At 51.0% G+C, this 60,948-nt stretch overlaps 2 protein-coding genes across 4 annotated transcripts in view; one reads left to right on the top strand and one right to left on the bottom strand.

The window, feature by feature from the left end:
- FBXL19 (F-box and leucine rich repeat protein 19) overlaps positions 1-1,207 on the bottom strand; it is a 17,446-nt gene extending 16,239 nt beyond the window's left edge. The window contains exons 1-3 of the mRNA XM_077273875.1: positions 1,071-1,207; positions 790-987; positions 460-603 (exon numbers count right to left, since the gene is read on the bottom strand). Of these exons, the coding sequence (XP_077129990.1) occupies positions 460-603; positions 790-957 (312 nt within the window). The 5' untranslated portion in view covers positions 958-987; positions 1,071-1,207. The remainder of the gene's footprint in view (positions 1-459; positions 604-789; positions 988-1,070) is intronic.
- A 30,298-nt stretch (positions 1,208-31,505) lies between these two features.
- On the top strand, positions 31,506-60,736 carry SETD1A (SET domain containing 1A, histone lysine methyltransferase). 3 transcript variants are annotated; one of them, XM_077273877.1, is made up of 19 exons: positions 31,506-31,702; positions 36,124-36,270; positions 36,520-36,618; positions 36,723-36,993; positions 37,459-37,562; positions 37,638-37,819; positions 38,148-38,943; positions 47,006-47,809; positions 47,888-48,055; positions 48,148-48,229; positions 48,313-48,458; positions 49,978-50,026; positions 50,241-50,507; positions 53,889-55,163; positions 56,183-56,352; positions 56,430-56,540; positions 56,618-56,737; positions 59,429-59,566; positions 59,663-60,736. In XM_077273877.1, exons 1-19 carry the CDS (start codon positions 31,634-31,636, stop codon positions 59,834-59,836), a joined length of 5,172 nt encoding a protein of 1,723 aa, XP_077129992.1. In that variant the 5' UTR covers positions 31,506-31,633; the 3' UTR covers positions 59,837-60,736. The 3 variants fall into 3 exon arrangements, with proteins under 3 accessions (XP_077129992.1, XP_077129994.1, XP_077129993.1); XM_077273879.1 differs by lacking the exon at positions 31,506-31,702 and adding an exon at positions 31,797-31,874; XM_077273878.1 differs by lacking the exon at positions 31,506-31,702 and adding an exon at positions 35,317-35,469.
- Positions 60,737-60,948: the final 212 nt, after the last annotated feature.

The raw sequence follows: 60,948 nt of genomic DNA on the forward strand, positions 1-60,948 counted from the left end.
GCAATCACACCCATGCTCCCCTCCCCCACCCGTAAACTATCAGCAAAGTGGAGAAACTTCTCTGGTGTATAAATAAAAAAGGACAAAGTGCCGAGACCATCAGCAAAGTGTGCAGACTCCCCACCACCGCCCAGAGCAGTGAGCGCCCAGCACCCGGTCTAATCACCCCGGCCTCGTTAGTGGCGTCAGGTGAGCAGAAAACTCAGCAGATCCCCAGAGACACAGGAAGTGATCACCAGATCCCTGAGAGCAACCCCACCAGTGACCACAGGAGATCAGGTTTAGGGGAGTCAGTAAGGGGCAGAGTATCAGCTGGAGGTCTCCAAGATGTCATCTCCACTGGCCTGAAGGGAAACTGTGATGGTGCCTGAAACGGGTGGCACCCGCGGATGCCCAGGAGCGGCGGCGCTCTGTACAGACCGGGGTGGATTGTTTTGGGGGTCCCTGCTCGGACCGTACCTTGATGCAGCCGGGGTGGACGATCTCGTTGCAGATGGTACATTCCATGAGCGACAGGTTGAACTTCTGCTCCTCGTCCTGCACGGTGTCCTCCTTCCCGGCGTCTCCGCAGAGCAGACAGACGGCCGTGTGCGGCAGGACGGGCTGCGGAGGAAAATGGGGTCATTACCGCGCTCTCCGTGAAGCCGCAGCCGCCGTGCACCCCCGCCCCTTACCGCCATGCACCCCCGCCCCTTACCGCCGTGCACCCCCACCCCTTACCGCCGTGCACCCCCGCCCCTTACCGCCGTGCACCCCCGCCCCTTACCGCCGTGCACCCCCGCCCCTTACCGCCGTGCACTGCCTCTTCAGGCAGGACTGCTTCATCCGTCCGGGACCCCCGAACTTCTTCATGTCTTTGCAGAAGTTGCACTCTCCGCACTCGCTGCGCACACAGGCCTCGCACTTCCGGCAGCGCGTCCTCCTGCGCCGCGCAGCCCCCAGACCCTTCCCCGACATGTCCTGACGAGGCCTCAGCTGCGGCCGCACCTGCGGGATGGAGAGGTTAGCGCCCGGAGCAGCGGCTCACACACCATGCTCACACCACGGCCGCCATGACGGCTGCCACTCACCGGCTCCTCGCTGCTGACCGAGCCTGCCCGCGGCTCATGATCACAATCCGGGGGTCTTCTCGGGGGCGATCAGTAACGGCTGCCCACCATGCTACACGGGGGAGGGGGCCATACCCCAGAGCTATCACCGGTCCCCCGCCCGCTACTCTCCCAGCATCCTCCAGGAGGGCGGTGTGCACCCCAATAACAGACTGTGAGCCCCCAGGACCCTCCAGGAGCTGCTGCCCCCCAGGCCGGCGTCTGCCCCTCTCCCTCCCTGCAGTCACCGGCGCCGCCTCCTCCCCCTCTATGGCTGCCTCATCCTCTGCTCGCTGTCCCCGGCGCTCCTCTTATACAAGCAGCGCGGACTGACTCCGTCAGGGGCCCCTGATTCTCGAAACAGGGCCCTAAACCAGCTGCCCCCAGTCCCCTGCCTGCCTTCCCCTCACATTCACACTCACACACACAACAATACCACATCCAACATGGCCGCCCAGTGGGAAAGGCTACAGCTCCCGCCCACTGAGCCGCGGGGCACGCCGGGAAGTGTAGTCTTCACAGGACTCTGGTCTCATTCTCCGCTATAAGAAGGCGGAAGCGCGCGGGACCACAAGCAAGATGGCGGCGGCGGTGTGGCCGCGGAGGACGCGTGGAAATGTAGTCTTGGGAGGGGGGATGCGAGGAGGAAACGGAAGTGTCTGACTTCCGAGCAGTGTGGCCTGCCGGGAAATGTAGTTTTTTTTTCTTTTTCTGATTTTTCTTTCTAGTCCTATTAGTAAATGGCTCATGATGTCCGCAGAGAGAAGTCAGTGCGTGTATGAAGAGAAGTCGGTGCGTGTATGAGGAGAAGTCGGTGCGTGTATGAGGAGAAGTCGGTGCGTGTATGAAGAGAAGTCGGTGCGTGTATGAAGAGAAGTCGGTGCGTGTATGAAGAGAGGTCGGTGCGTGTATGAAGAAAGGTCGGTGCGTGTATGAAGAGAGGTCGGTGCGTGTATGAAGAGAAGTCGGTGCGTGTATGAAGAAAGGTCGGTGCGTGTATGAGGAGAAAGGTCGGTGCGTGTATGAGGAGAAGTCGGTGCGTGTATGAAGAGAAGTCGGTGCGTGTATGAAGAAAGGTCGGTGCGTGTATGAAGAAAGGTCGGTGCGTGTATGAAGAGAGGTCGGTGCGTGTATGAAGAGAGGTCGGTGCGTGTATGAAGAGAGGTCGGTGCGTGTATGAAGAGAAGTCGGTGCGTGTATGAAGAGAGGTCGGTGCGTGTATGAAGAGAGGTCGGTGCGTGTATGAAGAGAGGTCGGTGCGTGTATGAAGAGAGGTCGGTGCGTGTATGAGGAGAAGTCGGTGCGTGTATGAAGAGAGGTCGGTGCGTGTATGAGGAGAAGTCGGTGCGTGTATGAAGAGAAGTCGGTGCGTGTATGAAGAAAGGTCGGTGCGTGTATGAAGAAAGGTCGGTGCGTGTATGAAGAGAAGTCGGTGCGTGTATGAGGAGAAGTCGGTGCGTGTATGAAGAGAAGTCGGTGCGTGTATGAAGAAAGGTCGGTGCGTGTATGAAGAAAGGTCGGTGCGTGTATGAAGAGAGGTCGGTGCGTGTATGAAGAGAGGTCGGTGCGTGTATGAAGAGAGGTCGGTGCGTGTATGAAGAGAAGTCGGTGCGTGTATGAAGAGAGGTCGGTGCGTGTATGAAGAGAGGTCGGTGCGTGTATGAAGAGAGGTCGGTGCGTGTATGAGGAGAAGTCGGTGCGTGTATGAAGAGAGGTCGGTGCGTGTATGAGGAGAAGTCGGTGCGTGTATGAAGAGAGGTCGGTGCGTGTATGAGGAGAAGTCGGTGCGTGTATGAAGAGAAGTCGGTGCGTGTATGAAGAGAAGTCGGTGCGTGTATGAGGAGAAGTCGGTGCGTGTATGAGGAGAAGTCGGTGCGTGTATGAAGAGAGGTCGGTGCGTGTATGAGGAGAAGTCGGTGCGTGTATGAAGAGAAGTCGGTGCGTGTATGAAGAGAGGTCGGTGCGTGTATGAGGAGAAGTCGGTGCGTGTATGAGGAGAGGTCGGTGCGTGTATGAAGAGAAGTCGGTGCGTGTATGAAGAGAGGTCGGTGCGTGTGTGAAGAAAGGTCGGTGCGTGTATGAGGAGAAGTCGGTGCGTGTATGAAGAAAGGTCGGTGCGTGTATGAAGAAAGGTCGGTGCGTGTATGAGGAGAAGTCGGTGCGTGTATGAGGAGAAGTCGGTGCGTGTATGAGGAGAGGTCGGTGCGTGTATGAGGAGAAGTCGGTGCGTGTATGAGGAGAGGTCGGTGCGTGTATGAGGAGAAGTCGGTGCGTGTATGAAGAGAGGTCGGTGCGTGTATGAAGAGAGGTCGGTGCGTGTATGAGGAGAAAGGTCGGTGCGTGTATGAGGAGAAGTCGGTGCGTGTATGAGGAGAAGTCGGTGCGTGTATGAAGAGAAGTCGGTGCGTGTGTGAAGAGAGGTCGGTGCGTGTATGAAGAGAGGTCGGTGCGTGTATGAAGAAAGGTCGGTGCGTGTATGAAGAAAGGTCGGTGCGTGTATGAAGAGAGGTCGGTGCGTGTATGAGGAGAAGTCGGTGCGTGTCTGAAGAGAGGTCGGTGCGTGTATGAAGAGAGGTCGGTGCGTGTATGAAGAAAGGTCGGTGCGTGTATGAAGAAAGGTCGGTGCGTGTGTGAAGAGAGGTCGGTGCGTGTATGAAGAGAGGTCGGTGCGTGTATGAAGAAAGGTCGGTGCGTGTATGAGGAGAAAGGTCGGTGCGTGTATGAAGAGAGGTCGGTGCGTGTATGAGGAGAAAGGTCGGTGCGTGTATGAAGAGAGGTCGGTGCGTGTATGAGGAGAAAGGTCGGTGCGTGTATGAAGAGAGGTCGGTGCGTGTATGAAGAGAGGTCGGTGCGTGTATGAGGAGAAAGGTCGGTGCGTGTGTGAAGAGAGGTCGGTGCGTGTATGAGGAGAAGTCGGTGCTTGTATGAAGAAAGGTCGGTGCGTGTATGAGGAGAGGTCGGTGCGTGTATGAAGAAAGGTCGGTGCTTGTGTGAAGAAAGGTCGGTGCGTGTATGAAGAGAGGTCGGTGCGTGTGTGAAGAGAGGTCGGTGCGTGTGTGAGGAGAAGTCGGTGCGTGTATGAAGAGAGGTCGGTGCGTGTATGAAGAGAAGTCGGTGCGTGTATGAGGAGAGGTCGGTGCGTGTATGAGGAGAGGTCGGTGCGTGTATGAAGAGAGGTCGGTGCGTGTATGAAGAGAAGTCGGTGCGTGTATGAGGAGAGGTCGGTGCGTGTATGAAGAGAAGTCGGTGCGTGTGTGAAGAGAGGTCGGTGCGTGTATGAAGAGAGGTCGGTGTGTGTGTGAGGAGAGGTCGGTGCGTGTATGAGGAGAAAGGTCGGTGCGTGTGTGAAGAGAAGTCGGTGCGTGTGTGAAGAGAGGTCGGTGCGTGTATGAAGAGAGGTCGGTGCGTGTGTGAAGAGAGGTCGGTGCGTGTATGAAGAGAAGTCGGTGCGTGTATGAGGAGAGGTCGGTGTGTGTGTGAAGAGAGGTCGGTGCGTGTATGAAGAGAGGTCGGTGTGTGTGTGAGGAGAGGTCGGTGCGTGTATGAGGAGAAAGGTCGGTGCGTGTGTGAAGAGAAGTCGGTGCGTGTGTGAAGAGAGGTCGGTGCGTGTATGAGGAGAGGTCGGTGCGTGTATGAAGAGAGGTCGGTGCGTGTATGAGGAGAAGTCGGTGCGTGTATGAAGAGAAGTCGGTGCGTGTATGAGGAGAAGTCGGTGCGTGTATGATAAGTCGGTGCGTGTACGAAGAGAGGTCGGTGCGTGTACGAAGAGAGGTCGGTGCGTGTATGAAGAGAGGTCGGTGCGTGTATGAAGAGAGGTCGGTGCGTGTATGAAGAGTAGTCAGTGCATGTGTGAAGAGAAGTCGGTGCGTGTATGAGGAGAAAGGTCGGTGCGTGTATGAGGAGAAGTCGGTGCGTGTATGAAGAAAGGTCGGTGCGTGTATGAAGAAAGGTCGGTGCGTGTGTGAAGAGAGGTCGGTGCGTGTATGAAGAGAGGTCGGTGCGTGTGTGAAGAGAGGTCGGTGCGTGTATGAGGAGAAAGGTCGGTGCGTGTGTGAAGAGAAGTCGGTGCGTGTGTGAAGAGAGGTCGGTGCGTGTATGAAGAGAGGTCGGTGCGTGTATGAGGAGAAAGGTCGGTGCGTGTGTGAAGAGAAGTCGGTGCGTGTGTGAAGAGAGGTCGGTGCGTGTATGAAGAGAGGTCGGTGCGTGTATGAGGAGAAAGGTCGGTGCGTGTGTGAAGAGAAGTCGGTGCGTGTGTGAAGAGAGGTCGGTGCGTGTATGAGGAGAGGTCGGTGCGTGTATGAAGAGAGGTCGGTGCGTGTATGAGGAGAAGTCGGTGCGTGTATGAAGAGAAGTCGGTGCGTGTATGAGGAGAGGTCGGTGCGTGTACGAAGAGAGGTCGGTGCGTGTACGAAGAGAGGTCGGTGCGTGTACGAAGAGAGGTCGGTGCGTGTACGAAGAGAGGTCGGTGCGTGTATGAAGAGAGGTCGGTGCGTGTATGAAGAGTAGTCGGTGCATGTGTGAAGAGAAGTCGGTGCGTGTATGAGGAGAAAGGTCGGTGCGTGTATGAGGAGAAGTCGGTGCGTGTATGAAGAAAGGTCGGTGCGTGTATGAAGAAAGGTCGGTGTGTGTGTGAAGAGAGGTCGGTGCGTGTATGAAGAGAGGTCGGTGCGTGTGTGAAGAGAGGTCGGTGCGTGTATGAGGAGAAAGGTCGGTGCGTGTGTGAAGAGAAGTCGGTGCGTGTGTGAAGAGAGGTCGGTGCGTGTATGAAGAGAGGTCGGTGCGTGTATGAGGAGAAAGGTCGGTGCGTGTGTGAAGAGAAGTCGGTGCGTGTGTGAAGAGAGGTCGGTGCGTGTATGAGGAGAGGTCGGTGCGTGTATGAAGAGAGGTCGGTGCGTGTATGAGGAGAAGTCGGTGCGTGTATGAGGAGAAGTCGGTGCGTGTACGAAGAGAGGTCGGTGCGTGTACGAAGAGAGGTCGGTGCGTGTACGAAGAGAGGTCGGTGCGTGTATGAAGAGAGGTCGGTGCGTGTATGAAGAGTAGTCGGTGCATGTGTGAAGAGAAGTCGGTGCGTGTATGAGGAGAAAGGTCGGTGCGTGTATGAGGAGAAGTCGGTGCGTGTATGAAGAGAGGTCGGTGCGTGTGTGAAGAGAAGTCGGTGCGTGTATGATGAGAGGTCGGTGCGTGTATGAAGAGAAGTCGGTGCGTGTGTGAAGAGAAGTCGGTGCGTGTATGATGAGAGGTCGGTGCGTGTATGAAGAGAAGTCGGTGCGTGTATGAAGAGAAGTCGGTGCGTGTATGAAGAGACGTCGGTGCGTGTATGAAGAGACGTCGGTGCGTGTATGGAGAGAGGTCGGTGCGTGTATGGAGAGAGGTCAGCGCGAGTATGAAGAGAAGTCGGTGCGTGTATGAAGTGCAGTATAGGCAAAAATAAAATGAAAGCCGTTGCCCATAACAACTGTTCCATTAACTTTTACAAGTGGACTAATTAAAGATGTAATTTAGTTGCTAGGGGATGAAATGTGGAGTCGTCGCTCATAGCAACCAATTGCATGGGAGAATAAAAACTACAATCAGATTTGTTAGTCTTGTTGCCCATGGCAACGAGATTTGTGCCGTCACCATCATGTAGAGGGAAGGAGCCATAGTTTGGTTGTCCCAGGTGACGTCACCGCTGGGGGGGTACACGCTACTTGTGGCTGCCTTTTAAGAGTTAATGTCATGGTGAGAGTGCGTCTGACAGCGCCTCCTGCAATTAGCACAGCTGTACTACAAGTACTACAATCAACTACAAGGTCTGCTGGAGTCTAAAGGCCCTGATTAGGGCTGTGTCCCTCCGCCATGCTTTATACTGCAGCACTGCTTCATGATCTAGTCCTTATTGAGCTTTTCAGAAAAACATTTAAAAAAAAAAAGGCCAGGTGTACATGACGTCTTACCTTCACGTCAGTGGATTCGTCAGGGCTTACATCTGAGGCCTAGATAACTGGACTTGGGGCGTACGCACTGACAGCTGCAGTGCAGACGGGTCACTGTTTCCTAGACATCATTTTTCACCGTATCCCCCCATTTGAGGCAGGGTCCAATGCGCAGTTAACCCCATCTTGGAGCACACTGCATCATTGCAGTCGATGGCCCTGTGACGATAATGTGAATATGCCATGTTTGAGTATCTACCTAACGATACAAGACACGCTGTGGGCCATTCCGACCCCCCCTCTTCTCACTCTGCCTGTTGCTTGTGTGTGTGTGTGCAATCCAAAACCCCTCATTTTCCCTCCCACCAAAAGAATTTTTATAGCTCCATGCTGGGCAGACAATTCTCCCTTGACTCCTCATTTCCCCCTCCCATTGAATACTGGCCAAAACTGGTACTTTGTTGAGATTCTTTGTTCTATTAAAGTGATATATTGTGGCACCGATCCAGGCTAGGGATATAAGAATTATATATTCCGGATGTCCATCGATAGATCTATCACTCACCGAAAAGGCTAGCAGCTAAACACAACGAGTGCAAAGCGTGGATCTCTCCGTAAGCGGTTCATGTAATTGCTCCATGTTTACACTTAAAAGAATCGCCCCGACGTGGCGCACCTCGTGATCTGGGTGTATTCCAGATACAAGATTCGTACAGCGAGATATGAGTAAAAATAGTTTTAATATTCTATGTAAAGGGGAGGTGTCAGCCTCTAAGTGATGTCACCACAGGGGGAGTGCCTGGGTTTTGGGCTAGGAATAGCTTAGTGAGACAGCATTTTTGCCGAGACTTTGTGTCCGGGGTCTAGCTGCGTAGAGATGTGATATGCATCTTGATGTGTGCATCCTACAAAGCCCACGGTGTCATGGTTCCCAATGGCAAGGGAACGTAAGAAACATATAAATAACGAACGAGCTCTCGGGTGATGGAAACTCGAGTTGACCGTGAGCTAAATCTACCACACAACTAACAGTAGCCAGGGAGCATACCTACGGCTTCCTATATGCCACGCGCCAGCCGGAGGACTAACTACGCCTGGTAGAGGAAGAAACAGACCTGGCTTACCTCTAGGGAAATACCCCAAAAGATGATAGCAGCCCCCCACATGTAATAACGGTGAATTAAGAGGAAAAGACATACACAGTATGAAAGTAGATTTAGCAAAGAGAGGTCCACTTACTAGATAGCAGAAGGATACAAAAGAGGACTTCACGGTCAACTGAAAACCCTTTCAAAAACCATCCTGAAATTACTTTAAGACTCCTGTGTCAACTCATGACACAGGAGTGGCAATTTCAGCCCGCAAGAGCTTCCAGCTACAGAGAATTACAAAAACTGCAAACTGGACAAAAGGTACAAAACAAAAGGACAAAGTCCACTTAGCTGATCAGCAGACTAGTAGCAGGAACATGCAACCGAAGGCTCTGGTTACAATGATGACCGGCAAGGAAATGACTGGAGAGCAAGGCTAAATAGGAAACTCCCAAACGCTGATGGAAGCAGGTGAACAGAAGCAGCAAAGTGCAAACAAGTCACCAGTACCACCAGCAACCACCAGGGGAGCCCAAAAAGCGGATACACAACAGTACCCTCCCCTTAAGGAGGGGGCACCGAACCCTCACAAGAACCGCCAGGGCGATCTGGATGAGCCCTATGAAAGGCACGAACCAAATCCGAGGCATGAACATCAGAGGCAGTTACCCAAGAATTATCTTCCTGACCATAGCCCTTCCATTTAACCAGATATTGAAGTCTTCGTCTGGAAATACGGGAGTCCAAGATCTTTTCTACCACGTACTCCAATTCACCCTCCACCAGCACAGGAGCAGGAGGTTCAGTAGAAGGAACCACCGGTACCTCATATCTCCGCAACAACGACCGATGGAACACATTATGGATAGCGAAAGATGCCGGGAGGTCCAAACGAAAGGAAACAGGGTTAAGAATCTCCAAAATCCTATAAGGACCGATGAACCGAGGCTTAAATTTAGGAGAAGAAACCCTCATAGGGACAAAACGGGAAGACAACCACACCAAGTCCCCAACACGAAGGTGGGGGCCAACACGACGACGGCGGTTAGCAAACTGCTGAGTCCTCTCCTGGGACAATTCCAAATTATCCACCACTTGTCCCCAAATCTGATGCAACCGATCCACTACCGCATCCACTCCAGGACAATCCGAAGATTCAACCTGACCAGATGAAAAACGCGGATGAAACCCTGAATTGCAAAAGAAAGGAGAAACCAAAGTGGCAGAACTAGCCCGATTATTAAGAGCAAACTCCGCCAACGGCAGAAAGGCAACCCAATCATCCTGATCCGCAGACACAAAACACCTCAAATAAGTCTCCAAAGTTTGATTAGTTCGTTCCGTCTGGCCATTGGTCTGAGGATGGAATGCAGACGAAAAAGACAAATCAATGCCCAACCTGGCACAGACTGCCCGCCAAAATCTAGACACGAACTGGGTACCCCTGTCAGAAACGATGTTTTCCGGAATACCATGCAAGCGAACCACATTTTGAAAAAACAGAGGGACCAACTCAGATGAGGAAGGCAACTTAGGCAATGGCACCAAATGAACCATTTTAGAAAAACGGTCACACACCACCCAGATGACAGACATCTTCTGAGAAACAGGGAGGTCCGAGATAAAGTCCATAGAGATGTGCGTCCAAGGCCTCTTCGGAATAGGCAAGGGCAACAACAACCCACTAGCCCTAGAACAACAAGGTTTGGCCCGAGCACACACATCGCAAGACTGCACAAAAACACGCACATCTCGAGACAGAGAAGGCCACCAGAAGGATCTAGCCACCAAATCTCTGGTGCCAAAAATTCCCGGATGACCTGCCAGAGTAGAAGAATGAACTTCCGAGATGACTCTAGTGGTCCAATCGTCAGGAACAAACAGTCTACCAGACGGACAACGATCAGGTCTATCCGCCTGAAATTCTTGCAAAGCACGTCGCAGATCTGGAGAGACAGCAGACAAAACCACCCCATCCTTAAGGACACCAGCAGGTTCAGAATTCCCAGGAGAGTCAGGCTCAAAACTCCTAGAAAGAGCATTTGCCTTCACATTCCTAGAACCCGGTAAGTACGAGACCACAAAATTAAACCGGGAAAAGAACAACGACCAACGTGCCTGTCTAGGATTCAGGCGCCTGGCAGACTCCAAATAAATTAAATTCTTGTGATCAGTCAAAACTACCACCTGATGTCTGGCACCCTCAAGCCAATGACGCCACTCCTCAAATGCCCACTTCATGGCCCAAAGCTCCCGATTACCAACATCATAGTTTCGCTCGGCGGCCGAAAATTTTCGCGAAAAGAACGCACAAGGTCTCATCACTGAGCAGTTGGAACTTTTCTGCGACAAAACCGCCCCCGCTCCGATCTCGGAAGCATCGACCTCAACCTGAAAGGGAAGAGAAACATCAGGCTGGCGCAACACAGGGGCAGACAAAAAGCGGCGCTTAAGCTCCCGAAAGGCCTCCACAGCAGCAGGGGGCCAATTGGCAACATCAGCACCCTTTTTGGTCAAATCCGTCAGAGGTTTAGCAACGCCAGAAAAACCAGTTATAAATCGACGATAAAAATTAGCAAAGCCCAAGAATTTCTGAAGACTCTTCAGAGAAGTAGGCTGCGTCCAGTCGTAAATAGCCCGAACCTTGACAGGGTCCATCTCAATAGAAGAAGGGGAAAAAATATACCCCAAAAAGGAAATTTTTTGAACCCCAAAAACACACTTTGAACCCTTTACACACAAAGAATTCTCCCGCAAAACCTGAAAAACCCTCCTGACCTGCTGAACATGAGACTCCCAGTCATCAGAAAAAATCAAAATATCATCCAAGTACACAATCATAAATTTATCCAAATATTCACGGAAAATATCATGCATTAAGGACTGAAAGACCGAAGGTGCATTAGAAAGGCCGAAAGGCATTACCAAATACTCAAAATGGCCCTCAGGTGTATTAAATGCGGTTTTCCACTCATCCCCCTGCTTAATTCGCACCAAATTATACGCCCCACGAAGATCAATCTTAGAGAACCACTTAGCCCCCCTTATGCGAGCAAACAAATCAGTCAGCAAAGGCAATGGATACTGATATTTGACTGTAATTTTATTCAGGAGTCGATAATCAATACACGGCCTCAAAGAGCCATCTTTTTTAGAGACAAAGAAAAAACCGGCTCCTAAAGGTGATGAAGAAGGACGAATATGTCCCTTTTCCAGGGACTCCTTAATATACTCGCGCATAGCAGCATGTTCAGGTACAGATAGGTTAAACAAACGACCCTTTGGAAATTTACTGCCAGGAATCAGATCTATGGCGCAATCACAATCCCTGTGAGGAGGGAGTGAACCAATCTTAGGCTCTTCAAAAATATCACGATAATCAGACAAAAATGCCGGAATCTCAGATGGAATAGATGACGAAATGGACACCAAAGGAGTGTCCCCATGAGCCCCCCGACATCCCCAGCTTAACACAGACATAGCTTTCCAGTCAAGGACTGGGTTATGAGACTGTAACCATGGTAATCCAAGCACCAAAACATCATGTAAATTGTACAACACAAGGAAGCGAATCACCTCCTGATGGTCTGGAGTCATACGCATAGTCACTTGCGTCCAGAACTGTGGTTTATTACAAGCCAAAGGTGTAGAATCAATACCCTTCAGAGGTATAGGGACTTCCAGAGGCTCTAAATCAAACCCACAGCGCCTGGCAAAGGACCAGTCCATAAGACTCAGAGCAGCGCCAGAGTCCACATAGGCATCCACGGTAATAACTGATAATGAACAAATCAAGGTTACAGACAAAATAAATTTGGACTGTAAAGTGCCAATTGAAATAGACTTGTCAACCTTCCTAGTACGTTTAGAGCATGCCGATATAACATGAGCAGAATCACCACAATAGAAGCATAACCCATTTTTACGCCTATAATTCTGCCGCTCGCTTCTGGACATAATTCTGTCACATTGCATTTTCTCTGGCGTCTCTTCAGAAGATACCGCCAAATGGTGCACGGGTTTGCGCTCCCGCAAACGCCGATCAATCTGAATTGCCATTGTCATGGACTCATTCAGACCTGTAGGCGCAGGGAACCCGACCATAACATCTTTAACGGCATCAGAAAGGCCCTCTCTGAAATTTGCCGCTAAGGCGCACTCATTCCACTGAGTAAGCACAGACCATTTACGAAATTTTTGGCAGTATATCTCCGCTTCATCTTGCCCTTGAGATAGGGCTATCAAAGCTTTTTCAGCTTGAATCTCCAAATTAGGTTCCTCATAAAGCAACCCTAAAGCCAGGAAAAACGCATCCACATTGAGCAACGCAGGATCCCCTGGTGCCAATGAAAATGCCCAATTTTGAGGGTCACCTCGCAGCAAAGAGATTACAATCTTAACCTGCTGGACAGGATCTCCTGAGGAGTGAGGTCTGAGAGAAAGGAATAATTTACAATTATATTTGAAATTCAAAAACCGAGATCTATCTCCGGAAAACACCTCTGGTGTAGGGATTTTAGGTTCAGAAATAGGAGCATGTATAACAAAATCTTGTAAATTTTGAACCTTCGTAGCAAGATTATTTAAACCTGCAGCCAAACTCTGAGGATCCATCTTTAAACAGGTGAGCTCAGAGCCATTCAAGGATTATAAGGAGAGAAAGGCAAAGGCTGTAATTAGAGGTGAAATACAACTGATCAAACTATGGAGCAAGCATAGGGGAAAAAGAGAAAAAAAAAAAAAAAATTTACAGACTTCTTTTTTCTCTCCTTTCTTCTGCCAATAAGTTTAACACAGGCCGGTCATACTGTCATGGTTCCCAATGGCAAGGGAACGTAAGAAACATATAAATAACGAACGAGCTCTCGGGTGATGGAAACTCGAGTTGACCGTGAGCTAAATCTACCACACAACTAACAGTAGCCAGGGAGCATACCTACGGCTTCCTAGATGCCACGCGCCAGCCGGAGGACTAACTACGCCTGGTAGAGGAAGAAACAGACCTGGCTTACCTCTAGGGAAATACCCCAAAAGATGATAGCAGCCCCCCACATGTAATAACGGTGAATTAAGAGGAAAAGACATACACAGTATGAAAGTAGATTTAGCAAAGAGAGGTCCACTTACTAGATAGCAGAAGGATACAAAAGAGGACTTCACGGTCAACTGAAAACCCTTTCAAAAACCATCCTGAAATTACTTTAAGACTCCTGTGTCAACTCATGACACAGGAGTGGCAATTTCAGCCCGCAAGAGCTTCCAGCTACAGAGAATTACAAAAACTGCAAACTGGACAAAAGGTACAAAACAAAAGGACAAAGTCCACTTAGCTGATCAGCAGACTAGTAGCAGGAACATGCAACCGAAGGCTCTGGTTACAATGATGACCGGCAAGGAAATGACTGGAGAGCAAGGCTAAATAGGAAACTCCCAAACGCTGATGGAAGCAGGTGAACAGAAGCAGCAAAGTGCAAACAAGTCACCAGTACCACCAGCAACCACCAGGGGAGCCCAAAAAGCGGATACACAACACCACGGCCAGCCATGATGATATGAAATGATCTGAACGACTTGTAAGTGTTCTTTTCAATTTTAATCCCATTTTATTTGTAATTTGTATTGTACATATGATATTGTCTCCTTTATAATATCTTTTTATACTTTGTAAACACTGCCTACCTTTTTTTTGGAGTAAAATATAAAATTACTAGCTTGTCTCTCCATGCTCTAAACGAACTGTCACGTCCTCTGAAGTGAATAACGCTACTGATTAGGGTTGGCTCCGGACCCGTTAATCCTTGGAAAATTGGAGCTGGTGGCAGCATACTTTGTCCTGTGCAATCGTGCGTCTTTGCAGCGACCGGCGGCGTTGATAATTATTGTTACAGCCTGTGTAGGAGTAGTTATATCACCCTCGCTGCAGCATGGCCAATAGCCAGTACATAGCAGGCACCCTTTCTGGCGACTAATTACCATAGGTGCAGTACACTGACTGACCTGAGGGTAAGGGGGCGCCAGAGAGCTGCAAGTTCCAAACTGGAACTGGGAAGTGTGATATAGATAAATCCCCTTCAGAAGGAACCAGGGGCAACCAAACTACCCCGGTTCGTGACAAATTGGTGTGAGTGGTGGGGATGATAAAGTTATCTTCCCCGTGAACCTGAACTGTGACAGATTGGTGGGATCACGGCGGGATTCCGTGACATAGTGGTGGCAGCACGGTGGGATTCTTGACAAGCCTCCTAAGCGCATGCGCCCCAAATATCCCCCTAAAACAATGATGGAGCCACTAACACGAGGGCAAGGGGCAACATGAGTGCAGCTTTACAAACTGTCAGAATGAACTCACTGACAGATCTCCGTTAACTCATTCTGCAGCCAGCATTAGACCGTGTCATACAGAAGCTATAGAAGGAAGAACTGAAATGTTTTTAACGTCAGTGTCAAAAATTATTTTACAGCCTAAAATACTTGTATTTTAGCCTCTATGATGGACAACCCCTTTAATAAGACTAAAATGAAATCAGGATGATGAGACCCGATGACTGTCCAGATGTGGCAGCAACCATCAGGGCTCACGGATACGATGCTTCCCATTAGTGTCCACTAGTGTTAACAATAATTGTTACATTTTTAACATAAAAACTCAGAAGCTGATGGTGACACATCGCTTTCCACTAGTCTGGTAATCCAGGGGCAAGTGTGACCTTGTGGGTCCATTCACGCAAGCAGATATAGGTATAAGCTATCTCCGGCATTAGCACATCAGTCTTTAGACAAAAGAAGTCTGATATTTGTGGATCAAATTTGTCATTTAATTAAATAAATTTACAAAAAAAATAATAAATGGACGGCATGCGAATGCCACCTGGGTTGTATTGGTTTGCCTTGATTTTATTACTGACTGAGGGTTTTGACCACTTATCACAAGAGAAATGGATGACACACAGACCTAACACAAGAGAAATGGATGACACACAAACCTAACACAAGAGAAATGGATGACACACAGACCTAACACAAGAGAAATGGATGACACACAGACCTAACACAAGAGAAATGGATGAAACACGGACCTAACACAAGAGAAAAGGATGACACGTGGGCCTAACACAAGAGAAAAGGATGACACACAGACCTAACACAAGAGAAATGGATGACACACAGACCTAACACAAGAGAAAAGGATGACACACGGACCTATCACAAGAGAAATGGATGACACACAGACCTAACACAAGAGAAATGGATGACACACAGACCTAACACAAGAGAAATGGATGACACACAGACCTAACACAAGAGAAATGGATGACACACAGACCTAACACAAGAGAAATGGATGACACACAGACCTAACACAAGAGAAATGGATGACACACAGACCTAACACAAGAGAAATGGATGACACACAGACCTAACACAAGAGAAATGGATGACACACAGACCTAACACAAGAGAAATGGATGACACACAGACCTAACACAAGAGAAATGGATGACACACAGACCTATCACAAGAGAAATGGATGACACACAGACCTATCACAGGAGAAATGGATGACACACGGACCTAACACAAGAGAAATGGATGACACACAGACCTAACACAAGAGAAATGGATGACACACAGACCTAACACAAGAGAAATGGATGACACACAGACCTAACACAAGAGAAATGGATGACACACAGACCTAACACAAGAGAAATGGATGACACACAGACCTATCACAAGAGAAATGGATGACACACAGACCTAACACAAGAGAAATGGATGACACACGGACCTAACACAAGAGAAATGGATGACACACGGACCTAACACAAGAGAAAAGGATGACACGTGGGCCTAACACAAGAGAAAAGGATCACACGTGGACCTATCACAAGAGAAATGGATGACACACAGACCTAACACGAGAAATGGATGACACACAGACCTAACACAAGAGAAATGGATGACACACAGACCTAACACAAGAGAAATGGATGACACACAGACCTAACACAAGAGAAATGGATGACACACAGACCTAACACAAGAGAAATGGATGACACACAGACCTAACACAAGAGAAATGGATGACACACGGACCTAACACAAGAGAAATGGATGACACACGGACCTAACACAAGAGAAATGGATGACACACGGACCTAACACAAGAGAAAAGGATGACACGTGGGCCTAACACAAGAGAAAAGGATGACACGTGGACCTAACACAAGAGAAATGGATGACACACAGACCTATCACAAGAGAAATGGGTGACACACAGACCTAACACAAGAGAAATGGGTGACACACAGACCTAACACAAGAGAAATGGATGACACACAGACCTAACACAAGAGAAATGGATGACACACAGACCTAGCACAAGAGAAATGGAAGACACACAGACCTATCACAAGAGAAATGGATGACACACAGACCTAACACAAGAGAAAAGGATGACACGTGGACCTAACACAAGAGAAATGGAAGAAACACAGACCTAACACAAGAGAAATGGGTGACACACAGACCTATCACAAGATAAATGGATGACACACAGACCTGACACAAGAGAAATGGATGACACACAGACCTAACACAAGAGAAATGGGTGACACACAGACCTAACACAAGAGAAATGGATGACACACAGACCTAACACAAGAGAAATGGATGACACACAAACCTATCACAAGAGAAATGGATGACACACAGACCTAACACAAGAGAAATGGATGACACACAGACCTAACACAAGAGAAATGGATGACACACAGACCTAACACAAGAGAAATGGATGACACACAGACCTAACACAAGAGAAATGGGTGACACACAGACCTAACACAAGAGAAATGGATGACACACAGACCTAACACAAGAGAAATGGATGACACACAGACCTAGCACAAGAGAAATGGATGACACACAGACCTAACACAAGAGAAATGGATGACACACAGACCTATCACAACAGTAATGGATGACACACAGACCTAACACAAGAGAAATGGATGACACACAGACCTATCACAACAGTAATGGATGACACACAGACCTATCACAAGAGAAATGGATGACACACAGACCTAACACAAGAGAAATGGATGACACACAGACCTAACACAAGAGAAATGGATGACACACAGACCTAACACAAGAGAAATGGATGACACACGGACCTAACACAAGAGAAATGGATGACACACGGACCTAACACAAGAGAAATGGATGACACACGGACCTAACACAAGAGAAATGGATGACACACGGACCTAACACAAGAGAAATGGAAGACACACAGACCTAACACAAGAGAAATGGAAGACACACAGACCTAACACAAGAGAAATGGATGACACAGACCTAGCACAAGAGAAATGGATGACACACAGACCTAACACAAGAGAAATGGATGACACACAGACCTGACACAAGAGAAATGGAAGACACACAGACCTTACACAAGAGAAATGGAAGACACACAGACCTAGCACAAGAGAAATGGATGACACACAGACCTGACACAAGAGAAATGGAAGACACACAGACCTTACACAAGAGAAATGGAAGACACACAGACCTAACACAAGAGAAATGGATGACACACGGACCTAACACAAGAGAAATGGATGACACACAGACCTAACACAAGAGAAATGGATGACACACAGACCTAACACAAGAGAAATGGATGACACAGACCTAACACAAGAGAAATGGATGACACACAGACCTATCACAACAGTAATGGATGACACACAGACCTAACAATAAAGCCACTCCTAAAACATATAAAAAAGGAGAACGGATTGGAGTTTTGAAGCTAATAATTCCTTTATTATTCCAAAAGATTTAAAACAACCAAATAGGTAATAAAACGACAGGTATCAAAAGAAAGGGATATACTAGTGAAATGGTCCACAAGGTGAGTTGGTAACTAGGAGAAAAAAAAGGTGTATTTTATATCAAATATATATATATATATTCAAAAAAAGGCAGGCAGCACTCCGTTTTCAAGAAAATATGCAGGACTTTAATGGACCCACATGTCTCAGCGACGTTTCGGCTCAACTGAGCCTTTCTCAAGCAGTGAGTGTTACATCTTAGTGCATATATATAGAGATTTTTTCATCATCATCCAATTAAGGTGCCATAATACAATCATGTAAATGTATATTATTACATAAAGTGCTACTGTGCTATTAAAGTGTCCAGTGTTCATACTATTCTTAGTGAATTACTGTTCTTTGCCATAGTTTTCTGCTTACCCATGAGGAGACATGCCGGTAATGGGGGATATCGGCGTTCTTACTTGCATACTGCGCATATCCCAGCATTTCCTCATACATCACAGCCATGTGATCGGCTAGAGGCCTATCCAATGCAAGGGGCGGTATTTTATCTGGCGCATGCGCTGTAGCGCCTAATAGCGCCATATTGTGTGTGGCAACTACATATACCTTAATTATTACCATCTTAGTTGTGGAACCTCCTATTTTTAGATATTACCACATTATAAGGCTGCGGACAGCGAAACCATCACATATATAAGCACTTATATATAGTGCCTGTTAATTAAATAATCAGCCTATTGTTACATTATTTTGAAAGGAATGACTCACTCAAACTCCACAGTATGCCGCACGGACTTTCTTGTGCCAAATCTCGCCTTGGCCACCAGAGCTGACCTTATCACAGACCAACCTCCAGTGGCCACACAGTGTCGAAAGGGTGCATTAAGCCTTATACGGCCAAACTGCCTCACCTCAAGACCCCTGTATAGCGTTAGCCATATAGTCCCGGCTGCCATTTATACCACATCTATACACTCAGGCATGTCATTCTTCTCTTTAATAAAAGGATGATAAATTAACATAATAATGCCAGAAAAAATTATTAATGTGTATTTTTATATTTTATTAATACATTGGCCTTGCATCACTTCGCAAATATGGCTCATAGTATTTAATCTCTTCAGAGGTACATTTTGTGACATTTTTTAACAGAACGCCTACATATCTCCCCATCCTCGCATGTCTCCTATGGCAAGATCTTGTAGCCAGTCATAGGCAGCAGAACGACCTAGGCAAAAATACATACATAAAATTAAAAGCACAGCCTAACAAATCGATTCTAAAATATAAAAACAAGTTATCAAAGCCTTCAACATCACTGTGCTAGAGTGAAAAACTATTTTTTATATAATTGCATTCATCATAAAATCTGGGGAGATATGTAGGCGTTCTGTTAAAAAATGTCACAAAATGTACCTCTGAAGAGATTAAATACTATGAGCCATATTTGCGAAGTGATGCAAGGCCAATGTATTAATAAAATATAAAAATACACATTAATAATTTTTTCTGGCATTATTATGTTAATTTATCATCCTTTTATTAAAGAGAAGAATGACATGCCTGAGTGTATAGATGTGGTATAAATGGCAGCCGGGACTATATGGCTAACGCTATACAGGGGTCTTGAGGTGAGGCAGTTTGGCCGTATAAGGCTTAATGCACCCTTTCGACACTGTGTGGCCACTGGAGGTTGGTCTGTGATAAGGTCAGCTCTGGTGGCCAAGGCGAGATTTGGCACAAGAAAGTCCGTGCGGCATACTGTGGAGTTTGAGTGAGTCATTCCTTTCAAAATAATGTAACAATAGGCTGATTATTTAATTAACAGGCGCTATATATAAGCGCTTATATATGTGATGGTTTCGCTGTCCGCAGCCTTATAATGTGGTAATATCTAAAAATAGGAGGTTCCACAACTAAGATGGTAATAATTAAGGTATATGTAGTTGCCACACACAATATGGCGCTATTAGGCGCTACAGCGCATGCGCCAGATAAAATACCGCCCCTTGCATTGGATAGGCCTCTAGCCGATCACATGGCTGTGATGTATGAGGAAATGCTGGGATATGCGCAGTATGCAAGTAAGAACGCCGATATCCCCCATTACCGGCATGTCTCCTCATGGGTAAGCAGAAAACTATGGCAAAGAACAGTAATTCCCTAAGAATAGTATGAACACTGGACACTTTAATAGCACAGTAGCACTTTATGTAATAATATACATTTACATGATTGTATTATGGCACCTTAATTGGATGATGATGAAAAAATCTCTATATATATGCACTAAGATGTAACACTCACTGCTTGAGAAAGGCTCAGTTGAGCCGAAACGTCGCTGAGACATGTGGGTCCATTAAAGTCCTGCATATTTTCTTGAAAACGGAGTGCTGCCTGCCTTTTTTTGAATATTGATTGGAGACGACCGGTGGACGGGTGTTCTATGGGCATTGCACCTGAAGCTAAGTATAGGAGTTGTGCTGTTCCATTTTTTTGGGTATTATATATATATATAGTAATTACCTCTCCTCACAACACCAAATCATCAAAAGTTCATATGCGGCCAAATAAGTGCTGCCAAACCTTATCCATTTTACTGGATAGTCCCAAGAAAAATACAAACGTCCCCAACGCGCGATTTGTTTATTGTTTCATAGCTTTCTCACGGTGCTGACGGTGACGTCATGAAGATCAATGTAGTTCATAGGCCGGCTCACACTGAACTGAGTACGGGAACAACTGGCAGTGACCGATGATAACCTCAATGACGTCACCTCTCGTCACCGAAGCTGCGCCCCAAACTCAGCTCAGCGCGTCCTGGATTCATGGCTGAGCAGTCGCATCATGCCACCCCTCAGTCATGTCATCCAGATGTAGCAGAGCTGGAGTTCTTCGTGGGACAAATGGATTGTCCTCGGACGGGTGAGGAAAATGTTTTTTTTTATTATTTTAATGTTTACAGTAATAAATGGGAATAAAGGGTGGGGTGTGGTTATTTCAAATAAAAGATGCTGTGTGTGTCTTCCAAATAAAGGACTTTATTCTTTCTGTGTATTTTTTACAATATCACTATGAGGGTAGTAATGGGGGCGCCTTATAGACGCCTCTCCATTACTAACCCCTGGGCTTGATGTCAGCAGCCATAAAGCAGCTGACATCAACCCCAACCCTTTTATCCAACTTGCCACCGCACCAGTTATGTGGAAATAGCGAGGCTAAGCACCAAATTTGGTGCATTTTATGGATGCGCCATTTCTGGGGTGGCTGAGGGCCAATGTTGGTAGACTGTGAGCGGTGGCAATATCTCTGGCCCCTTCCCCGGCTATCAATATCAGCCCACAGCTGTCTGTTTAGCCTTTGCTGTTATATAGGAGGACTCTACGCCATTTTTTTTCTGGTGTCCCGTAAACTAACAAGTAAAGGCTAAGCAAACAGCTGAGAGCTGTTATTAATAGCTTGGGAACTTTTTGGGATATTGTCCCCTTCCCCAGATTATTAACATCAGCCTCCAGTCGTGGACTTTCCCTCTACTGCTTATTAAAATTACGCCATTTTTTCTTATTTTTTTATTATTTATTGTACACAAGATGCACACAACGGGCGCTGAATACAACTCCCATAATTGTTGCCTGGTCGCGTTGATCTCTGGGAGACCAGGCGACAATGGTGAGAGCTGCCTTTAGCACCCGGCGCCTGAGAACAGCGCAAACTGTACCGCTTCGTCCCAGGCCTAACTCTAAGTCCCACACAATACACCATTGCTATGGGATGACCATTTTAGAGCAATCAAGAGCGGGGATCTTAAGAATTCTGAACATTTTCAGTAATAGAGCTCCTGGGGAAAAAATGGATCCCATCCCAGAAAATCGACAAATCCCCTGAGTGCCAGTGAATTTCCCAGGAACCAGCACTTCTTGGCATGACACTGGTATAACTCATCATTTCGCGGAGCCCCAGCATCCACTTGAATGCCCAGGGCTAGGAGAGAGGTCATTTTGGGAGTGAGGAATTTTTGCTTTTGCTTCGTATGGGCAACAGATTTCCAAAAGTGGACTTCACTTTCTGCAAACAATTCTCTACTGGAGTAACGACTGTAAAAATTGACGAGTAAGACGTAAAGACTTTGTTTTTTACGTGTGTGTTTTTTTTTTACTGCACGTAAATAGCTCTAAAATGTGGTCTGGCTGCCTTACTGAAAATGCAGCTACCGGGAGAAAATGAACGTATTTCCTCCTGGGAGCAGCCGGCTGTCAGTCGTGGGAGTATTCATGGATGAGGTGAAGTCACCGATCATAAGCTATAAGCGCACCCCAGAATTTTGAGTGACAGACGGCTCTGCACCTATGCGCTGCAAAGGGTCGGGCCTTGCTTATAACGACTCCATACAGTATAGTATAACCCTATATCTGCAGGTAATTAACATTTTCAGAGGTGACAGGTTCTCTCTACTTGCAAACCAACCATAGACTATAAAAATCTGGGCGGCCTGCATATTACTCTGCACTGATGATCTAAAATGTCATTGAAGTGTAAGCGCCTCCACGGAGATCGGTGGAGCAGGGAGGTCAGACACAGAGAAGGCAGAGATGGTTAAAAAAAAAAATGATAAAAAAATGCCTCCCAAATGTCTTATATGAACTTATGGTGGGGACACAATGTGTGAAATAAGTGTGTATGTAAAAGCTGATGAAAGGTAAATCACTGTCACCAGCCCAGCACCTGTCCAAAAAAATAAAATAAGTGTGTGATATATAAAAATAATTGATAAGGAAAGGGGAACAGAATAAAAAAGGTATTCATTTGGGGTCATAAAAAGGGAAAACCAGGCACGTATTTCCTGATAAAGTCAAGAGAAAAAAAAAATGGAAATCAAATAAAAATCAGGATTCAAATATAAAGAAAAAGCAAAAATTCATTAAGTATCCCAACCAGAAAATGTATTAAAGACCCTAAAACGTGGTTTGTTTTGAACTCAAAAGCGGCGCTGCACAATCTTCATCAAAACAGCATAAGAAAAGCAGACGATCTTACAAAACTGCGCAAAAAAAAATAAATCCACATTAAAAATAAAACAGTCCATGTGAATGTATTCTTAGGCCGGTAACCCGGAGGTCTGGGTATGAAAGCCCCCATCAGGATTTTGGCACCACTTCCGCACCGTCAGGCCTCTACATAAAGACGAGAAAAAACGTGACATCCGTTTGTAAGAGGAAATCGCTGAATCGTGTGAATTATGGAAATTCCGACACTAACAAAAAGGGAGAAAACACTGAAGTCTGTGTGTGCGCAGGGGACAGGGGCGATCCAGGAGATGAGCTCGGCTGGTGACCTCGGGTCTACAGATATGGCGGCAGCATGGAATGGACAGGTGCACAATACCGGCCGTAATATGGCAGATATGACACCACTTATCGCCCGATATGATAGTCACAGGAGCCGGGTTACCCCTTTAATGACCCAAAATGGCTGACTACCATTGCAACTTTCTATCACTTTTTTGGTATGAAGTGCAGCTCTGGAGCAAATTGATGCTCTAATAAAGGAGATACTAAGATTTCATTACAGCCTGCTCAGTCAGAACCTGCGGAGTCGCCGCTCAGACGTCTACGTCACAATTCAGGCCTTTGTTGGGCTTATATGTGAGGACACATCGCCCATAGATATCTACAATGTGCGCCATCTGGCCATAAACCATCCTATGGAATAGTGTCGTCTATTATAATGTCCCATTCTAAAAAAAGGCCACAAAACGTGGTGTTATTTTGCCTCCTGAATAATAATAATTTTATTTCTATAGCGGCAACATATTCCGCAGCACTTTACAATTTAGAGGCGACTTGTACAGACAATAAAAGACATTACAGAAACAATAATCACATAAACAGCAGATATAGGAGGAGTGAGGGCCCCGACCACCAGATACAGGAGGAGTGAGGGCCCCGATCACAAGATACAGGAGGAGTGAGGGCCCCGATCACCAGATACAGGAGGAGTGAGGGCCCCGACCACCAGATACAGGAGGAGTGTGGGCCCCGATCACCAGATACAGGAGGAGTGAGGGCCCCGATCACAAGATACAGGAGGAGTGAGGGCCCCGATCACCAGATACAGGAGGAGTGAGGGCCCCGATCACCAGATACAGGAGGAGTGAGGGCCCCGATCACCAGATACAAGAGGAGTGAGGGCCCCGACCACCAGATACAGGAGGAGTGAGGGCCCCGATCACAAGATACAGGAGGAGTGAGGGCCCCGATCACCAGATACAGGAGGAGTGAGGGCCCCGACCACCAGATACAGGAGGAGTGTGGGCCCCGATCACCAGATACAGGAGGAGTGAGGGCCCCGATCACAAGATACAGGAGGAGTGAGGGCCCCGATCACCAGATACAGGAGGAGTGAGGGCCCCGACCACCAGATACAGGAGGAGTGAGGGCCCCGATCACAAGATACAGGAGCAGTGAGGGCCCCGATCACCAGATACAGGAGGAGTGAGGGCCCCGACCACCAGATACAGGAGGAGTGAGGGCCCCGATCACAAGATACAGGAGCAGTGAGGGCCCCGATCACCAGATACAGGAGGAGTGAGGGCCCCGATCACCAGATACAGGAGGAGCGAGGGCCCCGATCACCAGATACAAGAGCAGTGAGGGCCCCGATCACCAGATACAAGAGGAGTGAGGGCCCCGATCACAAGATACAGGAGGAGTGAGGGCCCCGATCACCAGATACAAGAGGAGTGAGGGCCCCGATCACCAGATACATGAGGAGTGAGGGCCCCGATCACCAGATACAGGAGGAGTGAGGGCACCGATCACCAGATACAAGAGGAATGAGGGCCCCGATCACCAGATACAGGAGGAGCGAGGGCCCCGATCACCAGATACAGGAGGAGTGAGGGCCCCGATCACCAGATACAGGAGGAGTGAGGGCCCCGATCACCAGATATAGGAGGAGTGAGGGCCCCGATCACCAGATACAGGAGGAGTGAGGGCCCTGACCACCAGATACAGGAGGAGTGAGGGCCCCGACCACCAGATACAGGAGGAGTGAGGGCACCGATCACCAGATACAAGAGGAGTGAGGGCCCCGATCACCAGATACAGGAGGAGTGAGGGCCCCGATCACCAGATACAGGAGGAGTGAGGGCCCCGATCACCAGATACATGAGGAGTGAGGGCCCCGATCACCAGATACAGGAGGAGTGAGGGCCCCGATCACCAGATACAGGAGGAGCGAGGGCCCCGATCACCAGATACAGGAGGAGTGAGGGCCCCGATCACCAGATACAAGAGGAGTGAGGGCCCCGATCACCAGATACAGGAGGAGTGAGGGCCCCGATCACCAGATACAGGAGGAGTGAGGGCCCTGATCACCAGATGCAGGAGGAGTGAGGGCCCCGACCACCAGATACAGGAGGAGTGAGGGCCCCGATCACCAGATACAGGAGGAGTGAGGGCCCCGATCACCAGATACAGGAGGAGTGAGGGCCCCGATCACCAGATACAGGAGGAGTGAGGGCCCCGATCACCAGATACAGGAGGAGCGAGGGCCCCGATCACCAGATACAGGAGGAGCGAGGGCCCCGATCACCAGATACAGGAGGAGTGAGCGCCCCGATCACCAGATACAAGAGGAGTGAGGGCCCCGATCACCAGATACAGGAGGAGCGAGGGCCCCGATCACCAGATACAGGAGGAGCGAGGGCCCCGATCACCAGATACAAGAGGAGTGAGGGCCCCGATCACCAGATACAGGAGGAGCGAGGGCCCCGATCACCAGATACAAGAGGAGTGAGGGCCCCGATCACCAGATACAGGAGGAGTGAGGGCCCCGATCACCAGATACAGGAGGAGTGAGGGCCCCGATCACCAGATACAGGAGGAGTGAGGGCCCCGATCACCAGATACATGAGGAGTGAGGGCCCCAACCACCAGATACAAGAGGAGTGAGGGCCCCGATCACCAGATACAGGAGGAGTGAGGGCACCGATCACCAGATACAAGAGGAGTGAGGGCCCCGATCACCAGATACAGGAGGAGTGAGGGCCCCGATCACCAGATACAGGAGGAGTGAGGGCCCCGATCACCAGATACATGAGGAGTGAGGGCCCCAACCACCAGATACAAGAGGAGTGAGGGCCCCGATCACCAGATACAGGAGCAGTGAGGGCCCCGATCACCAGATACAGGAGGAGTGAGGGCCCCGATCACCAGATACAAGAGGAGTGAGGGCCCCGACCACCAGATACAGGAGGAGTGAGGGCCCCGATCACAAGATACAGGAGGAGTGAGGGCCCCGACCACCAGATACAGGAGGAGTGAGGGCCCCGATCACAAGATACAAGAGGAGTGAGGGCCCCGATCACCAGATACAGGAGGAGTGAGGGCCCCGATCACCAGATACAAGAGGAGTGAGGGCCCCGATCACCAGATACAGGAGGAGTGAGGGCCCCGATCACCAGATACAGGAGGAGTGAGGGCCCCGATCACCAGATACAAGAGGAGTGAGGGCCCCGATCACCAGATACAGGAGGAGTGAGGGCCCCGATCACCAGATACAGGAGGAGTGAGGGCCCCGATCACCAGATACAAGAGGAGTGAGGGCCCCGATCACCAGATACAAGAGGAGTGAGGGCCCCGATCACCAGATACAGGAGGAGTGAGGGCCCCGATCACCAGATACAAGAGGAGTGAGGGCCCCGATCACCAGATACAGGAGGAGTGAGGGCCCCGATCACCAGATACAAGAGGAGTGAGGGCCCCGATCACCAGATACAGGAGGAGTGAGGGCCCCGATCACCAGATACAGGAGGAGAGAGGGCCCCGATCACCAGATACAGGAGGAGTGAGGGCCCCGACCACCAGATACAGGAGGAGTGAGGGCCCCGATCACAAGATACAGGAGGAGTGAGGGCCCTGATCACCAGATACAGGAGGAGTGAGGGCCCCGATCACCAGATACAAAAGCAGTGAGGACCCCGATCACCAGATACAAGAGGAATGAGGGCCCCGATCACCAGATACAGGAGGAGTGAGGGCCCCGATCACCAGATACAGGAGGAGTGAGGGCCCCGATCACCAGATACAGGAGGAGTGAGGGCCCCGATCACCAGATACAGGAGGAGCGAGGGCCCCGATCACCAGATACAAGAGGAGTGAGGGCCCCGATCACCAGATACAAGAGGAGTGAGGGCCCCGATCACCAGATACAAGAGGAGTGAGGGCCCCGATCACCAGATACAGGAGGAGTGAGGGCCCCGATCACCAGACATAGGAGGAGCGAGGGCCCCGATCACCAGATACAGGAGGAGTGAGGGCCCTGATCACCAGATACAGGAGGAGTGAGGGCCCCGATCACCAGATACAGGAGGAGTGAGGGCCCCGATCACCAGATACAGGAGGAGTGAGGGCCCCGATCACCAGATACAGGAGGAGTGAGGGCCCCGATCACCAGATACAGGAGGAGTGAGGGCCCCGATCACCAGATACAGGAGGAGTGAGGGCCCCGATCACCAGATACAGGAGGAGTGAGGGCCCCGATCACCAGATACAGGAGGAGTGAGGGCCCCGATCACCAGATACAGGAGGAGTGAGGGGCCCGATCACCAGATACAAGAGGAGTGAGGGCCCCGATCACCAGATACAAGGAGTGAGGGCCCCAATCACCAGATACAGGAGGAGTGAGGGCCCCGATCACCAGATACAGGAGGAGTGAGGGCCCCGATCACCAGATACAAAAGCAGTGAGGACCCCGATCACCAGATACAGGAGGAGTGAGGGCCCCGACCACCAGATACAAGAGGAGTGAGGGCCCCGACCACCAGATACAAGGAGTGAGGGCCCCAATCACCAGATACAATGGGAGTCAGGGCCCCGATCACCAGATACAGGAGGAGTGAGGGCCCCGATCACCAGATACAGGAGGAGTGAGGGCCCCGATCACCAGATACAGGAGGAGTGAGGGCCCCGATCACCAAATCACCAGGTACAATCTATGAGGAAATAGGGGAGACACGAGAAGTGGATGGTAACAATTGCTCTCATTGTTCTGACCAGCCATAATGTAAGAAATCGGGTGTTCATGTAACGCTGCATGAACCGATAATCAACCAATGTGTGCAAATGCATAAAACGTGTGAGAATATGATATGGAGGACCCTGGTTATGAAGAAAATGTTGACTGGACAACACAGGGATAGTTAGATAAATATGTTGAGGCAGTAGGCCAGTCTCAAGAAATGCAAATCGAATTATCCTGGGTAGTGCATTCCAAAGAATTGGCGCAGCTCAATAGAAGTGTTGGAGATGGGAGTGTGAGGTTCTGATTACTGAGGATGTTAACCTCAGGTCATTAGCAGAACGGAGGGCATGGGTAGGGTGGTAGGCTGTGTGATGCAGCGGTAGGACCATACGCAGTGAAATGGCAGTGACCCAAGCAAGTTCAAACAAAACGTTACTTTATTGTGTTACTTCACATAGTCTTTTAGCAATACATAGTAAACGGCTTCTTCATCCAGGCCAAAGGAAAATACACAGCACACGGCTTCTTCACATGGTCCATCAGAAATACACGGTAACTGGCTTTACTTTGCAGTCCCTACACAGACCAGACTTCCCTTTGTCCAGTTTCCCTGGGGCAACCACCCGCCGATACCAAGTCTCTACTCACGCCGTGCACATCACGCTATCCTCCAGATTGCAGCCTGGCAATACAAGACAGCCCGGAATGCAGGGTGTCAGTTCTTTTTACCCGTGTTGCTCCACACACAAAAAGCTCTGCAGACAACTGCTCTGTCTGCTTCCAAACCAACACTGACACACCTCCCCCTCTACTACAGGGCTTTTAATCAGTCACTGCTTCACTATTCTAATTACAGCTACACCTGTGTCTGCAGTATGCCCTCATGGCCTCACTACGCTTCCATGCACATTCTGAAGAGCACATACAGCGCCCCCTAGCTGTAAAAGGGGTCACTGCCTCACAACTGAGATAAGGGAGGAGATGTAGGGTGGTGCTGAGCCATGGAGTGCTTTGTGGATGAGGGTAATAAGTTTATATTGAACTCTGTAGCAGATGGGTAACCAGTGCAATGACTGGCATAAGGTAGAGGCATCGGTGTAACGGTTGGTGAGGAATATGATCCTGGCTGCAGCATTCAAGACAGATTGGAGAGGGGAGAGTTTGGTGAGAGGGAGACCGATTAGTAGAGAGTTACAATAGTCCAGACGAGAATGAATAAGAGAAACAGTAAGAGTTTTTGCAGAGTCAAAAATAAGAAAAGGTCAAATTGTAGAAATGTGTTTGAGGTGCAGATGACAAGAGATAGCCAGTGATCGGATGTGGGGGGTGAATGAAAGATCTGAATCAAGTATGACCCCAAGGCAGCGGGCATGTTGCTGGGGAGTAATGGTGGAACCACACACGGAAATGGCAATGTCAGGCAAAGGTAGTTTAGTGGAGGGAGGAAACACGACGAGTTCAGTTTTTGACAGGTTCAGTTTCAGATAGAAGGAGGACATGATGTTGGAGGCAGCGGTAAGACAATCACTGGTGTTTTGTAATAATAATAATTCAGGCGTGATATCAGGAGGAGAGGTGTATAATTTGTGCCATCAGCATAGAGATGGTACTGGAACCCAAATCTACTGATTGTTTGTCCAATAGGGGCAGTATATAGAGAGGAGAGGAGGGGGCCTAGGACTGATCCTTGAGGAACCCCAACAGTAAGGGGAAGGTGAGAGGAGGAGGAACCAGCAAAACATACAGTGAAGGAGCGGTCAGAGAGATAGGAGGAGAACCAAGAGAGAACGGTGTCCTTGAGGCCAATGGAGTGGAGCATAGTGAGGAGGAGCTGATGATCCACAGTGTCGAATGCTGCAGAGAGATCCAGGAGATCAGCTGGGAGCAGGGACCATTAGATTTAGCTGTTAGTAGGTCATTAGAGACTTTAGTGAGAGCAGTTTCAGTAGAGTGTAAAGAGCAGAAACCGACTTGAAGAGGGTCGAGAAGAGAGTTATCTGAGAGATAGCGGATTAGATGGGAGTGGACCAGGCGTTCCAGGAGTTTAGAGCTGAAGGGAAGATTAGAGACAGGTCTATAGTTAGCGGCACAGTTTTGGTCGAGAGATGGTTTTTTAAGTAATGGATGTATGATGGCATGCTTAAATGAGGAGGGAAAGATACCGGAAGTGAGAGAAAGGTTGAATCAGTGAGGTGATGAGGGTGTTGAAGTAGGTTTGTTTGGAGAGGTGAAGGGCAGAGTTGTAGGTTTTAAGAATGAACTTATAATGGATGAAATCTTCGGGTAGATTAGATTTTCTCCACAGACGTTCGGCGCACCTGGAGCCCCGCTGGAGAAGACGTGTTTGCAGCGTGTGCCACGGTTGTCGCCGTCTGTGCCGTATTGTTCTATGTATAGGAGGCGCAGCTTCATCCAGGGCACTTTGCAGGGTATCATTGTAATGCTTCAGTGCAGAATCAGGACATGAGAGGAAGGAGATAGGGGCCAGTGATGGCTGAAAGCTCTTAATAACGAATGTAGGAGCCGCGGTTACGTGAGAAAATGACAAAGCGTTCATCTCCTACTAAGGCTGTGTGCACACATTGCGGACTGCGGTGCAGAATTTTCTGCACAAAATCCGCATCTTCTGGCAGAAAACGCAGCTGCAGATTTGACGCGTCTTTGTTGCTGAATTGTTGCGGATTTTCTGATTTTTTTTTTACCTCTGCTGATTTCTATAATGGAATGGTTCAGAAACGCTGCAGTTCTGCACAAAAGAAGTGACATTCTCCTTCTTTTGATCCACAGCGTTTTTCATGCGGATTTTTCCGCACCATCAGCACAGCATTTTTTTTTCTATTGATTTACATTGTACTGTAAATCACTTTGCGGATCTGCAGCGTTTCTGCGCGGAAAAAAACGCTGCGGATCCGAACTAAATCCGCATGGTGTGCACACAGGTGTATGAGCCGGAGGTAAGGACTTCGAGGACAGGCTCTTATGAAGCACGTTACCATGGCAACTTAAAGGAAAAATAGACCAAATGTTGAAATGATCAAAATAAGATGCACATGCTGATACCAGGCAGACCTATTCATAGCAATAAATATGTGAACCCCTCACCCACCATTGTTTAGATATGTGTTCACTGTAACAATTGTTCAACGTCCAGTGACAAATAAAGTTATTCCTGAGAAATAAAATACTGTATAGTTTGGGAGAGTCACAGCGCTCTGTCCTATCTGCCCCGGACTCTATGGTACAAGCCGCCGCGGCTCCGCCTCAGATGTCGCCGTTTATAATCGCATCCGCCGCCGCAGATTCTTCACAGTGCCGCTAGGAAATATCAAAAATTTAATATTTATTTCTGCCGAAACCGATTTGTCTGTGTGAATTTGTCCAGAAAAGAAGCAAAACGGGAGGATATAAAAATAATTGGATTTTTAGATCTTTGTATGGAAAGTGCGGCGGAAGTTGAGCGGAGCAAGTAAAGCTATCTCTTACGCCCCAGATTCGTCACGAATGTAAATACGGATATATTAATAACGGGGGCTTCCGGCGGGAGGATAGACGGCTGCCGAGGGCGGAGACTGTCGTGGGGAAGTGAACGGAATAATTCCGGGGACAGCGGAGGAGCCGGTGACGAAAGGGCCGCGCTGCGGCGAAAGTGCAGGTCCAGGATGCAGGAGGCGTTACTGAGACACAGAGGATCCGGGGGAAGAGACAGCCGGGAGCGGAGAGACAGTCAGGTGAGAGAGCGGCTGCCCTGCAGCCCAGAGACGCCCGGGAGACCGCTGCTAAAGAGACGAGCACGACCGAGACAGCGCGGAGCCGGGGGCGGGAGAGAGAGACGGAGACTGACAGAGAGCGAGACTGCAGGAGGGACCGAGACTGCAGGAGGGACCGAGACTGCTACCGAGGGTGAGATACAGAGGGAGGAAAAGGCACCGAGAGAGGAGAGGAAGACTGAGACTGTGGGGGAGAAAGAGAGAGACGGAGACTGTGGGGGAGAAAGAGAGAGACTGAGGGAGAGACAGAGACTGAGGGGGAGAAAGACGGAGACTGAGGGGGAGAAAGAGAGAGACTGGGGGAGAAAGAGAGAGACTGAGGGAGAGACGGAGACTGAGGGAGAGACGGAGACTGAGGGAGAGACGGAGACTGAGGGAGAGACGGAGACTGAGGGGGAGAAAGACAGAGACTGAGGGAGAGACGGAGACTGAGGGAGAGACGGAGACTGAGGGGGAGAAAGACAGAGACTGAGGGAGAGACAGAGACTGAGGGAGAGACGGAGACTGAGGGAGAGACGGAGACTGAGGGGGAGAAAGAGACGGACTGAGGGAGAGACGGAGACTGAGGGAGAGACGGAGACTGAGGGGGAGAAAGACAGAGACTGAGGGAGAGACGGAGACTGAGGGGGAGAAAGACAGAGACTGAGGGAGAGACGGAGACTGAGGGAGAGACGGAGACTGAGGGAGAGACGGAGACTGAGGGGGAGAAAGACAGAGACTGAGGGGGAGAAAGACAGAGACTGAGGGGGAGAAAGACAGAGACTGGGGGAGAAAGAGAGAGACTGAGGGAGAGACGGAGACTGAGGGAGAGACGGAGACTGAGGGGGAGAAAGACAGAGACTGAGGGGGAGAAAGACAGAGACTGAGGGGGAGAAAGACAGAGACTGAGGGGGAGAAAGACAGAGACTGAGGGGGAGAAAGACAGAGACTGAGGGGGAGAAAGACAGAGACTGAGGGGGAGAAAGACAGAGACTGAGGGGGAGAAAGACAGAGACTGAGGGGGAGAAAGACAGAGACTGAGGGGGAGAAAGACAGAGACTGAGGGGGAGAAAGACAGAGACTGAGGGGGAGAAAGACAGAGACTGAGGGAGAGACGGAGACTGAGGGAGAGACAGAGACTGAGGGGGAGAAAGAGAGAGACTGAGGGAGAGACAGAGACTGAGGGGGAGAAAGAGACGGACTGAGGAGGAGAAAGACAGAGACTGAGGGGGAGAAAGAGAGAGACTGAGGGAGAGACGGAGACTGAGGGGGAGAAAGAGAGAGACTGAGGGGGAGAAAGAGACGGACTGAGGGGGAGAAAGAGACGGACTGAGGGAGAGACGGAGACTGAGGGGGAGAAAGAAAGACTGAGGGATAAAGAGAGAGACTGAGGGAGAGACGGAGACTGAGGGGAAGAAAGAGAGAGACTGAGGGAGAGACGGAGACTGAGGGGGAGAAAGAGACGGACTGAGGGGGAGAAAGAGACGGACTGAGGGGGAGAAAGAGACGGACTGAGGGGGAGAAAGAGACGGACTGAGGGGGAGAAAGAGACGGACTGAGGGGGAGAAAGAGACGGACTGAGGGGGAGAAAGACGGAGACTGAGGGGGAGAAAGAAAGACTGAGGGATAAAGAGAGAGACTGAGGGAGAGACGGAGACTGACGGGAAGAAAGAGAGAGACTGAGGGAGAGACGGAGACTGAGGGGGAGAAAGAGACGGACTGAGGGGGAGAAAGAGACGGACTGAGGGGGAGAAAGAGAGAGACTGAGGGATAAAGAGAGAGACTGAGGGAGAGACGGAGACTGAGGGGGAGAAAGAGAGACTGAGGGAGAGACTGAGACTGTGGGGGAGAAAGACAGACTGAGAGGAAGAGAGAGACTGGGGGATAAAGAGAGACTGAGGGAGACTGAGGGAGAGAGGGAGACTGAGGGAGAGAGGGAGACTGAGGGAGAGAGGGAGACTGAGGGAGAGAGGGAGACTGAGGGAGAGAGGGAGACTGAGGGAGAGACGGAGACTGAAGGGGAGAGAGAGAGAGAGAGACTGAGGGAGAGACAGAGACTGAGGGGGAGAAAGAGAGAGACTGAGGGAGAGACGGAGACTGAGGGGGAGAGAGAGAGAGACTGAGGGGGAGAAAGAGAGACTGAGGGAGAGACGGAGACAGGGGGAGAAAGAGAGAGACTGAGGGAGAGACGGAGACTGAGGGGGAGAGAGAGAGAGACTGAGGGGGAGAAAGAGAGACTGAGGGAGAGACGGAGACTGAGGGGGAGAGAGACTGAGGGAGAGACGGAGACTGAGGGAGAGACGGAGACTGAGGGGGAGAGAGACTGAGAGAGACTGAGGGGGAGAGAGAGACTGAGGGAGAGACGGAGACTGAGGGGGAGAAAGAGAGAGACTGAGGGGGAGAAAGACAGACTGAGAGGAAGAGAGAGACTGGGGGATAAAGAGAGAGACTGAGGGAGAGAGGGAGACTGAGGGGGAGAAAGAGAGAGACTGAGACTGTGGGGGAGAAAGAGAGAGACTGAGGGAGAGGGAGACTGAGGGGAAGAAAGAGAGTCTGTGTGGGAGAGAGAGAGACAATGACTGAGGGGGAGAAAGAGACTGAGGGGAAGAAAGAGAGAGAGACTGAGGGGAAGAAAGAGAGAGAGACTGAGGGGAAGAAAGAGAGAGAGAGACTGAGGGGAAGAAAGAGAGAGAGAGACTGAGGGGAAGAAAGAGAGAGAGAGACTGAGGGGAAGAAAGAGAGAGAGACTGAGGGGAAGAAAGAGAGAGAGACTGAGGGGAAGAAAGAGAGAGAGACTGAGGGGAAGAAAGAGAGAGAGACTGAGGGGAAGAAAGAGAGAGAGACTGAGGGGAAGAAAGAGAGAGACTGAGGGGAAGAAAGAGAGAGACTGAGGGGAAGAAAGAGAGAGACTGAGGGGAAGAAAGAGAGAGACTGAGGGGAAGAAAGAGAGAGACTGAGGGGAAGAAAGAGAGAGACTGAGGGGAAGAAAGAGAGAGACTGAGGGGAAGAAAGAGAGACTGAGGGGAAGAAAGAGAGAGACTGAGGGGAAGAAAGAGAGAGACTGAGGGGAAGAAAGAGAGAGACTGATGGGGAGAGAGAGACAGACTGAGGGGGAGAAAGTGACAGAGACTGAGGGGAAGAGAAAGCGAGAGACAGGGGGAGAAAGAAAGAGACAAAAACTGAGGGGAAGAAAGAAGAAAGAGACTGAGGGGGAGTAAGAAAGACAGACTGAGGGGGAGGAAGAAAGAGACAGACTGAGGGGAAGAAGAAAGAGACTGAGGGGAAGAAAGAGACTGAGGGGGAGAAAGCAAAAGAGACTGCGGGGAAGAAAGAGAGAGACAGCGACTGAGGGGAAGAAAGAGAGACAGCGACTGAGGGGGAGACAGAGGGAGAGACAGTGGCTGAGGGGGAGAAAGAGAGAGACAGTGACTGAGGGGGAGAAAGAGAGAGACAGCGACTGAGGGGGGGAAAGAGAGAGACAGCGACTGAGAAGGATACAGAGAGAGACCGAGGGGGAGACAGAGGGAGAGACAGCGACTGAGAGGAAGAGAGAGACGGAGGCGCTGACGAGGAGAGAGAGACTGGTGCTTATGGAGAGAGAGGAGGGTGTTGAGGGGAAGGAAGAGATGGGCATTGATGAATAGAGAAACGGGCACTGATGAAAGTGAGATGGGTGATGACGGAGAGAAATGGGCGCCGAGAGTCTGCTCCTCGGGGAGGCCCCTGCGCCCTCTGGTGTCTGCTCCTCGGTGAGGCCCCTGCGCCCTCTGGTGTCTGCTCCTCGGAGGCTCCTGCGCCCTCTGGTGTCTGCACCCTCTGGTGTCTGCTCCTCGGGAGGCTCCTGCGCCCTCTGGTGTCTGCTCCTCGGAGGCTCCTGCGCCCTCTGGTGTCTGCACCCTCTGGTGTCTGCTCCTCGGGAGGCCCCTGCGCCCTCTGGTGTCTGCTCCTCGGGGAGGCTCCTGCGCCCTCTGGTGTCTGCTCCTCGGGAGGCCCCTGCGCCCTCTGGTGTCTGCTCCTCGGGGAGGCCCCTGCGCCCTCTGGTGTCTGCTCCTCGGGGAGGCCCCTGCGCCCTCTGGTGTCTGCTCCTCGGGGAGGCCCCTGCGCCTTCTGGTGTCTGCTCCTCGGGGAGGCCCCTGCGCCCTCTGGTGTCTGCTCCTCGGGGAGGCCCCTGCGCCCTCTGGTGTCTGCTCCTCGGGGAGGCCCCTGCGCCCTCTGGTGTCTGCTCCTCGGGGAGGCCCCTGCGCCCTCTGGTGTCTGCTCCTCGGGGAGGCCCCTGTGCCCTCTGGTGTGTGCTCCTCGGAGTCCACTTTGCTCTCTAGTGTCTTCTTCTCAGGGAGCCCCTTTGCTCTCTGGTGTCTGCTTTTCAGGGGCCCTTGTGCTCATCACTTTTACCCCCTTCACAGGTCAGATGTCCCCAGATGGAGCCCGAGGGCGAGAGTCACAGAACGGCTGACTTCCAGTGGACGAGTTACAAACTGCTGCTTGACCCCGCTCTCCGAAAAGCCGCACAGAAGGTTTACCGCTACGATGGAGTGCACTTCGACATCAAGGTAAGAGGCACATAGTGTGGTGGTCTCTCTGGGGAGTGCGTGCCAATGTGCACCAGTTCTGTTCCAGTAGTTGTGCAGAGCTTGTGTCCCAGCAGTGGCGGCTCTGTGTGGTGCCTCTGTTCCGGCGGCGGCACCTCTGGTCTAGTGGCTCTGTGCCGTGCCTCTGTCCCCGCGGTGGCTTTGTCTCTGTTCCGGCGGTAGCAGTCCCCAGCATTCAGCAGTGTTCACTGATTCTATCTCCTTTCACAGGATGGAACGTATCTTCCAGTCGGAGACTTACGGGATCCTCGGCAGCACCGGCTGTGGAGTAAACCTCGAGATGTGTCCCTTCCCGTTCCTAAATTTAAGGTACTGGCCCCGAGTGGCTCATCGGGGGAGGGGACGGCTCTTCAGATTCTTCACAGGTCGTGTTTTGTGATCCTCAATACATTGTTCTCTACTTTCCCGTCCAGTTTGATGAGTTTTACGTCGGGCAGCTCCCGCAGAAGGAGGTCACCTTCGCACACCTGAACGACAACGTGCGTGAACTCTTCCTAAAAGAAATGTGCCGCAAATTCGGGGACGTGGAAGATGTGGATATCCTGCTGCACCCTAAATCTCGCAAGCACCTCGGCCTGGCGAAGGTCCTTTTTTCCAGTTCCCGAGCCGCAAGGGAGACCGTTACCCACCTTCACAACACGTCCGTCATGGGCAACATCATCCACGCAGAACTCGACACCCGAGGTAAATGTGGGATGGGGACGGAGTTGGGATCGGGGTATCTTCTGCTAACAGTTAAGGGAAATGTAAAATAAAATAAAAAATCACCATAATAATTAAACTCCCCATCAAAAAATGAAGAAATAAAAAAAAAAAAAAATGGAGAAAAGCGAAAAAGAGAGAAGCTCATATTGGTGTCGCCGTATCGGTACACGTCCAATTTGTCAAAACATAAAATAATTGTGACAGTAAATGCTGTAAGGAAAAAAGGAATAGAAAATGCCAAAATTGCCATTTTTTTCAGATCGTGACTGCAGGGTAGGACACGAGGTCAGTCAGGGTCACAGTCACATATAGAACCCACATCAGATGTCGCCCACTTACTGGGGATTTTCACTGTTCAATGATCCATGTGTGACCCTGCCCCAGTTGAATAGAGGCATTACACCAGCACCATCAGGTTCTCAGCAGATTGTCATCTTTTTACAGGTCAGCAACGACAGAAATACTACGACCTAATCGTCAGCGGATCCTATAACCCCCAGACCGTTCCCACCACCAGCCAGTGGGTGGAGGAGAGGCCTCCGGAGCCGGTGAGCATTCACTTTGGACTGAGTCTGTGCAGTCACCAGGGCATCCTGCTACATAAACCTCTCCTTTGTCTTTAGGTTGACTGCCGGCGCCGCCTGTCCAGTGATACCACGTTGGTTCCCGGCAATGGTACGCCATCTTCTCAAGACCTGGGATCCACCTACAGCCAGTACACCCCGTCGGTCTCCTCCTCACAGGGCACACCATACACTCCGAGGGCCGGGACGCCCTACTCTCAGGACTCTGCCTATTCTAGCAGGTGAGACCTCATCAGACCGTATGTAGATTGGGGGCAGCACTGGGTATACACCGGTCTACACGTGTATATATGGGGTGCTGCCTTGTGACATCAGCATATGCTGCCCCTGTCTCTGTCCTGTGACTCTTCCGCTGTTTTCTGTCCAGGTATGCTGGGGGTTGTAGTTTTCCCACAGGTTGGTTAGCGGACGCTCGGTCAGGGTCACATGCGATATCTTCAGGTCAGGCAGAGGGATGAGCTTTCCACTATGTTGTGGTCGGGGTCTGTATCAGGTCCGGGGGTCCAGTATCCAGGCCGGTTGTATGACACTCTCCTTTTTTTCTCTCAGGCAGGGGACCCCCAGCCATTCCAGCTCCCAGGACTCCTCAGGATATAAGTCACGGCGGCACGAGAACAGCACTGGCGATTCATACTCTCGCCGGTCCGGACACCACTACTCTCCCGGCACGTCGTCCTCCACGACCTCGTCCTCCTCCTCACAGCACGACAGCTCCCACAGACGTTACCACCACCACCAGCACCGCTCCTCCCCACAGTCCTACCGCTCTCGTCACCGTAAACCGCCACCACCCCCAGAAGAGCCGCCCTTGCATCGCTTTCCTGGGACCCCACCGCTACCCACCCCTCCACCACTTCCACCCGATGACCCTCACCCTGACCGTGACTACAGAATGGCCCACCCGCCCCTTCCTCCATCCCCTCCCTCCTCCTCTGTACCGCATCCTCCTCCTCCACCCTCTGAAGGCTGGGAGCCTCCACCACCGCCTCCACCACTTCCAGCCTGCTCGCCGCCCCCTTCACCCGCCCGGTCATGTTCTCCGCTCCCTGACGGTATCTCTGAGAGCCTGCCGTTCACCCAGCACAGCAGCAGCCTGGATTCTCGCATCGAGGCGCTCCTGAAGGAGCAACGCTCCAAATTCTCCTTCCTCCCCTCTGACACCGAGGAAGAGGATGAAGGAACTACCGAGGGTGGTGGACAGGAGGCCACAGTCCATGAAGAGGTCCCACCGCCTGTGCACGGTCCCTACACCCCTCCTCCGCCCGCCAGCTTCGAGGATGTGTCAGCAGAGGCCATTCTGAGGTTCAGTGACATCGGCAGGACGACGGCAAACGGGCAAGAGCGGGTAAGATGCCAAACCTTCCCTATGTATCACACACTGATCCTAAACGATGGCTGGAGATCTGCTCAGGCCTGGCCAACCCATCTGCCTCCCCACCTGAGCGCTGCCCGGACAACTGAGGGTTTGTGGCCCAGCTGCTAGTCTAGGGTCGGTGAGGGATGAAATCCAGAATGCAGTGTGAGTGCAGCCTGCACTGTAAAGAAGGGAGGGTTCATTCTCATTGTTATGGCTGCAAAGCCGTTACAACAATCATAAAACCCTCCATTCTTTATACTGCAGGTGGCATCCAGAGCTTAGAATATAATGAAATGCTGTGCGATTGCTCTCTGGTGTCATGTGTGCCGCTGTGTAACACCCTGCTTATTTTGCTGTCTCACCAAAGTGCCGCCCCGGCCTCTTGTTCTCTCGCGGCCGTCGCGCCCTCACGTACACGGACGGCTTCAGGGATCGCACATACTAACCAATCCGCAGCAGGGACTCCAGAGGACCACGGGGCCGCGACGCCTTCAGCTGACAGGACTTTTTTGTTTGTTTGTTTTGTTTCTACAGCACAGACTTGTGATTCTCTTTTTTTTTTTTGGGCAGTAACGTCCCTTTAAGGCAGCAAAATGCAGGACGTTCCCGCTGTTCCTCCTCTGCTTCGTCCGCCGCGGTGATCGGCCATTGTTTATTTATGTGTAGATTAAATATATCTGCCTGAAATGTGTCACGTCCTGAAGAAAGCCACCGCCGCCATCAATGCCCGTACCTTGTGTTAACTCCGGAGGCAGAAAACGACCTTCCCGCTGCCTTTTATAATAGAACATCAAGCATTTACTAATCACTTTTCATAAGCCGGTATCCTAGGTCACCAGGACATAGGAGCGATCACTTGATCTCGGAAGTTTTCGGAAAGCAGGGAATCGTCACGTGAAGCCGCAACAGCCCTGGACGTGTTAGTCCGACTGCCGTGCGGCCCGTTCTCCCTCTGTGACGGCACCTCACAGCCGCCCTTAAACGTCCAAGATCACGTTACGTCTCCATTTTGGCAATGTAGTAGAATAGTCGTCTCCAATCATCAGCCCAAAGTGTCTGAACCTTAATCAGGGGCCTATCCACCTATTAAATTGGCAGAAATGTGCACAGCTTCATTAGTAAGTGCTTGCTTTTTATCTTATAAGGGCAGTAGTGAAGTTTTCATACTTTTGGACAATCCCTTTAAAGAATATGGATCCCATCAGAAGCTTTTTTGTTTCTTACATGCATGTATTTTTTTTTCTTGGCTGAAAGTCATGTTTGTAATTGGGTTTAATTAGAAATGTTTCAGCTTGTGTTTTCTACATCCTCTATGTATCACAGTACGTAACAGAATGAGATCCTCCTCAGGTCTGCATCTCTTATGGCGTTTCTGAACCATTTTCTGCATCCTCTATCACTGTACATAGACGGCAGGCTGAGTCTGTCTCAGGTCTGTCAGTTATCTCCCTTTTCCCAAACCATCTTCTGCATCCTCTGTGTATCACAGTACATGGCACATTGCATAATATGTTATCAAGTGATCCAGATGAGGGAGGTAATTCTCTGGTCTGTAACACTGCTCTCTCTTCTACATCCTCTGTGTATTTCTGTACATATCAGAATGAGCTCCTCAGGGCTGTAATACTGGTCTCTCTATTCCACATCCTCTGTGTATCTCTGTACATATCAGAATGAGCTTCTCAGGCCTGTAACACTGGTCTCTCTATTCTACATCCTCTGTGTATCTCTACGTATCAGAATGAGCTTCTCCTCAGGGCTGTAACACCGATCTCTCTTCTACATTCTCTGTGTATCTCTGTACATGTCAGAATGAGCTCCTCCTCAGGGCTGTAACATTGGTCTCTCTATTCCACATCCTCTGTGTATCTCTGTACATGTCAGAATGAGCTTCTCCTCAGGGCTGTAACACTGGTCTCTCTGTATTCCATATCCTCTGTGTATCTCTGTACATATCAGAATGAGCTTCTCCTCAGGGCTGTAACATTGGTCTCTCTATTCCACATCCTCTGTGTATCTCTGTACATATCAGAATGAGCTCCTCCTCAGGGCTGTAACACTGGTCTCTCTCTATTCCATATCCTCTGTGTATCTCTGTACATATCAGAATGAGCTCCTCCTTAGGGCTGTAACACTGGTCTCTCTCTATTCCATATCCTCTGGTTATCTCTGTACATATCAGAATGAGCTCCTCCTTAGGGCTGTAACACTGGTCTCTCTCTATTCCATATCCTCTGTGTATCTCTGTACATATCAGAATGAGCTCCTCCTTAGGGCTGTAACACTGGTCTCTCTCTATTCCATATCCTCTGGTTATCTCTGTACATATCAGAATGAGCTCCTCCTTAGGGCTGTAACACTGGTCTCTCTCTATTCCATATCCTCTGTGTATCTCTGTACATATCAGAATGAGCTCCTCCTCAGGGCTGTAACATTGGTCTCTCTATTCCACATCCTCTGTGTATCTCTGTACATATCAGAATGAGCTCCTCCTTAGGGCTGTAACACTGGTCTCTCTCTATTCCATATCCTCTGGTTATCTCTGTACATATCAGAATGAGCTCCTCCTTAGGGCTGTAACACTGGTCTCTCTCTATTCCATATCCTCTGTGTATCTCTGTACATATCAGAATGAGCTCCTCCTCAGGGCTGTAACACTGGTCTCTCTCTCTATTCCACATCCTCTGTGTATCTCTGTACATATCAGAATGAGCTCCTCCTTAGGGCTGTAACACTGGTCTCTCTCTATTCCATATCCTCTGTGTATCTCTGTACATATCAGAATGAGCTCCTCCTTAGGGCTGTAACACTGGTCTCTCTCTATTCCATATCCTCTGTGTATCTCTGTACATATCAGAATGAGCTCCTCCTCAGGGCTGTAACACTGGTCTCTCTCTCTATTCCACATCCTCTGTGTATCTCTGTACATATCAGAATGAGCTCCTCCTTAGGGCTGTAACACTGGTCTCTCTCTATTCCATATCCTCTGTGTATCTCTGTACATATCAGAATGAGCTCCTCCTTAGGGCTGTAACACTGATCTCTCTTCTCCTGGGCCATTTTCAAAGCTGATTGAGACCTATTGAGGAATCGACTTAATAAATCGGACAAAAACATGGAATGAGAGGAAATAAGAAGTACCAAACAGTGCGCTCCCGATGGAGCACTGGGAGGTAACTCATTTCCCTGTCTATGTACGGTGATGCATAGAGGATGGTGACAAAATGAGCATTAGATCCCAGAGAATGAGCTCGCTGATGGACTCACCGGTAACCTGTTCTGCACACTATGTACAGTGATACATAGAGGATGGATGGAGGAGAGAAATTATACGAAATATATATTGAAACCCTATTGTGAAAATGACTTTTAGCCAAAAATGCATGTGTGATAGGAAAAAGAAGAAATTCTCCCAGAGGCGTCCGTCTCCTTTAGTCTCGGCGTTGCACAGGGGTATCATTCTGCAATCAGACTTGTGTACAAGTCTCTCTCTTCCCTTCACCGGCTGTTCTCTCTGACCCTGCCTGCGCCACTTCACAGGGTGCAGGAGAGATTGGGGTGTAACTAGAGAGGAGACCATTGATTGCAAGTCTGCTGACGATAAAGTTTATGGCTTTCACTGGAGGACACAGAAGGAATAAACACTAGAACTTCTGGCCATCACCTCTGTATGTGAATGCAGCTCTGGATGTGACTGGAGTAGAAGACAACTTGCTGGAAACTCGACCCAAACGTCTGCGTGCGTGTCGGTCCACTAAGCGTCATCGTCACTGAATATTGTGGGGACCGGGTATAATATGAGCGGGGCAGTCCTGGTGCTCTTGTGAGGTGTACCTGGAAACCCATGGCTTGTGTGCGGCCCCTCCAGACCCCACTGGCCCCAGTAGAAACCACGCGTACATCAGAAAAGGTGACACACTCTTATACCCCAAGCTCTAACGTCTCTTCTACTCCAGCCACACCCAAAGCTGCACTCACCATTTTGTTTGAGTTTGATATCTGTGTACCTTATCATGTTGGACGTCGTTAGGTTGCGTCCATGTGTCTCGCCTCGTATTGTTGCACATCTAGTTACATTTGCGAGCCCCACCTCGTTTTGGTGCACATCTGATTACATCCACTTGTCTGGCTTGTGTTGGACCCAGTCTAGTAGCGTTCGCTTGTCCCACGCCGTGTTGGACCTCGTCGGGTTACTTTTGCACGTTGCGCCTGGTGTTTGCGCTCGTCTATTTCTATCTGTGCATGGTGTGTCATGTTGCCACGCGCCTGGTTACTTTCATGCGTTTCGCCTCATGTTGGATGATGTCTGGTTTCATCCGCGCATCCTGCCATGTGTTGGCACTTGTCTGCTTCCGCCTGTGCTTCCTGCCGCGTATTGGCGCTCGTCTGGTTAGGTCTGTGCGTCCCACCTCATGCTGGTGTCCTCTGGTTGCATCCGTGTGTCTCGCTTTGTATTGTCGTTCGTCTGGTTACATCTGTGCGTCCTGCCCCATGTTTGCGGTCGACTGGTTACGTCTGTGCGTCCCAACTCATGTTGGCACTTGTCTGTGCATCCCACCTCATGTTTGCGGTCATCTGGTTACATCTGTGCGTCCCGCCTCATGTTGGCTCTCGTCTGGTTATGTCTGTGCGTCCCGCCTCATGTTGGCGCTCGTCTCGTTACGTCTGTGCGTCCCGACTCATGTTGGCGCTCTTCTGGTTACGGCTGTGCGTTCCGCCTCATGTTGGTGCTCTTCTGGTTACGGCTGTGCGTCCCGCCTCATGTTGGCGCTCGTCTCGTTACGTCTGTACGTCCCGCCTCATGTTGGCGCTCGTCTCGTTACGTCTGTGCGTCCCGCCTCATGTTGGCTCTCGTCTGGTTATGTCTGTGCGTCCCGCCTCATGTTGGCGCTCTTCTGGTTACGGCTGTGCGTCCCGCCTCATGTTGGCGCTCTTCTGGTTACGGCTGTGCGTCCCGCCTCATGTTGGCGCTCTTCTGGTTACGTCTGTGCGTCCCGACTCATGTTTGCGGTCATCTGGTTACGTCTGTGCGTCCCGTCTTGTGTTGGTAATCATCTGTGAGTCCCGCCTCGTGTTGGTACTCATCTGTGAGTCCTGCCTCCTGTTGGTACTCATCTGTGAGTCCTGCCTCGTGTTGGTACTCATCTGTGAGTCCTGCCTCGTGTTGGTACTCATCTGTGTGTCCCGCCTCGTGTTGGTACTCATCTGTGAGTCCTGCCTCGTGTTGGTACTCATCTGTGTGTCCCGCCTCGTGTTGGTACTCATCTGTGAGTCCTGCCTCGTGTTGGTACTCATCTGTGTGTCCCGCCTCGTGTTAGTACTCATCTGTGAGTCCCGCCTCGTGTTGGTACTCATCTGTGAGTCCCGCCTCGTGTTGGTACTCATCTGTGAGTCCTGCCTGGTGTTAGTACTCATCTGTGAGTCCTGCCTTGTGTTGGTACTCATCTGTGAGTCCCGCCTCGTGTTGGTACTCATCTGTGTGTCCCGCCTCGTGTTGGCGCTCATCTGGTTACGTCTGTGCATCCCGTCTTGTGTTGGTACTCATCTGTGTGTCCCGCCTCGTGTTGGTACTCATCTGTGAGTCCTGCCTGGTGTTAGTACTCATCTGTGAGTCCTGCCTTGTGTTGGTACTCATCTGTGAGTCCCGCCTCGTGTTGGTACTCATCTGTGTGTCCCGCCTTGTGTTGGTACTCATCTGTGAGTCCTGCCTCGTGTTGGTACTCATCTGTGTGTCCCGCCTCGTGTTGGCGCTCATCTGGTTACGTCTGTGCGTCCCGTCTTGTGTTGGTACTCATCTGTGAGTCCTGCCTCGTGTTGGTACTCATCTGTGAGTCCCGCCTTGTGTTGGTACTCATCTGTGAGTCCTGCCTCGTGTTGGTACTCATCTGTGTGTCCCGCCTCGTGTTGGTACTCATCTGTGAGTCCTGCCTGGTGTTAGTACTCATCTGTGTGTCCCGCCTCGTGTTGGTACTCATCTGTGAGTCCTGCCTCGTGTTGGTACTCATCTGTGAGTCCTGCCTCGTGTTGGTACTCATCTGTGTGTCCCGCCTCGTGTTGGTACTCATCTGTGAGTCCTGCCTCGTGTTGGTACTCATCTGTGTGTCCCGCCTCGTGTTGGTACTCATCTGTGAGTCCTGCCTGGTGTTAGTACTCATCTGTGTGTCCCGCCTCGTGTTGGTACTCATCTGTGTGTCCCACCTCGTGTTGGTACTCATCTGTGTGTCCTGCCTCGTGTTGGTACTCATCTGTGTGTCCCGCCTCGTGTTGGTACTCATCTGTGAGTCCTGCCTCGTGTTGGTACTCATCTGTGTGTCCCGCCTCGTGTTGGTACTCATCTGTGAGTCCTGCCTCGTGTTGGTACTCATCTGTGAGTCCTGCCTGGTGTTAGTACTCATCTGTGTGTCCCGCCTCGTGTTGATACTCATCTGTGAGTCCTGCCTCGTGTTGGTACTCATCTGTGAGTCCTGCCTCGTGTTGGTACTCATCTGTGTGTCCCGCCTCGTGTTGGTACTCATCTGTGAGTCCTGCCTCGTGTTGGTACTCATCTGTGTGTCCCGCCTCGTGTTGGTACTCATCTGTGAGTCCTGCCTGGTGTTAGTACTCATCTGTGTGTCCCGCCTCGTGTTGGTACTCATCTGTGAGTCCTGCCTCGTGTTGGTACTCATCTGTGTGTCCCGCCTCGTGTTGGTACTCATCTGTGAGTCCCGCCTCGTGTTGGTACTCATCTGTGTGTCCCGCCTCGTGTTGGTACTCATCTGTGAGTCCTGCCTCGTGTTGGTACTCATCTGTGAGTCCTGCCTCGTGTTGATACTCATCTGTGAGTCCTGCCTCGTGTTGGTACTCATCTGTGTGTCCCGCCTCGTGTTGGTACTCATCTGTGAGTCCTGCCTCGTGTTGGTACTCATCTGTGTGTCCCGCCTCGTGTTGGTACTCATCTGTGAGTCCCGCCTCGTGTTGGTACTCATCTGTGTGTCCCGCCTCGTGTTGGTACTCATCTGTGAGTCCTGCCTCGTGTTGGTACTCATCTGTGAGTCCTGCCTCGTGTTGATACTCATCTGTGAGTCCTGCCTCGTGTTGGTACTCATCTGTGTGTCCCGCCTCGTGTTGGTACTCATCTGTGAGTCCTGCCTCGTGTTGGTACTCATCTGTGAGTCCTGCCTCGTGTTGGTACTCATCTGTGAGTCCTGCCTCGTGTTGGTACTCATCTGTGTGTCCCGCCTCGTGTTGGTACTCATCTGTGAGTCCTGCCTCGTGTTGGTACTCATCTGTGAGTCCTGCCTCGTGTTGGTACTCATCTGTGTGTCCCGCCTCGTGTTGATACTCATCTGTGAGTCCTGCCTCGTGTTGGTACTCATCTGTGAGTCCTGCCTCGTGTTGGTACTCATCTGTGTGTCCCGCCTCGTGTTGGTACTCATCTGTGAGTCCTGCCTTGTGTTGGTACTCATCTGTGAGTCCTGCCTCGTGTTGGCGCTCATCTGGTTACGTCTGTGCGTCCCGTCTTGTGTTGGTACTCATCTGTGCATCCCGTCTTGTGTTGGTACTCATCTGTGCATCCCGTCTTGTGTTGGTACTCATCTGTGTGTCCCGTCTTGTGTTGGTACTCATCTGTGAGTCCTGCCTCATGTTGGTACTCATCTGTGCATCCCGTCTTGTGTTGGTACTCATCTGTGTGTCCCGTCTTGTGTTGGTACTCATCTGTGTGTCCCGTCTTGTGTTGGTACTCATCTGTGTGTCCCGTCTCGTGTTGACGCTAGTCTGGTTACATATGGATTCCCACCTCATGTTGCCTCTTGTCTTGCATAGATTTTGGTAGTTCTCGGATATTATTTATTTTTTAATGACCTGATGAAGACTCCAGGTTGTAGGAGTCGAAACGAGTTGTCCTGTAATTTTTTTATGACCTCAATAAAGCAGATATTTATATATAACATCTATGAGAATCTCGATACGGGAGCGCCGGCTACATACTGGGATTTTCCTTGCTTTCTACTTTAGATTTTGGTAGTTCTCGGAGGTTCTGTCTATTAATGGCTTTCTTCTGTTTCCTCAGCTGTCGTCCGGAGAGGACATGGAAATTTCAGATGAAGAAATTTCCATCGAGATGCCTGGAGTTCCCGGCCCACCTTATCAAATGGTGCCCCACCTCACAGGTCCTGTGGGCACTTACCCATCTCAGACTATCCCGACAACTCTTCTGTCGATGCCCCCTCTCCCCCACCATCAAGCCCCTAATGCTTATCCACTCATGGCCCCCACAGCTGTCAGAGGTCGGATTGGAGAACTTGGGGGGCGACCAGCCTCCCCTCCTCCTCTTGACCCTGCCTCCTCTTCAGCAGTGCCCGCTCCCCATATTTATGACTTTGTAAACTCCATGGAACTAGTGAACAGGCTGGGCAACCAGTGGGGTGGCATGTCCATGTCTTTCCAGATGCAGACGCAGATGCTCAGCCGCCTACAGCAGTGCAGGCTGGATAAGGGGCAGTCGTTTGACGAGCCCTACCCTCCACCATTGCTCCCTCACCTGCTGGCCCACAGACATCGACAGCTGCTGCCACTCATGACCGAGCCGGTGTTTGGTGGGGCATATCCCCACTTCCCGTCCCAAGACCCCCAACCCTTGTTACCACTAAGGGACCTCACCACCAGGACAAATAGAACTCTGGGCCAGGAGCCTCGGCCCATGGGCTGGGTGCAAGAAGTGGACCCCCATGCGGCTACCGTCGTGAGTGTGCTGTCCTCTCTGATCCAGGAGATGAAGAGCACAATGCAGAGAGATCTGAACAGGAAGATGGTGGAGAATGTGGCCTTCCGAGCCTTCGACGAATGGTGGGATTGCAAGGAGGAGAAAGCGAAGGTAAGTGATGGCTGAGGATACCGGCACCATCAGGTAAGACACCTGCATCCTGGTCACCAATCCATGTTCTGTCTGCAGCCTTTCCAAAATGTGCCCAAACCAGCTCCTCGGGAAGAAGACAAGGAGAAGAGCCGACCCAAGGAGCCTGGGCTTCTGTCACTTGTGGACTGGGCCAAGAGCGGAGGTGCCGAAGGTTTCGGTTTTGGTTCTGGTCTCCGGGAGGCTCTGCGGCTTCCTTCCTTCAAGGTGAGTCTTGGCTCTCCTGTCTTCCATTTGTTTTGGGAGTCACCTGGCCCTTCTGGATCTTGTCTCCTTACTTTATTCACCCACCCACGCAGGTGAAGAGGAAGCAGCTCTCAGAGAGTGAAGATGGCGAGCAGAAGAGGCCACGACCCTCCACTCCTGCTGAGGAGGAGGACGGTAAGTGTCTGGGACCAGAGGGGGCGCTCGCACATTGTGACAGAATCTTGAATCTTCATTACCCCAAGTGCTTCACCTCCTAGATCGAGAGAAAGGGACAACATCGGAAACACGTGCAGGAGCAAAGATGTCGCAGCAGGAGGCGGATAGGATGAAGCACAAGCGCAGGATCAACTTCCCCCTAGACAGCGAAGGAGAGGAGGCATCTGAGGAGTCTGCATCCGAGAAGGTGAGATCTGTAAAGATGGGATGGAAAGGAGTGGGCAGGAGGAGGAGGACAGAGAGGAGTGTGCAGGAGGAGGAGGACAGAGGGGTGTGCAGGAGGAGGACAGAGGGGTGTGCAGGAGGAGGACAGAGGGGTGTGCAGGAGGAGGACAGAGGGGTGTGCAGGAGGAGGACAGAGGGGTGTGCAGGAGGAGGACAGAGGGGTGTGCAGGAGGAGGACAGAGGGGTGTGCAGGAGGAGGACTGAGAGGGGTGTGCAGGAGGAGGACTGAGAGGGGTGTGCAGGAGGAGGACCAAGAGGGGTGTACAGGAGGAGGACCGAGAGGGGTATGCAGGAGGAGGACAGAGAGGGGTGTGCAGGAGGAGAGGGGTGTGCAGGAGGAGGACAGAGGGGTGTGCAGGAGGAGGACCGAGAGGGGTGTGCAGGAGGAGGACCGAGAGGGGTGTACAGGAGGAGGACCGAGAGGGGTATGCAGGAGGAGGACAGAGAGGGGTGTGCAGGAGGACAGGAGTGGGCAGGAGGAGGACAGAGAGGGGTGTGCAGGAGGAGGACAGAGGAGTGGGCAGGAGGACAGGGAGGGGTGTGGAGGAGGAGGACAGGGAGGGGTGTGCAGAAGGAGGACAGAGGAGTGGGCAGGAGGAGGACCGAGAGGGGTGTGGAGGAGGATGACAGGGAGGGGTGTGCAGGAGGAGGGAGAGGACAGAGAGGGGTGTGCAGGAGGATGACAGGGAGGGGTGTGCAGGAGGAGGGAGAGGACAGAGAGGGGTGTGCAGGAGGAGGACAGAGAGGGGTGTGCAGGAGGAGGGAGAGGACAGAGAGGGGTGTGCAGGAGGAGGGAGAGGACAGAGAGGGGTGTGCAGGAGGAGGGAGAGGACAGAGAGGGGTGTGCAGGAGGAGGGAGAGGACAGAGAGGGGTGTGCAGGAGGAGGGAGAGGACAGAGAGGGGTGTGCAGGAGGAGGGAGAGGACAGAGAGGGGTGTGCAGGAGGAGGGAGAGGACAGAGAGGGGTGTGCAGGAGGAGGGAGGAGAGGACAGAGAGGGGTGTGCAGGAGGAGGGAGGAGAGGACAGAGAGGGGTGTGCAGGAGGAGGGAGAGGACAGAGAGGGGTGTGCAGGAGGAGGGAGGAGAGGACAGAGAGGGGTGTGCAGGAGGAGGGAGGAGAGGACAGAGAGGGGTGTGCAGGAGGAGGGAGAGGACAGAGAGGGGTGTGCAGGAGGAGCGAGAGGACAGAGAGGGGTGTGCAGGAGGAGGGAGAGGACAGAGAGGGGTGTGCAGGAGAAGGACAGAGGAGTGGGCAGGAGGAGGGAGAGGACAGAGAGGGGTGTGCAGGAGAAGGACAGAGGAGTGGGCAGGAGGAGGGAGAGGACAGAGAGGGGTGTGCAGTAGGAGGGAGAGGACAGAGAGGGGTGAGTGGGCACAGTGTGCTCGCTCCACGGAAGTAGCAGAGTCGGTACTGCGCGGTTTGCCTCGCGGCCATGGTGCGGCCCCTGCAGGACCTGAGCCTTATTGTGTTTTGTCTGCAGGACGAGGATGATGACGATGACTTCAGTAGTAAAGATGAAGACTCCGATGGTGAGGACTCACATGGTGCTCGCCCGGAGGGGACACATGTACAGGGTGGTTATGTGTTTCGGGATAATAAGCAGCCCAGAAAAGAAGCTGACATAATAAAGGGCTCTCTCTTAAAGGGACGGTGCTGTAATAACGAGCCTGGATTCACCAGTCCCGGTGTGCAGGTGTTGTAGGTGTCCGGCCCTCGTGTTTTTACCGTTGTCTTTTTCTCCAGATGAGACGCCGCTCGCCAAACTGTCCAACAAGATCGTGTCCGATGACAGCGATAGCTCCAGCGAATCTGACAGCAGCACCTCGTCCTCGTCTTCCTCCTCTTCATCGTCCTCATCATCATCATCCTCCTCATCCTCATCATCGCCTGCGTCCTCTGATGATGAGGAGGACCAGGAGGACGCTCCTGTAACACCGACAGTTACTGAACCTCTGAGACCACCCAGCCCCCCACCACTGAAGCCCCTCACAGAAAAAGATCTGACACTGAGTAAGTCCTCACTCCGCACAGCGGGGGGTCCACAACCGTGTTACATGGAGCAGAATAGTGAGTGCAGCTCTGAGGTATAATACAGGAGGTAACTCAGGATCAGTAATGTAATGTATGTACACAGTGACTGCACCAGCAGAATAGTGAGTGCAGCTCTGGAGTATAATACAGGATGTAACTCAGGATCAGTAATGTAATGTATGTGCACAGTGACTGCACCAGCAGAATAGTGAGCGCAGCTCTGGAGTATAATACAGGAGGTAACTCAGGATCAGTAATGTAATGTATGTGCACAGTGACTGCACCAGCAGAATAGTGAGTGCAGCTCTGGGGTATAATACAGGATGTAACTCAGGATCAGTAATGTAATGTATGTACACAGTGACTGCACCAGCAGAATAGTGAGTGCAGCTCTGGAGTATAATACAGGATGTAAGTCAGGATCAGTAATGTAATGTATGTACACAGTGACTGCACCAGCAGAATAGTGAGTGCAGCTCTGGGGTATAATACAGGATGTAACTCAGGATCAGTAATGTATGTACACAGTGACTGCACCAGCAGAATAGTGAGTGCAGCTCTGGAGTATAATACAGGATGTAACTCAGGATCAGTAATGTATGTATGTATACAGTGACTGCACCAGCAGAATAGTGAGTGCAGCTCTGGAGTATAATACAGGAGGTAACTCAGGATCAGTAATGTAATGTATGTACACAGTGACTGCACCAGCAGAATAGTGAGTGCAGCTCTGGAGTATAATACAGGATGTAACTCAGGATCAGTAATGTAATGTATGTACACAGTGACTGCACCAGCAGAATAGTGAGCGCAGCTCTGGGGTATAATACAGGATGTAACTCAGGACCAGTAATGTAATGTATGTACACAGTGACTGCACCAGCAGAATAGTGAGTACAGCTCTGGGGTATAATACAAGATGTAACTCAGGATCAGTAATGTAATGTATGTACACAGTGACTGCACCAGCAGAATAGTGAGTGTAGCTCTGGGGTATAATACAGGATGTAACTCAGGATCAGTAATGTAATGTATGTACACAGTGACTGCACCAGCAGAATAGTGAGTGCAGCTCTGGGGTATAATACAGGAGGTAACTCAGGATCAGTAATGTAATGTATGCACACAGTGACTGCACCAGCAGAATAGTGAGTGCAGCTCTGGGGTATAATACAGGATGTAACTCAGGATCAGTAATGTATGTACACAGTGACTGCACCAGCAGAATAGTGAGTGCAGCTCTGGGGTATAATACAGGATGTAACTCAGGATCAGTAATGTAATGTATGTACACAGTGACTGCACCAGCAGAATAGTGAGTGCAGCTCTGGGGTATAATACAGGAGGTAACTCAGGATCAGTAATGTAATGTATGTACACAGTGACTGCACCAGCAGAATAGTGAGTGCAGCTCTGGAGTATAATACAGGATGTAACTCAGGATCAGTAATGTAATGTATGTACACAGTGACTGCACCAGCAGAATAGTGAGTGCAGCTCTGGGGTATAATACAGGAGGTAACTCAGGATCAGTAATGTAATGTATGTACACAGTGACTGCACCAGCAGAATAGTGAGTGCAGCTCTGGAGTATAATACAGGATGTAACTCAGGATCAGTAATGTAATGTATGTACACGGTGACTGCACCAGCAGAATAGTGAGTGCAGCTCTGGGGTATAATACAGGATGTAACTCAGGATCAGTAATGTAATGTATGTACACAGTGACTGCACCAGCAGAATAGTGAGTGCAGCTCTGGGGTATAATACAGGATGTAACTCAGGATCAGTAATGTATGTACACAGTGACTGCACCAGCAGAATAGTGAGTGCAGCTCTGGGGTATAATACAGGAGGTAACTCAGGATCAGTAATGTAATGTATGTACACAGTGACTGCACCAGCAGAATAGTGAGTGCAGCTCTGGGGTATAGTACAGGATGTAACTCAGGATCAGTAATGTAATGTATGTACACAGTGACTGCACCAGCAGAATAGTGAGTGCAGCTCTGGGGTATAATACAGGAGGTAACTCAGGATCAGTAATGTAATGTATGTACACAGTGACTGCACCAGCAGAATAGTGAGTGCAGCTCTGGGGTATAGTACAGGATGTAACTCAGGATCAGTAATGTATGTACACAGTGACTGCACCAGCAGAATAGTGAGTGCAGCTCTGGAGTATAATACAGGAGGTAACTCAGGATCAGTAATGTATGTACACAGTGACTGCACCAGCAGAATAGTGAGTGCAGCTCTGGGGTATAATACAGGATGTAACTCAGGATCAGTAATGTAATGTATGTACACAGTGACTGCACCAGCAGAATAGTGAATGCAGCTCTGTGGTATAATACAGGAGGTAACTCAGGATCAGTAATGTAATGTATGTACACAGTGACTGCACCAGCAGAATACTGAGTGCAGCTCTGGAGTATAATACAGGATATAACTCAGGATCAGTAATGTAATGTATGTACACAGTGACTGCACCAGCAGAATAGTGAGTGCAGCTCTGGAGTATAATACAGGATGTAACTCAGGATCAGTAATGTATGTACACAGTGACTGCACCAGCAGAATAGTGAGTGCAGCTCTGGAGTATAATACAGGAGGTAACTCAGGATCAGTAGTGTAATGTATGTACACAGTGACTGCACCAGCAGAATAGTGAGTGCAGCTCTGGGGTATAATACAGGATATAACTCAGGATCAGTAATGTATGTACACAGTGACTGCACCAGCAGAATAGTGAGTGCAGCTCTGGGGTATAATACAGGAGGTAACTCAGGATCAGTAATGTATGTACACAGTGACTGCACCAGCAGAATAGTGAGTGCAGCTCTGGGGTATAATACAGGAGGTAACTCAGGATCAGTAATGTAATGTATGTACACAGTGACTGCACCAGCAGAATAGTGAGTGCAGCTCTGGGGTATAATGCAGGAGGTAACTCAGGATCAGTAATGTAATGTATGTACACAGTGACTGCACCAGCAGAATAGTGAGTGCAGCTCTGGGGTATAATACAGGATGTAACTCAGGATCAGTAATGTAATGTATGTACACAGTGACTGCACCAGCAGAATAGTGAGTGCAGCTCTGGGGTATAATGCAGGAGGTAACTCAGGATCAGTAATGTAATGTATGTACACAGTGACTGCACCAGCAGAATAGTGAGTGCAGCTCTGGGGTATAATACAGGATGTAACTCAGGATCAGTAATGTAATGTATGTACACAGTGACTGCACCAGCAGAATAGTGAGTGCAGCTCTGGAGTATAATACAAGAGGTAACGCAGGATCCGTCTCTGTCTTTGAATTTATAATCTTTTCTTTCTTTCTTCATTCATCTTCAGATAAGTCTCTCAATCTGGAAATTAAGGAGGAGCCCAGTACAGAAGTGTCACCGCTCCCTCCTCCACCTCCTGTAACACCCCCAAAGCCTTGCACCCCTTCATCTCCTCCGCTGCCGCTCCTTCCTCCTCCCAAGAAGAGACGCAAGACTGTCACCTTCCTCCTCGCGCCAGAAGATGAGCCTGAACCTGCGGAGAGTAAACCCCCCAATCACCTGGTCCCAGAGAAAATGATTCCTGAAATCTCACAAGTCCTTCATCAGGAGCCAGAGGCGATCCCCCCTCCTCCTCATCCTCCTTTAGTGTCGGAGCCTCCTCTCCCGTCCCCCAGGACTCTTTCTCCAACTGCGTTGTCGACACAGAGTCTCCAGGTCCCCAAACCAGAGCTGGTGACGCCGCCACCACCTCCTGCCAAAGAGCCGCCGGAGCAGAGGCCTCCGGAGCAGGTGACGGTCCTAAACCTCCCATGGGACCACGCGTGTCTGGTGAAGTCGTATCCACCGCGCTCCGGACACGAGGACGCTCTACAGGAGGAGGGAGAAGAATACATGGAGGAGGACTATGACCATGTGGAGGAGGTGAAGGCACTATCCATTCCAGCACCACCGCCCGTGCACGAGCCGTGTGAGCCGGACCCTGCCGAGGACCTTCTCTTCGCCCCGGTGCGGCAGATCTTACTGGAGCACAGCTACGCCTCTAACCCTGCCGCATTGAAGCAGCCGTCCAAGAGGCATCGGGTGATATCTGTAGACTTGGAGAAGCCCAGCGAGCTCCTCCACGTGGACCTCAGACAGCCTGTGCTGGAGGCCCCGGAGGAAGTGGTGTGCGTGGGCGGGGGTCTGCTGCTCGGCCTGGAGGGTGGTGACGGCATCTGTGATGTCGGGGACTTACACTTGACATCTCCAAGGAAAATTGGGGAGAAATCCGCCCGCGAGGAGTCGAAGAGTAAGAAACGGAGACAACAAGAAGTGAAGGAGGTGACGGAGCCGGGAGAAATCACGACAGAGGAGGAGGATGAGGACGATGAGGAAGAAGACGACTTTTGGGTGTGCACACGGGAGCTGAGGTCCCACAGGAACCGGCGTTCTGCTCCGCTCCGGTCTCCGCCGAAGTACGAGATCCGCAGCGAGTTCGAGCAGATGACCATCCTCTACGACATCTGGAACAGCGGGCTGGACACCGAGGACTTAGTCTTCCTAAGAGACACGTACGAGAGGCTCCTGCAGGAGGACCACAGCACAGACTGGCTGAACGACACCCACTGGGTGCCCCACACCAATATCCTCCACATCAGGGTCTCACAAGGGGGGGGCGACCGCTGCGGCTTGTGGCTGGCGGAGGGAGAAAGTCGTATCCCGAGGGGTCTTACAGGGTCAAACAGCCACCCCTCCATGGTGTCAGGGTTCTCCAGATTGCAGGTTAGGGCTCTGTAAGTGGAGCCTCCAGCAGGAGTCCACAGAAGGTCCCCCGTAGCTGCCATCTTGGTCCTCCAGTGACCGAGCTTCGTGGGAGAACTTCAGTTTCACCGTTTACTTCAGAATATAGAAGATGTGATCCATCAATCACAGGTTCAAGCCCCCCGGGGAAAAGAATAAGTGTGTCCCCTTAACCCAGCACAAAAATCCAGATAGATTTATTATATATTACGTAAAAGTCCGATCCATCGAGACCTAAAATGGATAAAGCCCACGCGGTAAACGGCGAGAATCGAATCGTCGGAACTGGTTTATATCAGTCAATGCAACCGCCCGAAAATGGAATCAATAAAGACGCCGGCCCTGGGCGCAAAGACCAAGAAGTCGCGCAGCTCCTGCGACCGGTCTCAGAAAATGGTAACACAAATATATATATATATAGGTTTTATTACAAATTTATAATTAATTTTTTTTATCCTCCAATTAAATAACATTAAGATGTTTTCGTGTGGTGCCGCCGTCCTCGTGTGGTGCCGCCGTCCTCGTGTTGTGCCGCCGTCCTCGTGTGGTGCCGCCGTCCTCGTGTGGTGCCGCCGTCCTCGTGTGGTGCCGCCGTCCTCGTGTGGTGCCGCCGTCCTCGTGTGGTGCCGCCGTCCTCGTGTGGTGCCGCCGTCCTCGTGTGGTGCCGCCGTCCTCGTGTGGTGCCGCCGTCCTCGTTTGGTGCCGCTTTCCTCGTTCGGGGCCGCCGTCCTCGTTTGGTGCCGACGTCCTCGTTCGGTTTATTTTCTCGTTTTTTATTATCTGGGTTCTGTATGATGGTTGCGTATGATGATGATGATGAGGGTTCTCTTCCGTCACTATTCTTCCTTAACCCGTTCTCACTCACCAATATCGCGGACCCCAAGCGGCGGAGGAACCGTCAGGACGGACTGCGCGAACACCAGACCGGCTGCGCCCGCAGCGAGGGCTACTACGCCATCAGCAAGAAGGACAAAGACAAGTATCTGGACGTCATCCCGGTGTCTGTGCGCGAGCTGGACAGCGACACCCAGGTCTGTGTCTGTTCCCACCTCCTCCCACCGGGGGGCGCCGCCGCACCAATGCCTGACCTTACTGTATTATCTTCCAGGGCACTAACCGCGTGTTGTCTGAGCGCCGCTCCGAGCAGAGACGTCTCCTCAACGCCATCGGCTCCTTCTCCTTGTTGGACAGCGACTTACTGAAGCTCAACCAACTGAAGGTAATGTGGACCCCCGGGGGCCGCTGCACTGCCGAGCTGGTCCGTGTGCAGGGGCTTATTCTCGCTTCATCTTGCAGTTCCGGAAGAAGAAGCTACGATTCGGCCGCAGTCGCATTCACGAGTGGGGTCTGTTCGCTATGGAGCCCATCGCCGCCGACGAGATGGTGATAGAATACGTGGGACAGAACATACGGCAGGTGAGGTTATACCGGGAGCGACCACCAGGTGTCGCTGCTCCTTTACTGTCCGAGCTGACAGCTCGGCGGCTCTGTGCCTGCTGGGAGTGGTAGTGTCAGAGCCGAGCCCGCTGCTCCCTGCGCCCCCGGCTAACTATAGAGTCACCAACACAGGAGGGAATGTGACGCCGCGTTCCTATTAAAGGGCCAGCGCATCCTCTGTACAGAGTGCTCAGACGCTGTGGAATGAATCCCGCTGCAATATGATTTCTAGACTTTGGATTTCAGTTCCTGATCACTTTCACTGCCTCTGCTTGCTGTCAGTGACAACATTTATTTGTTAAGGGAGTTATGGCCTTTGTAGAATCACAACTCCCATCATCCCAGGCAGCGATGCTAAAGACGTGGAGTAGTATCTGAGATCTATGTAGAACCATAACTCCCATTATCCCATGTGGCGAGGCTGAGGATGTTGGGTAGTATTAATGATCTGTGCGGCACCACAAGTCCCATCATCCCAGGCAGTGGGGCTGATGGTGCGGGGTAGTATTAGGGATCTGTGCAGGACCACAACTCCTATCATCCCAGGCAGCGGGGCTGATGGTGTGAGGTAGTATTAGGGATCTATGTAGGACCACAACTCCCATCATCCCAGGCGGCGGGGCTGATGGTACGGGGTAGTATTAGGGATCTGTGCAGGACCACAACTCCTATCATCCCAGGCAGCGGGGCTGATGGTACGGGGTAGTTTTAGGGATCTATGTAGGACCACAACTCCCATCATCCCAGGCAGCGGGGCTGATGGTGCGGGGTAGTATTAGGGATCTGTGCAGGACCACAACTCCCATCATCCCAGGCAGCGGGGCTGATGGTGTGAGGTAGTATTAGGGATCTGTGTAGGACCACAACTCCCATCATCCCAGGCAGCGGGGCTGATGGTGTGAGGTAGTATTAGGGATCTGTGCAGGACCACAACTCCCATCATCCCAGGCAGTGGGGCTGAGGATGTGAGGTAGTATTAGGGATCTGTGTAGGACGACAGCTCCCATCATCCCAGGCAGTGGGGCTGATGGTGCGGGGTAGTATTAGGGATCTCTGTAGGAACACAACTCCCATCATCACAGGCAGCAGGGCTGATGGTGCGAGGTAGTATTAGGGATCTGTGGAGGACCACAACTCCCATTATCACAGGCAGCAGGGCTGATGGGGTGAGGTAGTATTAGGGATCTGTGGAGGACCACAACTCCCATTATCACAGGCAGCAGGGCTGATGGGGTGAGGTAGTATTAGGGATCTGTGGAGGACCACAACTCCCATTATCACAGGCAGCAGGGCTGATGGGGTGAGGTAGTATTAGGGATCTGTGCGGGACCATAACTCCCATCATCCCAGGCAGCGGGGCTGATAATGCGGGGTAGTATTAGGGATCTGTGTTGGACCACAACTCCCATCATCCCAGGCAGCGGGGCTGATGATGCGGGGTAGTATTAGGGATCTGTGTAGGACCACAACTCCCATCATCCCAGGCAGCGGGGCTGATGATGCGGGGTAGTATTAGGGATCTGTGTAGGACCACAACTCCCATCATCACAGGCAGCAGGGCTGATGGTGTGAGGTAGTATTAGGGATCTGTGTAGGACCACAACTCCCATCATCACAGGCAGCGGGGCTGATGGTGCGGGGTAGTATTAGGGATCTGTGTAGGACCACAACTCCCATCATCCCAGGCAGCGGGGCTGATGATGCGGGGTAGTATTAGGGATCTGTGTAGGACCACAACTCCCATCATCACAGGCAGCAGGGCTGATGGGGTGTGGTAGTATTAGGGATCTGTGCGGGACCACAACTCCCATCAACCCAGGCCGCGGGGCGATGGTGCGGGGTAGTATTAGGGATCTGTGTAGGACCACAACTCCCATCATCACAGGCAGCAGGGCTGATGGGATGTGGTAGTATTAGTGATCTGTGTAGGACCACAACTCCCATCATCACAGGCAGCAGGGCTGATGGGGTGTGGTAGTATTAGGGATCTGTGCGGGACCACAACTCCCATCATCCCAGGCCGCGGGGCGATGGTGCAGGGTAGTATTAGCGATCTGTGCAGGACCACAACTCCCATCATCACAGGCAGCGGGGCTGATGGGGTGTGGTAGTATTAGTGATCTGTGTAGGACCACAACTCCCATCATCACAGGCCGCGGGGCTGATGGTGCGGGGTAGTATTAGTGATCTGTGTAGGACCACAACTCCCATCATCACAGGCAGCGGGGCTGATGGTGTGGGGTAGTATTAGGGATCTCTGTAGGACCACAACTCCCATCATCACAGGCAGCGGGGCTGATGGGGTGTGGTAGTATTAGGGATCTCTGTAGGACCACAACTCCCATCATCCCAGGCCGCGGGGCGATGGTGCGGGGCAGTAGTGTCCGGGAGCTGCTCGCACTTCTTGGCCGGGCGAGTTCCCTCCGGATTAGGTCGGGGCGGTTCTGTCTGCTGGGACCAGTTGTCCGCCCTGTTGGCTTCTGTGTGAGGACGGATCACATCTGGTCTTTCCGCATTTGTAATGGGCAGATTAGATTGCGAGCTCTTGAGGACGGAGCAGCAGAATGATAAACTTAAAGGGCCAGTCCTTATCACAGCGGTGTACGGCTGACACACTGTAACAAGTCTGCACCTGTGATATCGGTGTGCCGTAACGAGGTGTCTGTGCAGGTCGTAGCCGACATGAAGGAGAAGCGCTACGCACAGGAGGGGATCGGCAGCAGCTACCTGTTCCGCGTGGACCACGAGACCATCATAGACGCCACCAAAAGTGGAAACCTGGCGCGTTTCATAAACCACTGCTGCACGGTAAGCTGCCGCCGGCCGGTCACATGCCAGCGAGCTGCCCAACAATTGGCTGCACACAGCGTCCGCTCCCTTTTACACTTCTTCGTTCCATTGCAGCCTAATTGTTACGCCAAAGTCATCACCATCGAGTCGCAGAAGAAGATCGTCATCTACTCCAAGCAGCCGATCGGCGTCAACGAGGAGATCACCTACGACTACAAGTTCCCCATCGAGGAGAACAAGATTCCCTGCCTGTGCGGCACCGAGAACTGCCGGGGCACCCTGAACTAACGCCAAAGGCTCGTGCGGCCCCCGGTGTGGACGGAGCGCGGGGGGCATTTACCGGTACAGTGGCGGCCATGTTTAGTTTCCAGCCTGACCCGTCCGTGGCACTTTAACACAACGCCTGAGCGCGTTGCTGCCAAGCTCCCCGCACCCTTCATGCCGTCACCACGTTCTCCATGTATAGGTTATTTTTTTTTTTTTGGTTCCCTTTTTTTCTATACATTTTTAGTTTTCTGTTTTTTTATTCCTTTCTGGGATTATGTTATTTATGGCGGGCAGCGGGCGAGAGATCCGGACCCTCCCAGCCCCCCCATCGCCGACCTCAAAGCCCAAGACCCTCCGGACCCCGACCCCAGAACGCACAAGTCACCCCTTGTCTCTGTATATACACTACGCCCTGTACATAGACCCCAGAGCTGAGTCTGCGACGACCCCGCAGCTGTAATGTAGACCCTGCCCTGTGCGCGGCGTGCAGCGACGCTGAGTGTCTACAGACCCGCCACACACGGTATCGCCGCGCCGACGTCACATTTTAGCTTTTTTTTTTCCCCCGATTGGTTTTTATTGTTTTATTTATTCCAATTGGATTTTAAGGTTGAAACGACGCTCTCCCCTCCGGGGGTCCTTATTGGCAGAGGATGAGGCTGCAGGGGGTCCATAATTTACTTCATTCAGTGGCCATTATTATTTTAAGCCGGAGGGTGAGCGGCGTTGCTCTTCAGATATTTCCCTTTTCGGTTTCCCCTCCCCCCGTTTGTGCCGTTGACGTCCGGCGTGGCAGACGCCATTGTTGTACCCGTGGGGGGTCGGGGAGGGCGGAGGGGCTCAGGGCTTGAGAACGTTGTATATTCTGTATATTAACTGCTTTGTTTCTTGTAGAAACACGAGTTTATTATGTACGCTCCCGCGTCTGCCTCGTTATTTCAGAGGGGGGCAGGGAGGACGAGATAAGCTGCAGTGATTGGACGGACGGAGACCTTGACTCCGCATCTCCTGGGAGTACGGTCAGAGGTGACGGCGTCACCGCTTATCTCAAGGCCGGGCAAAGAGCGAGGTCGGGTGTATCAGATGCAGAGTGTCTTCCTTGCAGAGCATCGCGTGACAGTCACTGACCATCC

Source organism: Ranitomeya variabilis, chromosome 7 (assembly GCF_051348905.1).
Source record: "Ranitomeya variabilis isolate aRanVar5 chromosome 7, aRanVar5.hap1, whole genome shotgun sequence".
Classification (NCBI taxonomy): domain Eukaryota; kingdom Metazoa; phylum Chordata; class Amphibia; order Anura; family Dendrobatidae; genus Ranitomeya; species Ranitomeya variabilis.

Coding starts and splice junctions, on each gene's coding strand:
- SETD1A (XM_077273877.1), top strand. CDS start 31,634: ATGCAGGAGGCGTTACTGAGACACAGAGGATCCGGGGGAAGAGACAGC. Junction 36,994..37,458: donor CGCAGAACTCGACACCCGAG/GTAAATGTGGGA, acceptor ATCTTTTTACAG/GTCAGCAACGACAGAAATAC. Junction 50,027..50,240: donor TAAAGATGAAGACTCCGATG/GTGAGGACTCAC, acceptor CTTTTTCTCCAG/ATGAGACGCCGCTCGCCAAA.